This window comes from Sparus aurata, chromosome 11, assembly GCF_900880675.1.
Source record: "Sparus aurata chromosome 11, fSpaAur1.1, whole genome shotgun sequence".
NCBI lineage: Eukaryota > Metazoa > Chordata > Actinopteri > Spariformes > Sparidae > Sparus > Sparus aurata.
Genome location: NC_044197.1, coordinates 10,870,675 through 10,931,749, shown reverse-complemented (window position 1 = coordinate 10,931,749; position 61,075 = coordinate 10,870,675). Strand labels below are relative to the sequence as shown.

At 41.5% G+C, this 61,075-nt stretch overlaps 4 protein-coding genes across 7 annotated transcripts in view; all 4 read right to left on the bottom strand.

The window, feature by feature from the left end:
- Window positions 1-546: 546 nt before the first annotated feature.
- Window positions 547-13,241, bottom strand: bsg (basigin). Its single transcript, XM_030432918.1, has 9 exons — window positions 13,037-13,241; window positions 8,270-8,620; window positions 6,641-6,809; window positions 5,637-5,725; window positions 4,731-4,867; window positions 4,271-4,547; window positions 2,017-2,041; window positions 1,861-1,933; window positions 547-1,665 (listed from the first exon to the last, which is right to left on the bottom strand). The coding sequence occupies exons 1-8, from the start codon at window positions 13,098-13,100 to the stop codon at window positions 1,873-1,875; spliced, it is 1,173 nt and encodes a 390-aa protein (XP_030288778.1). The 5' UTR covers window positions 13,101-13,241; the 3' UTR covers window positions 547-1,665; window positions 1,861-1,872.
- A 1,579-nt stretch (window positions 13,242-14,820) lies between these two features.
- LOC115591959 (E3 ubiquitin-protein ligase RNF126) lies at window positions 14,821-21,150 on the bottom strand. The gene is made up of 9 exons (XM_030434388.1): window positions 21,018-21,150; window positions 19,608-19,666; window positions 18,902-18,962; window positions 18,147-18,382; window positions 17,593-17,661; window positions 17,422-17,491; window positions 17,139-17,232; window positions 16,364-16,479; window positions 14,821-16,254 (listed from the first exon to the last, which is right to left on the bottom strand). The coding sequence occupies exons 1-9, from the start codon at window positions 21,090-21,092 to the stop codon at window positions 16,072-16,074; spliced, it is 963 nt and encodes a 320-aa protein (XP_030290248.1). The 5' UTR covers window positions 21,093-21,150; the 3' UTR covers window positions 14,821-16,071.
- Window positions 21,151-30,894: 9,744 nt separating this feature from the next.
- Window positions 30,895-35,457, bottom strand: fstl3 (follistatin-like 3 (secreted glycoprotein)). 2 transcript variants are annotated; one of them, XM_030434479.1, is made up of 6 exons: window positions 35,219-35,457; window positions 34,585-34,770; window positions 34,410-34,496; window positions 32,655-32,870; window positions 32,344-32,571; window positions 30,895-32,242 (listed from the first exon to the last, which is right to left on the bottom strand). In XM_030434479.1, exons 1-6 carry the CDS (start codon window positions 35,286-35,288, stop codon window positions 32,190-32,192), a joined length of 840 nt encoding a protein of 279 aa, XP_030290339.1. In that variant the 5' UTR covers window positions 35,289-35,457; the 3' UTR covers window positions 30,895-32,189. The 2 variants fall into 2 exon arrangements, with proteins under 2 accessions (XP_030290339.1, XP_030290340.1); XM_030434480.1 differs by lacking the exon at window positions 34,410-34,496 and having other exon boundaries at window positions 31,798-32,242; window positions 35,219-35,456.
- A 24,042-nt stretch (window positions 35,458-59,499) lies between these two features.
- Window positions 59,500-61,075, bottom strand: part of cbarpb (CACN subunit beta associated regulatory protein b) — an 18,363-nt gene continuing 16,787 nt past the window's right edge. For all 3 annotated transcript variants that reach the window (XM_030432988.1, XM_030432989.1, XM_030432991.1), the window contains one exon: window positions 59,500-61,075. This exon is cut by the window's right edge and continues 3,326 nt beyond it. The gene's annotated coding sequence lies outside the window, so the exon portion shown is untranslated.

The following is a 61,075-nucleotide window of genomic DNA, read 5'->3' as shown; positions in this document are numbered from 1 at the left end:
TTAAAAGACATGTGTGAACTACATGAACTCGAAGTTTTAAAAGTTTTTGTGGAAGCCTACAAACTGCCCCTTAGGACTTCTTAAAGGAACAGCCCACCCAAAAATAAATCATTTTCTACTCATCCCAATGCCAATGTTAAGTCAGGTGAAGTTTTGTAGGGACCTGGAGACTTGCATTAGTTAGAACGAGCTGTGACACTCCAGAAATGTTGAGTAGAGTACTAATTTTTGGATGAACGTATCCTTAAAGAAAAGGTCACGGGCACTCTGATATCAGTAAAGCTGCAATGTTAAGTGAGTCAAAAGTAAATGAATCCGCAACTATTATCCACAAACATTTGCTTTTTTTTTTATTCTGATAGAAAATTAAGACTTTTTGGGTTTTGGACTGCTGGTGAGACATGGCTTAACACACACGCGATTATGATCTTCTGTGCAGCTATCAAGGCCTTGTTGACACAGCTCGTTGACCCACTTTTTAAAAAAGGAACCCTTTCACCATTTATTTAGACCAAAAAGTTGAGTAAGTACACCCACACAGACATGTAAAATCCAATATCTTTATTCAGTTTGTGCAAGTTGTACATATGATGGTGTTCCATGGAGTTGGAAGGTACAACAATTTACACAAGTCTGGCTAGGTCTTTTAAATTTGTGTAACTCTGAAATGGTAACATCCAATCACAACACTAGGTTAAATGAAACATATGGCTTCTGAATCATCTACACAGTGAAGGGAACGGAAAGAGACGACGGTCCAACGATCGCACACAAGCCTTTTTTTTCTCGAATCACATCGAGTGAGAAAGAAAAACCTCTTTTCAACCGTTTATCTGTTTTATTAGATTGAAACATCAGTGAGTAGTATTTATGTTGCATTCATCAGAATCAACAGATGTTACAGCTCTTGCACTTGGTCCTCAAGAATACATTTTTATGTGGTTGTGACATCAGCAACAAAAACATTGGCGACTAAAACAAAGCATGTGAAGAGTAAAGGAATTAAAAGCACGATTTAAAGGGAAAAAAAGCTCAAACTGTAATTTCTTACGGCAACAAAACCCTAGCAGACATAAATCAGAAATCATTTCTGCATTTAATCTTAAAGTGTCACATTTAAATCTTGTAACCTATAACAAAATGCAAAAAGACAAAAACTGAAATGGTGCTTGATTGTTAAGGCAAAGTATACAACTCTGCTAATGTAGGGACAGATCAAATGTGTGTATTCAAACACACTCCAGTCGTTGCTATAAAAAGAATGGCAGTGATTTGTGCTGCTTTACAGGGAACCATTCCAGATCGCAGAATATAAAAAGCAAAACGACTGACGGATGTGAGGTTGGCGTAGGAAGCGTCAGCATCAACAGAAAATTATCACAAACTAGGCATTCCTCACATGAACTTTCTATGATTTTACAACAAACACACAGTTTTTTCTAACGGCTTTAAAACTCATGCAATATTTGCCCCCACGGCCTCAAGCAGAAATTATTTCACACTATGTTCTCTGGCTGCACAATGTGGAGGAGAAGAAAGAAAAACAAGAGGAAATCAGTCTTAAAACATTAACACCCAAGCACAAAAAGGTACTTAAAGTTGCAGGGTGCACAGTACAGTGTGCAACACAACAGCTGAATCCTGGACTGCCTTCTGGATGTCCACCTAGGAAAACAAAAAAAAAGTCAATGAGCAATGGCTTGACTAATGGATTTATATTCCATTTAACCCTCCGATTCTATCAAACATGCAGACTAAGAGACAGACCAATGTAACATGTTTTGACTTTAATTTAAAAAGAGGCATATAATGCTCATTTTCATGTAACGAATTGCCTCCCACACGGATACTGACACTTACCTCTTTCAGCTCCTAGTTAGAATTCCTTTGCCTCACATTCTTGTCTTTGTGATTTGCATTAGAATTGCTCTTCCTGAAAAACAACATAGCAAACATGAGTTCTGTGGAAAAATCACTTTTAGGCAATCAAGGTACTAAGCAGCTGACTGTACTTACAGAGGAGCAGATCCTGAGTCGTCATCTGCATAGCGGTAAAAGATCAATGAAGAGAAGACAAACAAAAACAAGAGTCAGTCAATAGCAGGGGACATGTCTGATTGGTGCGAGCAGTACATGCCAACCCTCTCCCCCCACAGATGACGGTAGCAAATGTTAGAACATGACATCCTCTGCAACATGACTCCAATGAGGTTATGATCAAATCTAACATGAACTGAAGCATGCCCTCCTGTTGCTTTTCTGACAATGAATGACTTTCATTTACAAATCCACACACATAAGTTGATGGTGTTCCATCTAAGACGCATTACAAAGTCTCTGTTAAATCATCTACAGTACGTCTCTATAAGAAATCTGTCACGACATTTTAAAAATGCCATTTATGAACATTTTTAGCATCACCTTAGCCTTAGCATCACAGAGGCTCATGCAAAACAAGCAAAGGACACCAAAGGAACACTGCAGTGGCTGAAGTCAAGTAGAAAAACAGTAAACATCTTTAAACTGGCAGAGCTAACACAACCTGGCATGTAGAGTGACAGTATTCACACCAGAGCAAGAGCACGTATTCACAATGTAAGGCTACCTCTTTGGCCAAATGGTGAATGAGACAAATGTAAATGATCTTGAGAAGAGGGTTGCCTGTCATTTATCATGCACAGAGTACAAGATGCAGAAGGCATGCAGACAGAATGCTGAAACCTCGCACTTTTCAACCTATCCAATGTCATGTCAAACCATTACACTAGCTTACGTGTCTCATTTGACTCTTTCATTGGCTCAAATACAGGATTTATTATTTTTTTTACCAAAAAAAGGACCAATATATGAAGTGGAAAGAAAATATTGCAGGGCCAGTGAAAGAGTGACCAAATCTTTGAGCACATTCCTCTTAGAAGTGGCGACTATGAAAGCAGATCATTCAGACTCCCATAGTTTTGTCCACGCCGTCATCCCAGCTCAACCACTTCAGTCTGACATGCAGTTTTTTGTTCACTTACCAAAATGCAAAATCAGCAGCGAACAGAGAAGTAAAAATGTAAATAATAAAAAATAATAGTTTCTACCACAGATTGTTGAAAGAGAGGCCGAAGCTAACCCCTGGCCTTCATTTAAAAAATGTAAATAATAGCAAAACCAAAGACAATAAGGGTTCATAATGAATGCATGCAACTACAGTCTGGACATGTCCAACCAAAGAGCAATGCTTTGCCTTAATAGTCTCCAAGTAGACACTGGGGGCACTAGATCTTCTTAACTCACAATAAAGTAAACGAGGCCTACAGTTTGACAGGTTTTATATACACATCGTGACGGAGGACAGAGAAGTTGAGTGCAGTTTGTGTAAAAGCTCATTATGTTAATTTACTTTCTGCAGGATATTTTCACAGCCACTTTGGTAGCTAAATATTCATGATGAGGGCTTTTACTTAAATCAAAACCCATGCAAGTAATGATAATAGCAAAATGACCAGTACGTTTTGGAATTCACCAACCATTGGGGACAACTGAAGAATACAATACTCAGCTCTAATTGGCTGGTCAGACCATAACTAGCATCACTTTAAAAAAAGGATTAGAGCCACGGGGCTGTGTTGCAGGTATCATGAGAAAATTAAATATGATCTAGGAGGCCCAGTTTTTGCATCAACAGCACGTTATAGCAATATGGAGACAAATTTTACTAAATATCATTAAAGTTAGGTGACCCCTGCACGTATTTGATTAGCATGTTCACAAGTTGTGATGAGTTTACTAATGTTTTCAGAAAGCAGAGGCCATGGAGGTTAATTTTTCAGTGGATTGTAAGTTAGCATATTTAATTTTTAGTCAAATGGAGTTTTTCTTCGCAATGTTATAATATATCTGAAGAAAATGATCTATATAACAGCTTTATGTTTTTAATGCCTTTGCATTTTCTGCATTATGTTACATGCTTACTTGTTTGCTAAATTTTTAGCCTCCGTGGCTTCTAAATGTCATTGCCTAGCAGCGGTGTTATCAACAAGTCATGTACACGATATGCTTGGTGTTAAAGTTGTTATCACAAGCTCATTAGCTCTATTTGAAGGCAGCATTATTTGTGACTGACCTGCAGTTTTTATTTGTTTTTATTTTGTGAACCATCCAGCACTGCATCAACTCAGTGGCCTCAATAATATAAATAAGACAGCGGCGTCTATCCAGCTGTGCTAATCCGACCCAGGAATGGATGCAATGTGTACTGTGTGAAGAAGAGTGGTGTACGTACCATCGGTGATCTCATCAGGCTTTCTCCTCTTCTCATAGATGAAGATGATGGTCACCAGGATGATGACCTCGGCCACAATGCCAAGGAAGGGCCAGAGGGCAGCCAAGCGGCTGCGGACACGCAGGTGGATCTTGTCGGTGTTTGTGCCAAGCTCATTGGTTCCAGAGCACGTGTAGTCACCAATGTCGTTTTCGATGCTCAGATCATTAACAGTCAGAATAGTCTTGTTAGGGGTGCTCTTGATCTCATATTTGTCGGTAGTGCCATTGAAGATGGGCTGAGGGTTATGTTGAAGCAACAAGTTAGTAATGCATCCTGTATTATTATTAATTTATTTTTTAATTTTGAACTGAAGCACAGGAAATACATCATAATCAACTTATCGACGCCAGTATATTAAAAGGTGACTGAAAAAGAAAAAGACATGTCATGAATCATAATTCTGAGATAATACACCTACCTTTTGGCCGCCATCTTCCTCTTTGAACCAGGTCCAGTCAGTGGGCAGCGGATAGCCGTGACTCACACAGACCATCACACCTTTGTCCTTCTCATTGCCATGCTCTGAGTGCTTGTAGGCAGCAACATGGGGAAGTGCTACAGCAGGAAGAGAAACACATTTTCACTTTCTGTGACTGAACTGATGATCCAAACTGCCCTCAGTTATTAATACTAGAGCAAAAGGTGCCTTCCCATGAGAGACCAAGAACTGACTGGAATGTTTCCAAAAAAACCTTCACAGAAATACATTTGTTTTATCGATTCCCGTGATCAGTCCCAGTTGTTTTCTCATTACCATTCCTTTGATGTTCAATCTAAATTCATTATCAAACCCTCACTCATGTAATTGTTCCCTTAACTTTATCTCCTGCATGTGAAGGTGACACCCAACTGTAAGATGTCCGATACAGAATAATTTTCTTTAATGTTGAATTGTACAAATGCACAGATAAAAAACAATCAAATGAGAACAAGACTCAAATCCACTCTAAGTAATACCTACATTACGTCTACACTGTACACATGTTCTTATGCCAATTCGATTCCTCCAATTCATCAGTAATAACTTGCTTATTAGAATTGCTGCTATTCACAATACTTTTTAAAGCACCTCCACCTGCTCTAAAATCAAAGTGTCACAAAGTTTCATTTTCATCAATATGGGACCTTTAACCACAGAACATCACGTGGCGCTTCCTTGAAAATGGCTGCTTACTTCAGATTTTGAAGTGAATCTGAATCCAAAGTACAAACCTCACATAGGGGCTTACTTAATCTGTAACTATAAACATCATAACATCGGCATAACACGTTAGGTAAAACTCCACCATGTAAGCAACTTTTGATCTGTAATAAATTAACTTACTTTTGACTTCAATGGTGCGGGTCAGTGGTGGTTCAGTCTCGAACACACATTCATACTTCCCACCAGAACTGTGGGTAATCTTCTCTAAACTATGGGAAGAAAAACAATTCAGGATTTGAGAACTCTTTCCAACAAATCTCATAGCAAAATCAGTTGCATTTTTCATATAGCTGGTGGGGATCAGTAACTGATCAGTTTTCCGACTAAGCAAAGTAAAAAAATCACAATAGAACCTCTTTTATACTCAAGACCTGGGGTGCTACAAAAATTAAGCCGTTTGTCCAGGCAACAAATATTTCAAATTTTCCCTGGTAATCAGTCCCACTTTTGTTTGGTTCTGCTGTCCCGTACAGTCCTGCCCTCGCTCTCAAATGGGGAATTAAGGTCAGGGCAAGTGAGCACACTGCTAGGGGCGCTTATCCATGCTGCCAAGACTACAGGCAAATCTGCACGACTGCACGGTCCATCTCTCTGCTAATCAAGAGTAGTGAATGCCTGACTGGCGCCCCTAGCTCTGCTGCTAATGGAGGCAGCCAGATACAGTGAGGGGGGAGGGCGACAGACATGCAAAAGGGAAAGAGAGAGAGAACATTAGAGGATAAAGATGGCTATTGACCGTAATTTTAGAAAGGGACAGAATAAGAATCAGAACAAAGAAGGATAAAAGACCAAGACCAGCAGTGCACTTTTAGGCTGAGAAACGGTTCAATGTAATATCAATGAAGCTCCGTCTTCCAGCCCATAGTACAAATAAGGATTTTAAAGCCTACTGGGTTTGTCATGTTCTTATACAATTTATTCAATCAGCACTGCCAATTAGTGAATTGCACAGAAAACACAAAACAGGCCTCTTTGTAAAAAAAAAATTATTCTGGTATATGGGTCAATGGGAAACACCTGCCAGATTCAAGACGGAGGATAGTTACATGAGGGCTTCATTCTACCATAGTATCTGCAAGTCATAGCTTCCCATTTGGCACATTTTGGTGGACGTAGCGACTTACCGGAGGACAGTGAATGCAACAGCCTCAGGTGACTTGGAAGTTTCAATGATTTTGCCATTGTGCGTCCAGTGGGAGCCCTTGACAGGGAGACTGGTCTCTGTCAAGTTGCAGCTCAGGACAGCAGAGGTCTGGTTGGTGACCTCAGGGGGATCGGTAATGATGTTTGGGACTTTAGATGAACAGAGATGGAAAAAAGAAATTACTCATTATCCTTAGCCAAAATGTTTTAACACCCTTATATTTCATTACTGGCAAGAATTGACTTGAAATGTATCATTATCAGAGTGTGCATCATCATTTTTTTAACTGACTTCTTGTATCATCACTCAACAGTTGTCTAAACAGAAATAATTCCTTCGACAGTACAAAGTGTCATAGGGCATACCATGTACATGGCAGCTCTATGCACATATTCACGGATGAGCAAAGATACAAAAGGAGGTAGGGTGGAAGAGGTCAACTATGAGGATCATAGGACTGAATTGTTTCTCCATTATTCTTCTTACGGTCTCAGAAGTGTAAATATGAATATAAATATGAAATGGATATAAAAATAAATTTTTTTGTTGAAGACAATTGTTGAGTTTTGTGGTCAAACAGAAATCACCAAAGAATTACCAACAAAGTCCTTAGCATTTTCCTTCAACTTCCCAAGTTGGAGAAGGAAAACAAATCAGTTTTCACAAATTGAAACCATGGAAATGTTGTACCACATGTACATGTTCTTAACAAATGCACGGACGTTTCCAGGAAAGGTGGACAGAGCTCTCCATAATGGGGAGATCTGTCCCACCAACAAAAGGATGGAGGGTAGAACAGGAGTTGTACTGGAAATCTAGTAGACAGTCTACAACAAGGTCATGGGGAAAGATCTTCATACATGCAGAAGACGCAACAAGAGCAGGGGTGTAAAATCATTGTCAGTGAAACTGCCAATCACAATGTACCAATGAATTATTTTTGCTTCAATCGGGTGAAGAAACTGACCAATTCTTTCAAAGTGATAAAAATAATACTGGACCACAAGGCAGAAAGATGCCCCGTGGCTGAAAATGTATTTAAAATAACTAGTTGCCATCTTCTGTGCCTACTATTCAGTAGGCTATAAGCCACAGGAATGGTCTACAAGCATAAACAAAAGGGGCACTGCACAGTGTTAGTATCAATTAAGGAAAAAGCTAGCAAAACATATCTACTAAGAAGTGATACTAATCAAGTAATCTGACACCCCTTTTTTAGTTTTTCTAATGATCAAATATTTTCCTGGCAGACAATATTTTTCCAGCAGGAACCATTTTGCAAGTTTCCAACCTTATGACCAGTATTATATTCAATACAATCTATCATATCCTTTAAACAGGGGAAAAAAGGGATCAGATTGAAGACATGTGTGTCAGGTGATACAGGATCTGGGAGTGGCCCAATCAAGTTTCATGACAGGGTCTGTGTTCTACTACTGGAGTTTTTGGGGACAGGAGAGGGTGAGTGTATACTGGGTGAAGCAGGGTAGAGGGGCTATTGGACAGGGAAGCATGGGAGCTGAGTGTAACAGGAGCTGAATGTCCAGGACTTCACTAATGAGGAGATAACAGCCAAGCTACTTCTCCTCATGCTTCCTCTGCAACTCACTTTCGATCACAATAACGTTTGCCTGTGAGCGGATCCACTTGATTTTGGGCGTCTTCTTGAGTTCATTGCGGTCGGGGTCGTTGGAAGCACGGCACTCATACGTGCCCGAGTCATCGAAGGTGAGGCTAGTGAGGTGGATGGTGCTTGTGGCATGTGCTATATATGTGGCATTGATTTGCACACGGTCTTCCCGTGCCCCATCAAAGAGCTGGGTGAAGGTCTCGTTGGGCTCTTCACCCTCTATAAACCACCACTGCACCTCAGGAATGGGGTTCCCTATCACCTCACAATGCAGCTCTGTGCTGTCATTCATCATTTTCATCTGAGACAGGGGAGACTTGATGAAGCCAGCTGAGCACCGTTTACAGTCCACCCAGCAAGCAGAGATTTCGAGAAATGTTTAAATGTGGTGGGTTTTAAAGCAGGCCGGGTGATTTATGGATGATAAAAGGCAGTGATGGCAGAATGACAAGCAAATAGAAAAAAAGAGAGAAAGAAAGAAAAAGAAACAAAGTTAATAAAAACACAAATGAAATGAAAATGTGAAAGTAAGCAAATAGAAAAGGCAAGACAAAAAAAAGGCAAAAATAAGAAATGCAACATAAAGGCAATTAGGGATGGTCCGAGTGTATCAGAGAGAAACATGAATTCAGTTTGCAATTAATAATGCTCAATAATCTGAAGCCATGTTTCGTTTTTGTTATGTTTTAGAAAAATGTTGGTTCTATGTTATAGTAATTTTGGAGGCTGTAATTTTTGATGCAGCTGAACTGTATTGCATTATATTATATTTCATTTGCCCCATTTATATCAAATCAGGCCAGAAGATTGAGTGAAGCCCTATGATAGGCTGACTCTGTTGAGAGTGGACTTAGACGTCAATTTAATTACCAAAAGAAGTTCCTTTATATGGGCGTGTTTTCAATCGAAAGGCTTTATAAGCCAAGTATGAGCAATTACTCAACAATCAGTGTTGTCGAGACATCCCTAAAGGCAGTTCAAGCAAATAAAGCAAAGACAAAAAAGAACATAAAAGCATTCAATAGCATTCCTATGAAATCAAAACAATGTGCAATGAGTGAAAAAGAACATGAAGAGAAAAGCAGATGAGGCTGAAATTAAAAACATTTCACATAATACAATTAAATTAATGATCCATGAGAGCCTTGGTACATGCACTGAGCATTTTTCTCTGGTGACTGTTTGTTCTGTGCCTCGTGTTACCCAACAGCGGTTAGGGTGTTAACTAGGTTAACACGTAGCCTATTTTTTCAGAACATTCTGCTGATGGTTTAATGCGGGCTATTTGCATGACTTCAACGACACGGTCAATCCCCACTGAGTTCAGCATCTGCTACTGATGCATTCACGTGGGAATAAGACTGAAACACTTGTCTAGAATTGAAGTGTTTTTACAACCCTATTGGCAGATGATTTGAGTATCTTTATAATATAAACCATATATAGTATAGTATGTATACATGTATGATATTTGATATGCGTTTTGATTCCAGTATCACAGCTCTCCAGATTCATGGCAGGCAGGGACGTTTTGTTTGGCCACTCAGTGGTGATCACGGGGGGTTATAAACTTAGGTGGGTCCAGGGAAGAATAACATTCCCACACTACGGGACAAAGCACAGCACGCTTGTCCCCCTCCTCTGAGAAAAAAATCAATGTCTAACAAAAGCAGAACAAAAGCAGGGCTGGGCCCAAGGTACGAATAGGAAAACAAAAAACACACACACCCTTTTTCTACATTCCCCTCATGAAGATGTGCTTAATTTTGTACTGGAGAAGATCAATTTTCCAAACATTCAAAGAATATAAATTCAAGAGAAAATGTGACAGAAAGACCTGTGAACTTGTCTGCAAGAGCCTCAGTCTCTGCATGTACACTATATCATATACCCTTTCTTACTTGGTGACTTCCAAAGGTCATCTTCCTAGCACCACCTTCCTAACATGCTGTATGAAAGTTCAAAATTAAATATAGTCCAGGCCCCCAGTCCCATCAATAACTAGATGTAAACCACGTGAAGTTTGACAGTGTCCTTTACAGCCTATAACCCTCTGTTATTTAACATAAGAACGTGTGTACCAGCTGTGTTTAGTGCCCTTTCAGATAACAAATGCAAAAGTTGATATTCTATATTTACATATGGTCAACAACAACCTGACGACCTAAGCAATGTTCAAAAAGAAGCCTGTCAATCTTTAATTTTAACATAAAGGAAAAATAGAGTAACCCTGAGATTTGCTGAGCACAAAAAAGTGGAGTGGTGCAAAGATAGCCAAACTATGGGGATGCATGCTTTATCTACACTGAAGTTAACTTCTCATCGAACAAGCTGGTTGAAAATTAACAGCTCAAGTTCAAATGTACTCAGCATTTTGAAAACACAAAGGGTATAACAATGATGACAACATGAGGCCACTTTCAACACTCTCAGAACGGAGTCTACAAAGTATATTGAAATGTTCATGCTGAACAGGAAATGCTAGTACAATGCAACGCCCCTTTCCAGTAGAAGATGGATGTCGATGGCTCCAACCTGATGAAACCAGTGCATGCATGGAAACGGACACATTGTTTGAAGAGGCCATTTCAAGTTTTTGTTTCAGCCTTATTCAATCGGTCAAGGTCATTGTTTGGAAATCAACACCTTCTGGTGAGGGTCAGCTACCCGTCACCTCCAGCCCACATAAATACGCTGAATGTGACCTGATCTTTCAAGTCCGTGTATGAGGAGTTCAGTAAACACGTATCCAGCTTTGTTCTATGTAATCATTCAGCCGTTGTGGACCAGGACAAATCTGTCACCACTATCAGAAGGATGTCAATCCCCACTGCCAAAAACAACCCGTCACTGTCAGTACTACTGCTTAGATTGTAGGCTCTTATCATAAAGTGATCATTTTAGTGAGAGCTGATTAAGCAGCCAGAGTCTCAAAATGGTGGTCAATAATAAAATGAGTCCTAATTTAACACCACTTCCCAAATAAATGCGATTAAATATAGAGTAACAAATGTGATTAAACTGGATTTTCCAGTTTTCACATAAAGTAGCCTTACCTATGCGTCCGCCTCGTAACCCACTTCTCATGCAAAAGTCAAGCTTAAGGAGAAGCTAAAACTCTAGGGATATCTAATTTTACTTCTGAACTACATCAGAGCAGGAGACATCAAGAGGCTCCTTATATGTACTAGACTGATAAGTATATGCGCATAAACTTGCATAAACAGTCTGGTTGCTGCTGGCACCAACGCTCTGCGAAATAGGAAAACCATGCCAGTGGTTTATAATGTGTGCACTTGACTTAAGTCCATAGTTATACAACACATCATCACAGCATCAGTATTTGCCCATCTCTTTTCACTGCATTAGCATGATGAAATATAGAGGAGGAAATGACTCAGTCTGGGTATTTTCTGTGCACGACACCATTTTAGAAACTCTAAGTGGTCGAACTCAATAGCAAGGAGTGTATGTTAGGTAGAGTGTAATAGAAGGGCTATTAATGTCATAAACACACTCACAGATTAAAATCTTGACATGGACTGGGTACAGTGATAGCTGAACCATTTACTATACTCTTTACAGGTACATTGTGTATAACATTTGGACTATCATCATATAAATACCACGTACAACCTCGCTAAGGGTTCACTGCTGCCATCAGTCTTTCTAGCAAAAACAAAGAAATAAAGTGAAGCATACCCCCACTTGATTGTCTGTATTTGCCATAACACTCATCAATGCAATGTTGAAACATTCAACAGATAACTATGATCTCTGTGACCAGAGCAAAGGGCTACAGTGTCTATTAATAACAATCTGCTCCTTATTGAGTGATGTTAATCAATGGTGAGCAGGGCAGACCATCTGAACGGAAGCAGGCTAGTGACAGATCATTTAATGGCCACCAACACGACTAGGCTCTCAACCCTTTGATGGCAAACGACAGAATACGATACAAAGCCCAACGTACTGTATCGTGACAACTGATACACATCACGTGGACCGGGCCTACTGGCTCACTGAAGCATAGATAACTGATTTAATAAAAAGGCACCAACGGCAAATGGTAATGGGTGTCATTTCTAATGTTACAATCCAGGGCTGCGGTTCCTAAAAGGCTGTGATGACAGACCAACGAAAGGACGGGGATTATTCTACCCCCGGGTGGTCTGGCAAAACGTGGCTCGGATCAGTTAAAAGGGACATTCAACCTAATGTTTATTCCCAGTGCACGTCATCCCTTTAAGGTCGCAGGTTCAGTTTACCTTAATGTTAGAACAAACATTCCCAAACCGCCATACATACGATTTCCAATTAACATGAGCGCTCACGTGATTCAGTACATCTGCTAACGTTTGGCATCGAATTACTTTCTCTGAAACAGTGACAGACGAAGATGGCTCAAAATACATACATTAAACGTTGATCCAGGTTAGTGACAGAAAGCTCGGATGACCGCAACGATCGTGCGACAGCAAATTAGCTAAATGGGTCGCTAGCAACAACACTACGCCAAACGCAGCTAAGCTAACGACAGTATGTGAATGTTACTGACGAACGCCGAACGAGGCGGTTTAAATGTTGAATCAATGGAAGCTTTAAAAGGGCAGTCGACGTCGACAAAACTCGTCTGTCGTCACTTTCGCAAAGCAGCACTCGGACTGGACATTTATTTTTATAATGGTCGTAATCAGGGCAAAGTCTACATCTTCGACAGAACATGGCTGACACAAAAATTCTTACCTGTGGACGCATTGGCTTGCCAACAGCACAACAGAAGGGCACTGACAGCCCACAGTAACTTCATGGTTATGATTTAGCGTTTACTAAATCGTCTAATACGCGCGGTGTTTCTCTACGACGAGCCGAATCTCCCTCTTCCTCCCTTTTCCCGTCGACTGCCACCGAGATGTAGGCGCTGAATGTTCCGATGTAGTTGCTCGTCCTCTAGTTGCACCTCACGCACACGCCCTAATCGGCACGTACGAATGACGTAGTATCCAGGGGGCGTGGTCACGTGACATAAATTCCACTGGTTGTTCAGCTAAAGCCTTATTAAACGTCTTTAGTGATCATGATCTTATGTAATTAAGCAAAATGTAGGTTACATTTTAAAATGTTTGATAACGACCGAAAATACACTCGCTATCGTTGCGATTTATTATTATTTTTTGCCACACACTGGAAATGTTAAGGCCTCATGAAAATATGCAATAAAGCCATAAAATAATCATTATGTAACCGCATATCAGTACAATTCATTTGAGAACCACATTCAGTACTGCAAATTCATAGGGACTAAGCATGCATGCCAGCCATCTCCATATAGTGTCTCTAGGAAAATCACTCAGATGTCAGTGTAGGTTGGGAGTGAAAATATCGCCAAAAATGATGCATTCAATGACGATATGAGGCTACACCACAAGCTCACAAGAGTCTAGGATTCATCCACAGAACACACACAAAAACAGCAAATACTATCCTTTCTTGATTAGGGTAATCCACTTGGAAAGACATTCATTTGGCAGTAATCAGACATTGTACTCAGCACACGGTGACAAAATGACTTTGCTGAAAAGCACCCAAGGACAGATGACACAATTCAAATATCAGTTTTAAAAGTGTGGTAATGCCTTGAATCTTGCTGTGGGGATGGCTGTCAAATCAAGACTTGACGATGGAGAGGAAACTAAAAAAAGTAAACTTCAAAGTCCATCAGTGGTCTGATATTAATCCTGTTGAATGTTGTTAATACCCCGCTATTATCAATTTAAAGTTACTATATCAACTTAAAGAAGGATAAGTAAATGTATTATACAAAAAAAAAAAAAGTCAATGTTTTTGTTTTGCATCAAGATATTTTGTGTGTTTTCAAAAAAAATCTAGATCCACTTTCAATTCAATACTGGATAAAGCTAGCCACCACTTACATATTCACAACATTACGAGCTAAAATGGTATCTCTAGTTATTGAATCTCAAGTAATTTAATATCAAAACAGTTCATCATATTTCAAGGTACATACTAAGGCAGAAATATGTGCCTCATTACCACAAAGGTAACTATAAATTATGACTGTGAATGAGCAATTTCGCACACAATTCCATATGCCTATTGTACAGTCATGGACAAGCCTATGTTTTGTCCACAACAACAATCCCTTCAGATTAAAGGCCTTTAAACTACGCCCCCCCAGGGGAAAAGAGAGCTACAATGTAGAGGAAATACACCCATGTGGCTAAACAATAAAAGGAAGCAGAATTTATTGGCTTATTGATAAAATTTAACAGGCAAGCATCCTGCTGAAAGATTTAGGCCCAATATGACCCTGTTTACTATCAGGCTTTACTTTGAAAGCACAAAATCTCAAAAGACCATATTATGTATTGAAATCACTTCCAGCACTGCTCTCTAATGATGTTATTGTCCCTGGTTGAGCCCGCAAGACTTCACTGAACAGACAAATAATTCAGACGGAGTGAATCACAGGCCAGCACAGCTGAGAACTTTCCTGTTTGCAAAAAGTGTTTACCATTCTACCATTTTATTTATTTTGTTTTAGGGGAAAACAAGTGACTTTTTTGTTGAATATCTGCTCATTTGCTCTACGAATGACAAAAATGTTGAAAATGTCCTGCTTGTGTCACTGCATTCCATCTAGTGGAACCACAGCACCACACTGAGTGCAGGAAAGAAAACAGACTCTGCCTCAGTGGTTGTTCACATAGAAATAAAATACATTTGTCTGTAGTTAAGTCCAGTTGTTCATGATTAGACCTTCAAAGAATATTATATATACACACGCTGAGAATGCTTTACATGGATTTTGAGTGGTAGCACACATACATCTTTATTTTCACATCAGTTCATATTTTTTGGACAATCGTACTGCAAATCAATAGTTCGTCAACTGGAAACTTTAGAAAATATCTCATTTACCTTTAGGTTAAAATGCACCGTAATGTTTCGAAGTGTTACATGTGAAAAGCTGATCTAAATTGTAGGCTTGCAGCCAAAATAATAAACCTATGTGTGTGGGATTTAGCAATAATTACCCACATCATTATCCAAACAGCACGAAATTACTGCAATTTGACACATCATCTCAAGTGCAAACAATGGTACCTGTGTGTTGTCAGGTAATCTTAAAACTTCAAGTGGATCTTGACAATAAAATCATTTTACAAACTTCTGTAATTTTGCTTTGAGAGCTAATGAATTAAATGTAATATCCTATGAAACCATTAAGAAACTTAAGTGCCCACTTAAACAGCGCACTACAGTGCACTTTGGGTCACTCTATCTGCGAGATATGAATGCTACTTATAAAAAGGAATAACTGTACATTTCCTTTTGCACCATCGGCAAAAGTGGATCATTTGAAATCATAAAAGTCCGGTGATTAAAACAAAACAAAAACAGGAACTGTGTTGTTGTCCCGAGTCTTCTACCTTTGGATTCCTTTGTGTACTATTCCAGTATGAGGTGGTTTTAGGCAGATCGAGCCTTTTGAAGTTTTACTCCACATCCTCCCTGACTGAAGCTGAACTCCAGGCCTCTGCCCCTTCCTTTGTTCAGATTCCTGATGAAGGTGGGAGCAACAGGACGGACAGTAATACTTCACGTATCACTTACCCCTGAATCAGGCTCGAGTGCTCCTGGTGAGATGCACTCAGGTCTCTGCCCCAGAGCAGGGAGAGACTGGAGGTCACCGCTCTGAAGTACAACAGCCCAGGAGCTATAAACAGCCCCATCGGGTGATAAGGACAAATCATTCTCTATGAGTTATCAGTGGAGTTCTCATTGCTGGTCGAACTTGAGGACTGAGGGGTAGAGGAAGATGAAGAGGAGGAGGAGGAAGAGGAGGAGGAGGAGGTAAAGTTCATCCCTGATAATTCTGGAGGGTTTGTTGCAGTGTTCTGTCCACTTAAGCTTTTCCTGCACACTGGACAAGTGTCATGCTGAAGGAAAAGAGAGAAAAATATGAAGTGCGATGGTCACCGAATTATTTGAGTTAGCAAATGGGGAATATGTAAGTGGGACAAGTGTAAGATAGCTATCATTTAATACCTGTTCCAGCCAAGGGACTATGCAATCATTGTGGAACATGTGATTGCATGGAAGCTGTCTCACATTTTCTCCGACACTGTAATCTTCTTTACACACTGGGCATTCAAGTCCTGATGCTAAAAGACAAAAAGACATGTCAAAAAAACCAGACAATTATGATCAGTCAAGCCGTTCATTTAAGGGGCGCTTAAGATGATACTGGAAATTGATGCCATTTACCAATTTTTAGATGATGATTTCAATAATACTCAAGACTTTCTGCACGCAGTGCTCCAAGTTGAAAATATCTGAACTTTTCAGAAAGACACTGGTGTTGTCACTTTAGCTTTTCTATGGGGAACTAAACATATATTAGATGGCGTGTGACTTGTCACCTGTCACCTGGGTAACCAACAAAATGGTGAATGGAGTTGCTCTGGCTGCGTCTGCCTATCCTGAGCTTTATCTGACAGGAGCTATCACGACAGAAACTGGTATGGCCGTTTGTGGAAGGAGATAGGCCAGACACACTTTTTTTTCTGTATGCAACAGAATCCTGCCTTTGTGTCAACATTCTGGTAAGAGGATTCAAATGAAACACTGAGAAGTCAGCTTTGCTGGAAAAATAGTACTTACATTTAAATTACACTGCAATTTAATCACAGCCTGTAACCATCTGTTGTAAAGAAAATGAAACCGCTATCCAAATGTGCCAATACTAAAGTCTAACATTTTCAAAAAAGGAAACCAGCCATAAAACAGTCAATTACACCAACATCATTATGTTTTAACTCACCGACATGTTCTTCTGTAACTTGTACTGTAGGAAGAGTTTTTATTTTATCCCTATCAGCAGGCGGAGGGCCTGTGTTCTCAAACTGGTTTAATAACTAGAAAAGAGACAAAAAGATAATAATAATAAAAAAAAAGAGATTAGATTAAATACATGTTTTATGCATATCACTGCTTATTTCATGACACGTCTTAAATGTTTAATGAATATAAAATTGAAAGAAAAAATCTTTATGAATAGGTACAGTAATCAGTTTAAAAACATCTAAATGATTTCTTCAACTTACCTGAGTTATAATTGCATCTAGTCCATTAGCTCCCCAGGCATAATCCATAGGATTTGAATGTAGAACACCCCTTTAAAAACAAACAGTACAACAGTTAGGAGACACTTTTGTAGAAAATTAGCTTCAAATACAGCTTGAATAGTAGTTAAATATAGCTCTGTACAGACTTACCAGGGTCCAACACCAATATTTGGCATTGCAGTGGGTGCAATAATTCCATTCACTAGTTGTTGAATAATTCTACAAAAGAGAACACACAGCTATTATACAGACGTATTGAGGTGGAAACCAAACTAGTTCCTCGTAGTGATGTTCTGATTTATTTTTTGCCTGTAACCCTGTATGGATGTAATGTGACCGCTATCATTGTTGTATGGACTGGCTCGGGTAAAACCTTGCAGAGAATGATTGCCATACAACATTCCTGGATTATCTGTCTTAACCAAAAAAAGAACAAATCAAGACTATAGGTCACCATTCTAATGGTGGGGGTTATCCAGAGTAAAATATTGCGTAAGAGCCAACATGTTGCTAGTGCCATCTGACTCACATGAAACCAACTTCTTCTTCACTGCTCTAAAAAAAACAGCAGTTGCCAGGGGCAGCACAGTGCAACTTCCTGTGTTGGCTTTTAGCAGGCTGGCTCTTGAGCAATGAAGAAGGTGTTTAAATGTGCCGCTATTAACTTGATTCCCTCAGGCCAGGCTAAACACTGTGCTCCTTACCCCTCTAAAGTAGGAACTCCCTCATGCCTCCCTGCTTGTCGTCTTGAACCATGACGACTTCTTGGTTGCCTGGCACCATATCGTTGCCGTGATGCATTTTCCCTTTCCCTCCTGTTTTCAGCATCCCTGTTGTCCTCAGTTCCCAGTCCCGCCCCGAAGTCAAAGCGGTCATCGAAGACACCAAGAGCAAACTGACCATAGCCAGAGGGGAATGTGAACAAGTGCTGGTCTGGATTCTGGTAGGATAAACACACAGAGAAAAACTTGTACTGTAATCTTGATAGTAGAAACCAGCCAGGGTTAGGGATTCCTCTACATACCATAGCCTTTTATGGTCAATACAAGACACCCGAGGAACTGAGACATTAGTTGACAGTCAGATCAAATTTCAGCCAAATATAAATGTAGGCTGACATACAGAAGTTTCCTGTTTACTGAGGTAAAAGTATTGTCCAATCGCCGGTATTTTTCAGTAAAAAAAGTCTTCCCAGAACATTGACATAAACTACATATTAAGCCAAGACTGTTTCTAATCTTTGGGAAAAATTAAAACAGCCCAATCTTTCAACTGAATGTCACTAATAAAGGGCAATACTGTGGTCGGCCTCAAAAGCAGAAATGGAAACTCCAGCATGACTTCAGTCATGTCCACCAGTACATTAGCAAAAAAACGTCAAAGTGATCTATTTTAGGAATTTCAGACAATGTTATGCAGTGTTAGGACAGAGAGAGGTTGTGTAGAAAAGGTTAGACACCTCAAATGGTTGCACGTTTGGAGGCCCGCTGGAGATGGTAGACATGGAGCCATTGTCAGCACTAAACAGGGGACAAACAGTTGACAAAGTTATGTCCGACTATGCATCATAGTTTCAATCATTTATAACAGTTATGATATCATGTTTTTCTGTGTGCAATTTCTTCCTCTTATCCTCGACCGTCCAATGTTTAAAATGTGAAATGTAGCTATCGTTGTCCAAACTTTTGTATTGTAATTGTAGCACCTTGTAATGCAGTGAGAATAGTTTTTAAAAAAGGATTTAAAGAGGATTAAGGACAGTAATACAACGCTGCCCAAAAAACCCATAAAAATCCATGCAATCATTGTCAAGCAGTGCCAAAAATGAATTAATGTGGCAAAATGCAAAATGTTTCATAACACATACAATCTAAATTATTTATTTGAGAAAGACTTTAAAAGTTAATTTTTAAAGTCTTCACCTGGAAATCTGATTACAATCATTCATGTGATAAATGATGATTAGAGAAGACAGGATCATTTGTTGCAGAAACAACAATTATCTATGTTGCTGTAGGGCTTCATCCTCTATGTCAGCTACTGTATGTTGGTGAGTAACATAACTGTTAGGAATGATGGCCAATCATAGAAAAATAAGACCCAGATTAAAAAAAAGAAAGAAAATTATGCCTTGATTAGAACAGCCATATTTCATATACACACACCTTCTCTCCTCCAGCAGTTCCTCAATAAACCCTGAATCACATCTTGGACATGTGTACTCCTGTAAACAAACAAAAAATAGTTAAAACCAACACAACTCAAAATGTACAGCTGAAAATGTTTTGCAGACAGTCACTGACATTCAGATTAATCACTTGCATGAACTTTACAGCTAAGCCCCAGACATGTGTCAGTGTGTGAAAAGTGTAAACAGCGCATCCGATATGTCAGACACTCCACTGACAGGTGGCCAATTAGATAAGGAAGACAGAGGATGATAATACTTTTCTTGTGACTAATCCTGGATCCAACGCCAGCAAAGACAAGCAGCTGAACCTGCCCTGACCAGCTGTGTCACTATCTGGTTATAAACTGTGACCTTCAAGCCACTTCAGCCAATACTGCAGAAAGTTGAGAGGATCAACCAGATCTTTTTGTCAAGGACAAGCCTTCAGGTTGTTGACACCATGAGAAACAGCTACATCCTCCAGGCACCTCACAGCAACCCCACTTTCACACACTCCTTAATAAATATAAAACACATGAACATTGCGACCTGTACAAAGACTTGTGGTTTTTTTATTTTAAGTATACTTAGTTTATACAGTCTGATCCTAAGAGAAACAAAATGCCATTCAGCTGTATTTCTATGGCCGAAATAGCAAAATAAAAGGTCCTATTTGAACCACTACACATGCTACTCTACACAATCAAACAGCACTTACACATCCGTATGAGGTGTTAATGGAACCACAGGTCATTACCAGCAATCCACAGAAACCTATGGCTGATGTGTTACATTGTGAGGGGCACATTTGCAGCTCTATGACAGATCATTCTAGCCTAGGACAGACATGACACTTGCGTGCCTTACTGAATGGCAAAACAAGAAAAGGACGCCGTGGCATTGTTGTCGCTGAATCATTCACAGAAATGACGGACAATATAGTAATGTACATAGTCTTGAGGAAGACGAGTGTGAGAAACTCTGGGATGAGAAAAGAAACACCTGAACGCACTCATTAGATGCGATCACATTGTTACAGATGGCACGTACCGTTATTTCTAGTCAATACAGCTAACATTTATGCTAATATGCCTCGTAAAAAACACAGTAATCAACATATAATCCCGGCAAACGTTGCTACGATGTTTGCAAGAAAAGCAGAACTATTCTATAGGCAGTTCTTGTGTGTATGCTGGCCGATGCGCTACTTAGATAACAAACTAACTAACACAGGCGAGCGTTAGCAAGATAAACGCGATCCCCCCTTAGCAAGCCAGCTAATACTGTTAGCATGCTAACTGCTGGCCCCGCCGCTACAAACGTTTCTACTACAGTGACAACAACAGCACAGTGTTTCTCATTTGCCAAAATGTCTCCTTATTCACTTTCCGTCTATGGTACTCACGGGAAGCCGAGGACTAATCTCTGCCGAGCATCTGTGACAGAAGAACCGGCTGGGCCATGGAGGAGCTTCCGCCATCTTTAGTCACTAAACAGGTAGAGAGGGGGGAAGGACTACGGAGCACCGGAGAGGTCAATTCTAACCTGCTGGAATATACGACGTCCATGTGATTCACATAACTGCACTGCATTATACATTTACCTAGATATTAAACTGTGTTTTACGAATAAAAGTAATGTCTGCATTGCTTATAAGACCATTTGTCCTTAAGAAGTGGAACATTACTACATAAATGATATATAGATATCCTAGAATTACATTAGATTAATTAGATTAGAGATTAATGTGACAGTTTAAAATGGCTAAATTAATTAACTGGGTAAACGTGAGGGATAAGAACATCTTATTTTACAGCAAAGGTTTGTTTTATTAACTTATCTGAATTTGAAAGCCAGTAACAATTATGTGTCTTATAAAAAACTGCCACATGGTGGTGCTTTTGTGTATGAAGTGCTGAAGACTGTTCCTGTATTTCACATTGTGGCCAGGGACTGAGGGCTCAATACACTCTTGTTAAGTTTCCTCTGGGACTGATGAGACCTTGAGTCAGGTTGAATGTTGGGAAAACCAGGTTATACACACATGTCAATGTAAAAGCCCCAGAGAAGTAAAGAATGGAAGACTGATTAATGTAATACCCCGGACAAATCTGTATCATGTATCACCCCGCTGTGTCTCCACTGAACTCAGTGTCTTATTCCTGCAGGTTCAGGGCCCCCTGATCTCCCTGTTCACATTAAAACCTGAGATGTGTTTTTGCAATCTGGCAATCCACTGGATTTAGTTTGACACATGTTACTTTTCCATTGGATTCCTGTCAACCACCTCTGGAGCCCAAGAGGCATATTTTACGTGTTCAGAAGTTGTGCAGCATCTGTTTTTCAGCAAACACTCATCTCATCTAAGGTGGATTTGTATGCTGTCCTTGATTATTTGATAGTAGTCGCTGGAACCATTTGGTCAATTGTCAAATCTGAGACATAAAGCTATAAATAAGTAGCCTTTCACATGGGAAAGACATTGTCTCCTTTCTTGTGAACAAGATATTGTCAGCTATCTGGCATAACTGAGATAGCACTGAAGGTCGCAGAGATCATTTAGTTACGTAAGAACTGGAGGGGAAAATGATTGATTTTATGTTGTTTTCAGGTCTGTTTACATTTTGGGAATTGTAAATTAAAACTTCCCCAATATCTTTTTCATAATATTCATAATGGGCTTACCATGAGTGCAGACTGACAGCGATAAACATGTCACAAGTCAAGTCTGGAGTATCTCTTTTGTGCTTGGCACCACATGTTGAGAGTAAGTAGGAGTTCCCATGCGACTGCCCATCGGCCAATCACATCTCTCAAGCCGTCTGGCCTGATTTTTATTTACAAATGTTCCGTTTTATACTCTTGAGGAGAGTAGCCCTGGATGGAACCCGCTCCCGCAGTGTTCTGAATGAAATTCAGCCACATATCCATATCAGCCATAACACACTCTGTTTCTCAGTCTCAGTATTGTGCAGAGATAAGAAGTGGAGCCATGTTCTTTTGACAGTAGGACAACTGCAATACTTCAGTTCCACATTGGCCTAATTTCCCAACATGACACGCAGAACATACATATGATGACTGAAAGTAAGATTGTTTTAAGTTTGGTCTTATTATGACACTTTACTCACACTGCAGTGAATCTACTTTATACAGCTGCTATACTCATACTACATTTACAGTACTGGTACAAATTCCACTTGTTTACCTGGTTACTTATACCTGTACCATCACAGTATTTACAGTATATTTATTTTAGTGCCTGTTTATCAGCTGTCTATTAGCAGTGTTGTAAAAAAAAATAAAGATATGATATTTTGTTAAAGATATTTTGTTAAAATATTACTCTGGAGAAAGTAAACGTCAACCATACAATTATCAGTGTATTTTTATGTTGTTTGTTTGAATCTGATTGTAGATGAATACATTCATTCATTCAAATGCAGTATGTAATCTAGTATCAAGTAACTACAAACTATCAGATACATGTAGCGAGTTAAAAGTACAACATATGCCTCTAAATTGTAATAGAGTGAAGGTATAAAGTGACAGAAAATGGAACTACTCAAGCATCGTACCAGTATTATTACAGTACAGTGCTTCAGTAAAGTTATTTGGTTACGTTCCATAATTGTGTTCATATCTGCCTCAAATCTTTTCTCACACAAACTGCACAACTGAAATTTGGTAATGTTACACTTTCTTTATATATATTTTGTATATAAACAGTATATATAAAAGCAGGATTGGAGGAAGCCTGAGAATATTTTTCGGTGTAATTGTTGTTTACGTGACAACAAAAGAAGCCAAACTTGAACTAATGTCCTCTCTCTACGTCCGCGTTGTGTCTGATCTGGCCATGTGGGAGCAGGAGAGACACAGCTGTCCCATGGGCTGAGATTAGAGAGGGTCTGATAGCACTGAGGTTTGCTATGTCTGCCTGGCTGAGGTAAGCTATTGTCTCTCTGTGCCCAGTGCGTCACCGCCATCCCGGGCGAGTGCTCATTGTAGCAATGCAATCTGGGGAGTGAGTGACTTTGGGTCAGAGACAGGTCATGTGCTCGGCAGAAAACAACTCTGCCAGACAGACGGACCTTCCACAGCACGTAGCTTCAGGTCGCTACTAATCTGGATTTGGAATATCCAAAAACTATATAAATGTTCAGGTGAAACACACTTCTTTTCAGGAAGTATATAAGATGTTTTTTTAGTATGACATGACCGAAAACACTGAATACATACAATAAAACACTGCAAGGGGTGGGAGTAACTAATTGTTTTTCTTCCTGCCGCTGTAATTAGGTAAGACTACAGATGTATGCATGTGTACATGCATGTACAGTGACTTACACAATAGAAGGATTGTTGCTTCCTCAACCTACTTTTTACAGTTTAATTTTTCTATCATGCTCCTAAGTGCAATAAAGCGTTGCAGCCAAGGCAGCAGACAGATATGCTGCAAGGGACACTGCTGCTTTTGTCACTCCATAGAGTTTTTCCAGACACTCCAGCCGGGATTGCCCCACACAGTCCCTCTGGGCCCCCGAATAACGCTCACACACACAAACAGACACATAGACACACATACACACACACACACACCCACACACTCAGCAATAACAGCCGCCTGCTGGAACTTCCTGGGCCTCTTAGTCATGCGTCACTTGTTTTCAGTCCCACCCATCGAAGACTCTTTCTCTCTCCAGACACAATCTGTTTGAGGCCATGTGTCACAAGAGCTGTGCATCAGACACACACACACACACACACACACACACACACACACACACACACACACACACACACACACTCACACACACTGTACGATTCCTTGAGAAACAGCAAGAAGGGACAAAGCTGTATTAAAAAAAATAAACCTTACACTTCCTCTACATGTATATGCACATATTAGTATCACAGCAGGTATCCCTTCTGTCCTGTACAGTGTTTTTCCGCTCTGCTTGTGTTCCAGAACAAAATCCCTTGGTACTGCATTGGTACATGACTGTTTGGGATTACATCACCGGGCAGCTAACAAAATACAGATACTGCTAGAGTAACAGATGTGTACAATTAGCTATTTAGGCTCAACCGCCTTTGTTGTCGTGGAGTGTTTGTGGTCCCTCACCGCAGATGTTTCAGCAGTGTTCGACTTTATCTGCTTTCTTGACCCGTTGCTTCATGAGATTGTAGTAATCAGTCTTAATCATGCGCAGCACACTTTGTTTGAAATACTGTTGTTTTCAGTCTGTAAACGTCTGATTGTATTTACTTGTGGCAAAGTGACTTGTTTTAAGCAATTTTTAATGCTAGCAGCATGGTGGGGATGACAATATTGGTTTGTCAATTGTTGAGTTGGTCCGCCACTTTGGTCCAGACTGAAATATCTCAGCAACCACTACATGGCTTCAATTTCCACAGATATTCACGGTGCCTAAGGGATGAATCCTGCCAACTTTGCAGCAACGGTTCATTGAGTGCTACTACCAGGTTGAAAGTTATTGTTTTTTGGACATTTGGACATAACATTTCTGCATTAAATTATCCAAAATTACGAAACCTTTCTTATATAATTTGGGGAGTTGTGTATATTTTTTCATCCTAAATGCTTCCAACAACGTTAAAATCCAGATAAGTCAGTAACTTCCATTTGGTTACGTGAAACGTTTAAAACGCCACCTCTTCCATGAGCATTCTTGCTCAAGTCACAGCAATAGATTTTCATCAGCATTAAACCACATTCAAACGCCAGCCACTTTCCTCTAACGTGACACTCGAGTTGGGAAGCTCCGATGTCATACTTCTTTTTTTCTAGGGTTCAAATTATGTAGGCAATCTGACGGATTGTTATCCTTTCACTGCTTCCTGATTGATTAGCAACTGTAAAGATAACTGTTTAATTTGAAGGGGAAATCGAACCATATTTGAGGTAAAACCACAGACTAATGGTAGCTGTTAGACAACAGCTACCATTAGCATTAGCAATTATATCCTAGCTAACGCTGCTGTTCAATACGATTCTGTTTTGATGCAGTACGATTGGGAAAGGGAACTGGATGAAATCAAACCGTAATGTTAGCTTGGAAGTTGTTGAATTCTAACACCAGCAAACCACATTATCAAATGTGTTGTTTCAACGTTGAAATATGGCAGATTTTTTACTATTCATCATCTTTTTAGTTGCTGATCAATTGAATAGCAGCTATTTGTGGTTATTTTACAACTATCTATGTTTATACAACTTGCCACCTAAAACACAAGCAGCATTACATTATCTGAGCTTTCAAGTTTCCACCCTGATTGCGCCATTCGAGTAAAATGGCCACTGCGTGAATAAGCTTTACTGTGGTTGTTTAAGAATGAAGACAAATCCCATGATCCCATGTTATTTGTTTTGTTTACCAGCAGAAATTACATACCATGTGTTAAGCTTTTGATTTAGCCCCATCATCAAATTTCTTTATATTCTAATACTTTGGTTTTCAAACAAACACCAGCTAATGATATTCTCGTCAGCCTCAGGTGTGGGCCTACTTCGTGATTACTGGTAAAAAAAATGTTTTATTACTTTGCTAACAAGCTAAACAAAGCTAATGAGCATGGTAAACATCTGGATGTTAGCATTGCTCTTTTGGGCATGTTAACAACACTGTTGTACCTAGACTCACAGGGTAGCACGGCTGTAGGCTTTAAGTGTTGCTAAGGCACTGGTTGTATGAATGTCATTTTTAATATGTCAGAATGACCTTGGACACTTAAGAACAAGACACAAAAGAGAGCATATGCTTTGTACTCAGCCCATCCTCCACAGCAATACCATCCACAGTCCTACACAGGAGACAGAAATTTGATTTCAACAATAAATTCCCTGACAGGCAGTTGAGTGCCAAATGAGGACAAAAGAAAAGACAAATACAAAAAGCTATGCATGAGAAGAGGACTGTGTAGAATAATCCCTTACAGGAGTATATGGAACCTTATTTTTGCCATGCATTCTGTGTGCGTTTGAATGTGCATCTGTGTGTGTGAGAGTGTGTTAGGGTGTTTTGCGCGCGTTCGGTATAAACATCATGTGAGTGTGCTCACATAGTTGCATTTCACATCAGTCTCCACACCAAGCAACACTGGGGGCTGATAACACGATGCATGGGTGAAGCCACTCCTCTTATCTAAAACTGACCATCAATCTGTTTACACGATGTGCATTTCTGTCATCTGGGGGAATAGATACCATATGAGCCTCCCCCACTGTCCTACTTCAACCAGCAGAGGATCTCTTAACAGATTTTTCTCTAGTGGACATTGTAGATGTGTAACTGAAAGAAGCTGTTGATAATGAGCAGGCCAAATTGAATGAATTCCAAACCAGCGCCACTTTCCCACTCTCGTCTTTGCGGCATACCGTTACGCATGACAGCAAATTAAATGTTCAAGCAACTTTCCATGCTAACCAACCAACTTTCCATTATAAACAAACAGGTATCTGTGCCAAGGCTTATAAAAAAAACAAGGTATTTTCGGCTTGTTTCTTTGTGAGAGCCACCTGCAGAACTGATGTGAAATTATGGTCATGGCCTGGTGAGCTTCCAAGCCTCAAATTACGAAATTGAACACAATTTGAGACAAGTTTGGAAGCTAAGTGCAGCCCAATTATCACACTTCATTTACTTTTTTTTTGGTTATGTGGCTTGATATTTCATCATGAACTCAAACCAGAGTTAATTCAATGATCCTGTCAGTGCCAAGACACTGTCTTCAGGAACACGTGTTCGCAGAAAGTACTTTATTGTTTATTAAATACCTTTATCTCAGATAACAATTCATATATTGTACTTACGTTTAACATATTTTTCAAAGGCTTGCACTATAGTATCATGTATCCACACATTACATTGTCCTCTTGTTAGACTTTGTACATATGGGCCAGACCACACACGGCGCCAGAAGAGAAGCCGTCCCAGAGGTCATGACAAGGAAGTGAAACAATTCAGCAAGAATAATTGGGGACAATTAGCATTTGCACAACTTCCTAACTCTGCTGATTTGTTGTTGGGTAATGCTGACAGGCACTGCTCATTTGCAGTAAACCTGCCTGGATTTTCAATTGTTGCTTAAAGTGCTGATAGTAACCTTGGCCTCGAAGTTTCTCCGAGCCAATGAATCACAAGCTTGGCAAACCTTTCTGTCCTGGGGCTCCGAAAGTATGAATCGATGATTCATGTTGCTCTCATTTTATCATGTCTAAAAACTGTTAAATAAGTCTTCATCTGCGTTGACAGTTTAGCTGACAGGCCATCGAATATGTCCCTGTAAAATATAGATGAGCTCAGATTTCCGGGAAATCCATAAAACATAATCTGCCGCAGTATAAACTGTAAGGCTGGAATGTCGGCTGTTGTGTTAGTACTATCATCAGCTGTCAGAAGGTAAATTTCAGGCACATGTGGAAAAATTAAAAGACTTGCCGTGAAACAAAGCAAGTATGGGAAATGGTGTCTGAGGCAGATATATTGTGATGGAGTGATGGATCTGATATCTATTAGTTTCAGATGTTGGACTCAGCTGTTTACACTCCAGTGGCGTGATCCAGAGAGTGGGTGGTCTCCAAAAAACACTCCGCAGCGCCTTGTCTCATCACAACATCCTTTCAGATCTAAATGTTGGCTGTTAACTTACTGGAAGTAGTAAGGCAACTTGGCGGAAATAATACCATGTGGACATCGTTGAGGAGCGCGCTCGACATGTCAGAGGAGGATGATTACGCATCCCTTGAAATGTCAGTGTGGGCGTCACATTATAACCCCATGTGTTTGTCGGGATATAAACAACCCAGCCAGAGGTCGTGATGTAATATGTGTGACTGATGCCGTGCTCATAACAGGTGAGCTCCAGCGGGAGAGGAGCACCCGCAGTCACACCCACACACTCACAAAGCTGTGCCTCAGTGGCAGTGAGGCTGACCCTGGCTGGCCACACATGGACCATAACATGTAGAAAAAAAAGAATGAAGTATGGGGTAAAGTGGGCAGAGGATTCCTGAGGTCTCATGTTGAGTGTAATTAGAATAGCTGTGAAATGGCTCGTATGTTTACTCTGCGGTTATGTCGTTACCACCGCTGGTGTGACACTGGCGCATCATATCCAACATCAGTCAGAGGGCTGTGATGATATAAAGGTTGTTCCGGGAGAAGGTATCACGCAAGTCATAATGACAACAGCAACTGGGATTTTTTTTCATTTTTTTTTTTTTTTCATTTTTTTCGCCTTGTATCCATCAAATGGTTTGTCCAGATGCATGTATCAAAAGTGCTGTCTCAACTTTATTTTTCTGTTGTGTATTTTACTGGGAGACCACAGCCATTTCAACATATGCACCGCAGAGTGAGGTGAACGCTTCATTTCATTGGGTGTTCACTGGAAATTCCTGTGGGGCTGCCACTTTTTAAACTATGGCGAGAAACACTGGTTTGGTGAGTTTATTGTGTGGGTCGCAGAAGAATTTATAGATGACTCACGCTCACTCATAAAGGTATGGGAATAACTGGCTTTAACATTATATTATCCACGTAATGAGGTCTAGGTCTGGCAGTTTAGGTTTAGATGGAATATGTAGAATATGTTTCTGTGTATTAAAGAGGAAGAAATAAACAATCAAACCACTGTGAGTTGTAAGAAGGTCTGCCTCGGTCCAGTTTGCCACACTGAGGTCACGTCTGCACACCTGATGACTAAATCTGCACAGTAATGCTTGTGTGGCTCAAAAGATTTCTTCATACACAATACTGAGTCAACATTTAAAGGGTCAGTTCACCCTAAAATCAAAAACACATATTCTTTCTATTATGTGTGGTGCTTTATAGCCACATAGATGTTTTTGTTGCGAGTTGCTGCGTTTTGGAGTTATCAGCCTCAACATGCCTCCCTTCTCTCGAATATAATGCAACTAGGTGGCTCCCAGCTCTCAACATTCAAATAACTAAACAGCAACGTCTGTTTCCAGAAATCATGACACGGTTACTCAAGATAATCTTCAGGCCTCTGACTACTCAAGGATGAGATGCTAGCTATCTAAGCTAACCAATGCTGGGCCCACACTACTTGTTTACCGTCGCTTGCCATCACCATCCGCGGCTCGGGGATATCTCTCTCTTTTGTGAAAGTTCTTACGTAAAAACCATCGTGGTTGCCTAGATTGTGAATCCTAGATATTAAACATATTTTATATTTATCAGGATAGCCGTGATGAGTCCGGAGAAGTTTGTCAGGTTAATGTTTGGATCTGGTGACCCCTCATATTACCAGATAATCTTTGGGACCAACCAAGATCTTCACCCAGATCTGTGGATTATGGTGAGTAATTGGCTCATGATTTTTGGAAAGAGACAGCGCTGTTTACTTGAGCACCGCAAGTTGAGTGCTATCTAGTTCCATTATATCTGAGAGAAGGCACTCAAATCTAGATGGATGGATGGATCGGTAAGAGGAAATGTATGTATTTTTGATTTTGGGGTTAGCTGACCCTTAAAGATACATTTCTGAAAAAGACCATTTTATGTCTAGGCACACATAACAGCCTCGTGTGGCATTGTTATTTGCCCCGTTCAAACTAACAAAACATCTAATTCCATTCCCAGTGTAATAAAAGGGTACTTGGACAGGAATATAAACATCTCCCTAAAGTCGAACCAGATGCTGCTGCATGGTGGAGCGCAGGATTCAGAGGAATGGGAGAAAGACTGAAAAACAAGGGAGGTACTTCACACAGGAAAGTGAGTCAGTACCAGGGCCTCGGCACTTCGAAACATTCATTCCTCGTATCCCTCACCCTCCGTCCCCCCTCACCCTCCCACCTAATCCAGAGCAGGGGGATATCCCTGAGGAGCAAAGCCACCCAGCCTGGATTTGATTCTGTGTCGCGTCTCACGAGGCCTTAAAATGCCTGTCCGAGAGGCGACTCAGCCACTGCACGCACAGGAGTACAGGTCTGCACGCAACACCCGTAACCCCACAGTGTGAGAGGAAAGCTGTCCAGTTCCCCCTTAGGGTGCAAGTGTGATCTCATTTGGCTGAAAGCTGGTTATGATTAAGACTGTGACACAGTTTAGAAGAATCCAAATATTATAAAATATGTCAGACAGAGTTTCACGATTGTAGAGTACTGTGTGTATTGAAATTGAATAGACTGCAGACAAAATGAGGTTAGTTGAGATGTAGTAGGAAGAAAATAAGGTTGGAACACGTTTGATTCTTTTTGAAAGTTGTAAAAGAAAGAAGACACCGCGTGGCAAATAATAAACTTTATGTTGTTTTTGAAATGGCAGTACAAAAATACAAAAATATGTTGATGCATTCATCATTCAAAGTTCACAGTAGGTACACAGGTAGGTACACATGAGACTGCTATTTACAGAAGAGTTGTTGAAAAGATCCGTAATACACTAAAAAAGATGATTGAAAGTAATTCATAAATCTGCTTTGAGCTTTAAGATTCAACGGATCACTTGACCACTTGAAAGTGGCCAATTGTGAGGATATCTGCCAGGTTCGCCCTGTCAGCTCTGACGGCAGTGAAATAAAGTATGGCCTAAATTTGGGTCTGTTCTGAGACAAATTAAATTTTCCATTCAGCGACGGTGCTATTAACATTTGTCTGTTCAGAAGTTCTTTAACAAAAATACCCAATCGAATCAAAGCAGCAGAACAGCAACGGAAAAAGACGCGCATGACCTACAAAAATGCACCGAGAAAACAAAGCCAAGCACTCAACAGAGGAGGTATTGTTACGGTTTTGGGGGTGTACCAACAGTTTTCTGAGACTCCAAACTGTTAATTTTTAGTGATCACCGGGTGGCCGTTGGTTTGGATCAGGATCCAGAGTAAACATGTGTGGGGGCAGACAGACTATACAGGGTTGTTTAGGCTGGACCTCTTCCTCACCTCCAGATATAAGCTAAAGTACGTACGGTACAACTGTAGTTATCCTGTTGTTGTTGTTTGTGGTGAGCTGAAACCACACTGGTAGCCTGTGAAGTGGTATGAATCTTCCAAACAAATTAGCATTGCCTTCCATCAGCTCGTGAGGGGAAACTGTTTGTTTGTGGGGGGATGGAGACTGTTAAAAAGGTTGTAAAACACCAATGCCAGTGACCGCTATTGTATATACACAACAAAACACAATAAATATATTTTTTTTTTTGCATCAGCTTTCCCAAGGATATATGGATTTGTTGCTAGGATAAAAACATAAATAGGGTTTGATACCTTCTCCAATAAATAGCAGTGGTATTCTATTTACAATATGCACACATCCTCCAAAGAGTCAAAGAGATATTTCTACCTCGAGACACATGTGGTCACCTGCCTCCGTTCTAGATTATCACACAGGTTTTTGTAGTGCTTTTTGAGGCAGTTACACTAATGAATGTCTTCCAACAGAGGTCTTCCATATAAAATGTATCGTCATTCTGAGTAAAAAAAAAAAGAAGAGGGAGGTGAAAAACAGAGGTCATCATGGGAAGCTAGTTGTGTGACACTTGGGAACTCTTCTTGAAACACGGCTGTGTCGGGACTTGTCCGTCTAGACTGCGTTTTCCTCGCTGGCATCTGAGTTGTTAGCTTTCCGAGGGGGATCTGCACAAAAACAAAGAGTTGTAAGCGGTAAGATCCTCGTTGTTGCAAAGATAAGTAAGTCGGGTGAAAAGAGAACGTGACAGTTGTGTTTGTGGCCTTACTGTTGCAATGGCCATAGTGGCGGACTCCTATGGAGCGGCCGAGGAAGCAGGTGGCCCGGCGCAGGTGGCAGGCGCTGGGGTATGTGATGTTGTCGTTGCCACAGATCGCCTGCTCAGACAGCATGGATATTTGGCAGGGAGTTGTGCGGCACATGACGCAGTGAGCGCTGTTGGTCTGGTCAGTCACACAGGTGTGGGTGCCTGGACACACCACGTTGGAGCACGACTCTGTGCAGGGATGATGAAAGATGTAATATTGGCCAAAATAAAGTGAGATGCTTTTGTGCATAAGCAATATTCATTTTGCTTACTTTTGCAGTCTCCTTGGTACATGACCTCCAGGTCCGGGTGTCCCATGCAGCGGGCCATCAGCAGAGTGCACTCATCCCTGTACGACTTTCCATCGCTGCCGCACACAGCGTGCTTCCGGGTAATGTGAGAGCAGTCTGGAGAGCACACACACTGGGGCCTTCCCATCTTCATTTTGCAAACCTTTCCAGGACTGCATTTGACTCCCTCGCAAGTCTCTACAAAAGCACAGCCAGTGGTTTCATATGTGCGTGAGTGTCAGTGTAATGTTACTGTATTAACAAGTCTGCAGACATCAGGTGACCCACAGGCATTTTCATACAAAACAAGCTCGAGATCTGGGGTTTTCCCAGACCATAACACAATTTTTACCTTGCACAATATTTACAATAATCACATCTCTTTATTGACCATTACACACAGGGGTGTCTCGCCTGATGGAATGTGAGGCTGGCGTGTTTTCATAACAGATCTATGTGTACGGCTGCACACAGACTGGGCTAAGCTCCTGCAGAGGGACGGAGGGGCTCTGAGGTAGATGGAGTTCAAATAGCTGTCAGAGACGTTTACAGGCTGAGAAATGAGGAAGCCCCAGGCTCCTCTGACACCCCATAATGTCAAAGCGCAGGAGGAACTGTAATCCTACACAGCACAGAGTAAACATTAGACAATGCACACAGGTCTCTTCCCAGGACCTTTCTGAGTCTTTTGGGATGATGCCTGATCAGCTCTGAGTCCTGAAGATCCTGTAGACAATGAGAAACTTATTTCTTATTTCCTGTCCCTGCCAGTACTTCAGTATCCTGTTTTATTCAGAGCAGTGTTTTGTTTTCTTCTCTTGGTTGATTTCCATCTTTCACTCTGTGCCTTGCTGTGTGTACATTTTCTCTCTATCACTTCACCTAACGCCTCCTGATTGCGTAGGTGTCTCAAGCCACCTTTAAACTTTGACGATGTTCTTGCTTTCCTCCCACAGAATTCCAAATGATTAAGATAGTATTGCAGATTATGAGTCCCAGACATCTGGGCATGTGGCAGGCATTTATTCCATCCTGCAGGAATGCATTTTCTTATTTTGTTCATGAAAGTGAAGAGGACTCCTTTTTAACAAGCTTTAGAGAAAAAGTGAAGACATAACAAGGAGAGAGGGTCTATTCTTCAACTTCATTCATTTTCATGTGAAGCAGCTGTTTACCTTTATGTGGGAGGCATTTTTTTTATCAAGCTGTAGGCTACCTTTAACCGTGGTCTCCCTGCTTCTTCCAGCTTCATCTAAATACAATCCACATCTCGGTTTCTCAACGAGGCCAGAAAAAACCTGGGGCCGACGCTGAAAAGATGCCAATAGCTAGATTTTTACTGGAACTTAACAACCTGGAGAATTTCTCACTTTTTTGGCCCGTGATCACATAGTGTAAGTGCCGCTTATGAAAACAGAATTTATCTGCAAGTGAACCTGAATGAACCTTGCAGCGATTCCAGCAGGGGAAGCTTCTCAGGACAGCTGGGTGGAGTTATGCGGAACGCCTTCTCTTCCATCCACGTCTGCATTTTGTTAGAAAGCTGCGCCGGGAACTCGTTGTGCAAATATCTTGATTCGCAAATGACGTGGTTTCAATTAACTTTCACTAACTCTCCCGCTGAGAATTATATTGTCTGACGGAACAGCCAATTTATGTCCCTGTGACACTTAAAAACCCTGGTTAACTCTTCTGTGAATGATATTTAAGCAGTGTTTAAAAACTCCAAGTACTCACCAATGACGGTAGCCACTTCAGTCAACATATATTTACAATGTTTATTCACAATATGACTGTCAGGCCTGTGAGTGATATCATGCCCCGCTGTGATAAACAAAACAAACACATGAGTAACTAATTCCATCTTCTCTGCAGATTCAACCACTTTGTTTTTAATGGTTTGTTTGTTTACCTTTGCATGGTTTACAGGAGACGATTCCCAGGAAGCCCAGCAGGCTGACTTCATTCATGGGCAGGCTGGTGTTGGACCACGCTGTGTCCAGGCGGCCCCCGGTGCAGCACTCCTCTCTGGTCACCCCTCTCATCAGCACCATGTCGCACCTTTGGTCCTGACTCTGCTGCAGCCAGCACATCCCGGCTGGAGACAAATTACAACATATATATAAATATTATACTAGTTACACAAGTTACTCAAACAAATATAAACTAAAATGGTTAAAAAAGGGCTTCTTCTCATCAAGATCCATTTATAAATGGCTAGTTTTGGGACTTTACAGCTATGATTTTCCATTACAAAATGCTATTTAATAGCATATGTCTGCTAGGATGTTTTCACCTGTATTAATTGTATCTATACATATATATTCTTCAGTATATACAAACTTTTGAAAACACACATTTGTTTAAAACAGAGGGTTCCAATATATTTCCAAAAGACTGAGGTAATGACATATGAATATGAAGTCTGTAAAAAAATAAAAGTACCTCATCAATAATTCATTGAGTTATTTAAAAAAAAACATGCTGCATAGTGGTCCAACTTTTTGAAAAATACCGAAACAGAAACAAAAATATCTTCCACTCACCGCTGGCAGGATTCCTCCCAATCTGAAACAAAGTGAGAATCACTCCCAAAACATAGATGAAGAAGCTCATTGTTGTTCTCTAGTTGGTACAAAAATTGTTTTCTGAAAAGCTTGTCTGAGTGAATATCAGCAAGAAGTAGTGATGTTCCAAGCCGAACGGATCACTCTGACTCCACTCTGGAAGTAGCTCTCCCTTACGTGAATGAATGTGTTGTGGATAAGTGATGTCGTTCCCCCTCTGTATAAATATTTAGTCCAGATGGAATTATGCTGCTGGGATGGGCGATCCTCTCAGCCAGTAATAAGCCAGGGCAGGACACAGTTTGACTCTGACTCAATTTCCAGAGTCGGGAAATGATCCATGCCCTCCAGCGCCAGACGCTGGGCACTTATATGACCCCACACAACATTTTCACACCATATTAGACTAATTAAAGGCTAATTGAGTCCTGGAAAAGATCTAGAGTGGGCTTTAGATTAGGCTTTTCATTATCAAACTTTAAATTAAGTTTTTTTTCAAATGCAGTCTATTGCACAGACTAATTAAATTAGCTGTTTGGGTTTTTGGGAAAATACTTTCTTGCATAATATGTGAATGATGTGACCTCATGAGAAGAAGTTTAAGGCCAATACTTTTTTTTGTATTCGTCTGAACATTGTGTTCTGTATTGTCTCATCTCTCTCTGTAATGTGGTATAGCTCAGACATATTCCTTCTCCTCTCAAAGTGTATACTGTTGGATTATGCTGGTTATCTGTCCGTAAGCCGCACCATGTGGTTTTGGAGGAGAAAAGTGGCCTATAGAAAATGACAGATCCGGCCAATCTCATCTCATTATTGTGCTCAAAGCGTTATCTTTTGATCCTGAAATTGTGCTTCTCTGTAGTGTAAATGCGGAGCAAGGAAGGGGGGGCCGCTGCAGCAAGGCGGTTACAGTAACGTCTGGGGTTGTTCTAAGTCCGTTTTGCGTGAGATAAGATTAAATCAAGTCGCTAAAAATATGCGCAGCCCTTGAATTAATGAAGTCATTCGCCTCTCCAACTCTGCCATACCTCATTTTATTGATTGTCTGTCAACGAGTGCCGCTATTACACTCCACAGCTGCGGTTACAATAACACAGAGAGACGAGGGGAAGAGTGGGAGTGAAGGTGGTCTGCCCTTGAGCAGTGTATCAAGTTCAATAAACACGACTATGCTGGAGCTTATCAAGCACATTCATGTCTGCAGCCCCCTTTGACCAAACACAGACAGCCACAGCCAAGCGAGACTGAAAACACTGAAAGGCTGTGGATAGAAATACAGTATGTGTCTCGCAGATGGACTGGCATGTTTTGCTGAAAAAAACAAAAAACAAAAAAAAAACGATCAGCAGAGTTGACAAGAGGCTGATGTGCACTATCACCACGTCTCATCAGAACATCTGCACTGCTCCTCTCTCTGCACTCGTTCACCTCCGACACTGAGAGGTACGCCTGCGTCTCCAGAGTAATGTGAGTCTGCCCATCTGTCTGTCAATGTTTTTTCATGCTCCCTTTTGATCGTTTGGACGGGGGGGTGGGGGGGGAATGAAGGTAGCATATGCTGTCGTATCTGAGTCTTTGTGAATGATGTTCTCTTCTTCAGCGGAGATCCCCAGGGCACCGAAGGAATGCTGCCTGACCTGGGAGGGAAGGAAGGAGAGTGGTGAGCGATGGCTGTGGGTGGCCTTGCCTTCTTCCATGGGTCTCTGCAGATCCACTCAGCTCCTCATATGGTTTGGATCACCACTGCCAAGCCGTACAAATGGATACAGCATGGTGGGGACTTGAGAGCACCCACTAATGTATGATCTTTATTAGGGGCGCAGCTTACTGTGTCTCATCTTTGAGAAATATTGGTCTCTTTCAAGTGGCCAAGGCTCTGTGGGGTAGTATGAAATCCAAGGAGCCCATAGTGGACTGTGTCTAATGTGAAATGGAGCGAGTGCGTCTCGTCTCAGGGCAGGTGTGGAGCTCCAGACTGTTCTACTGGATACTCGCTGTTGAAAAATGCTGAAAAAAGCAAAAAACACCACTGCCATCTCCTGGAGGAAATTGGCAGTAGGGTTTGTTTTCCCCTCATCATAACCATTTGATTCAGTTAATGTAGTTTGTTTGTGTTTCCTACTGCTTATCACATTCTGGTGTGAGAAACACGACAGATTTCAAACAATAAAATACAAAAAAAAACAAAAAAAAAACACAAGTATATAAATAATAATAGTATACATAATATTACTAAACTGAAAATTAGGCCCTATGTTCCCACATTTCTTGGACATTGTCAAAATTAGATCTTGTGTTCCTATATTTCCCTTCAATTTAAGCCCTATCCTCCCACAAGATTTTTTGGGTTAGGGTTAGGGTTGTAATTGACTACTAAATTGGGATAAAGGGGGATAAAATCTGATACAAATTTATTGAAAAGGAAATATGGGAACATAGGGACTAATTTTGAAAAAATCTTAAAAATCTGGGAACATAGGCACGGTCCCCATCGGAAAAGGTAACATGAAATGGACATATTTCATCAACAGTTTATCGAAATGAGTTAAGTGATTAGCTAACTTAGCTTAGCACAATAGCTAGAACATTAGTCAGTTAAGCTAGATAACTAATAGTGACGAGCTAGCCAGTTACCCCAGCAAGGCCTAAAACAACATTGCTTTTGTTACCCACAATTTTATATCAACCTACCTCCATTCACATGTCACTTTATGTTCAGCATGAGCAACTATGCCCTATATCAGCAAGCTGACTTAGCAGGTAAGTTAGCCAGCAAGCTAAACACCCGTGCCTGTAAGGTCAGCTCAGAGTGGTCAGCTGAGGTTTGTCAATTACTTGGCATTAAGCTGTATAATGTTCTGCAGCCTAACACTGTGGCCGAACTACAGGTAAGTTTTAACTGGTTATGAAACAGTCTAAATTTAATACCAACGCCTGCTCTGTTTCAAACATTTAGCTTCACAATTTACAGAAGATTTCAATAGTAAACATGTCAAATTCAGTAAACAGTAACAAATAGTCAACTTCTTTGTAGCCTGTGGAGAAAGTCCCCAGACTCCCATACAAAATCGCTCAATTTTTGGGAGTAGTTGAGTAAAGGAAACTTTTAAAACTTTGAAAAACGCTGTCAATGACAAATTCTTCATCATTTGGACCTTCTTGTAAATTCGGCAAATGCTACACTTTACGTTTTATCTCCTTTCGTCCAGGTGATGTACGTTTATTTACATGCAGAGCAGGGGATGAGTCTGAGACACATGTCAGTGCCAGGTGCCTCACAGCCTTGGGGGGAGACGCTGCCCTTCCTTTATGCGAGATTATATCACATGAGTATATCATAAGCTGTCACTCCTACTCTCTCTCTCTCTCTCTCTCACACACACACACACACACACACACACACACACACACACACACACACACACCTAACCATATGTTGCATAATACCAACGATGATGCTGCATTATGTATTTTGCTGGGGGTCCATGCTGTGTGGTTGCAGTTGCAATCAATGAGGCTGACCACACGGGGGCGCCCGTCGCCTGTCTCTCAATCTGTTGTCCACTCTCAAGTCAGTGTGTGCTCACCTCTGCAGCCTCCTTGTCCTCACTTTATATACAATGTCATTAAGGCGTTAACTTAAGATATCAGAGAAGTCCTAGATTTAATTTCTACTTGTGTCTTAGGTCTATCGGTCATCTTTAAGATACACAAGTGAGGCCTTGTTGCAGTGCCATCCCTGAGGAGCGACAGCTGATCATGACCATCACACTGTGAGGATGAGTCAAGTTTTTCTTCCTTTGGTTGAGTCACACTGACAACTTAGTTCACTTCATGGTGACTAATTGGGCATAACCTTCTCCTATCGTCAGCTTGCATCTTTGATTTTTTCTTGATTTCCTGTGTGACACCGAGGCATTCCCCGCTCAGTGATATCATTCTGTAGCTTTTATGTAAACCACCATAACCCTTCATTTCAAAGGGCGAAATGATGTCTGTGTCTTTGTGCTAGAGTTGGACAGAAAACACTTGTTTATTTCCATTAGAGACATCAAATCGGTCGAGAAGACAGAAATACTCCCGCCCCATTACAGTCCACCCACTGCCCTATCTTAGGTCATACTGTTGGTGCGTACGTCACTCGGCTAAACATGGCCCGGGAGTGGTAATTGCTCTGTCTGCCCCAGACTGGCTGAAAGCAGGTGCATCATCTCTCCACTCAATTTACTCCTAATGTGTGTTACTGATTGAACCGGCAATGAGGGCAGGAAAAGTGACAAGGCCGGATAGAATCACCCCCTCCGTCCCTCTGCACACAACTTTCCTCCTCCTCCTCTTCACCCCCTTCTTCCCTGCTTCCTTCCTGTGTTTAGAGTCGCCCATGTGAAGTCCCTCCAGCGGTTCATTAATGGGGAAGGTTAATGTCAGCACACGCGCTGCTCATACAAACAGCACTTCCCCCTCCTCTCTCTGGCCCCACGTCACCTTTTCCACTCTCCGTCCCCCTCTCATCAGGGCACCGGCGCAGTCGTGACTAAGGGTCTCCCTTGGTGGCAGAGTGGATGTCGTTTAGCTCCGTCCGCGTGCTGCTCAGGATCTCTGCTCTCCATCGGTGGGCTGGAGAGACCGACACCCCCCGTGTTCGTCTTCTTGATACACGCCTCATGCTCCTGCATCCAGGACGGCTTGTAAAAAGATCTCAAGTGTTTTTTTTTTATTCAACTTGCATAACAGACTTTCACGACCTTGGCAAATCTCAGATCTTAAATGTTACAATTTCCAAGTCAGCCTCTTGTAATTGTGTAGCAATGCAGATGTCACTATTTGGTTAGTGTATTAATATCGACATATCTAACATTTTGGATAACAAATACAATCATGTCATTTTAGTTGATGAAAGTATCCAATTTGCCGTTTTTATGGCCGAAGTCTATAACTGAGATTGCCTCAGTCAGTGGTTCTAGTATGCTCATTGCAATACGTTAACTGGTAATTTTCCTTAACTGCGTTATGTGGTGATGAACGATTGAGCGCAGAGGATGCGGGGAAAAGTGAGAAAAACATTTCCTGCGCATCGGTAATTGCCACTGCATTTCCATTGTACCAGCGAACAACACAAGTGCTCAGTTCAAAGTGCCATGCCGGGTCTGTTTTTGTTTGAAGTTATTTCTGCAAGTTGCAGAATTGATTTTAGTTCTTGCACAGTGAGGGCAAAGTTCTTTGTTGTTTTGTTTTTTTTTAAAGATATTTGCAGCTTACTCCTTCATGGTATTCTGCTGTCTAAAATTCAATTTGTCAGTTTGCCCGGTGCAATAGCTGTCATCTTGTCTAAATGAGTGATCCCAAGTAGAATGTAATTAGATGTATAATAATTTCCACATTCAAGTGTCAATAAACAACTAAACCGGTTTGTTGAATTGGTTTGTCAGCAGGGTGACAAAAAAAAAAAACAAAACCTACTGCTGATTGGATTTCCACGAAACTTGGTTGGAGGATGTGTCTCAGCCCAGAATAGACCACATCCACTTTTGCTGTTTTTTCAACATATACGTTAATTTGACAGTGGCTGGTATCTATGACTGAGTACAAAAGGGAACTGTTGGGCCTTGGCAGAGGTATGCGCTCTCTATTTACACATTTTGTTGAGTTGTGCATGTACATTTTCCCAAACGTCTCCAAAAATGAAAAATGAAAACCAAAAGAAATCCACAATAGTTTGGTCAACTGTCGCAATGCGCGGTGGCCTTACAGCACAAAGGTAACTGATTCAAATCCCGCTGGGGCAGGACCTTCCTGTGTGGATGATCTCCCCGTTCTTGCGTGGGTTTCCATTTAACTTTGATGCATTAACTCGTCTGTGAACATCTTTGCCACGTTGTGTCAGATAGATTTCTGTCGCAATGTTGGTTGTTTGACAGTGAAGGCAACAACTCCTATGATCCCAGGCTACTTCACGACATCATCAAACTCCGTCTTCTTCTTTTTTTTGGTGTTGATTGACTGGCAGTAATTACACACTGGGTCAGTGGAACGCGTTCATTGTATTAATCCTAATTCACCTTCAGTTGATCGATTAAAAGACTCAAAAGGAACATTAAGCATTTTCATTTCGGCTCATTCATTGTAAAGTTAGTTTTGTAGTAACAATGGAGGACTCCAGCTGTGTCGTGATGACAGCTCCACCGCCGTGCTGACGAACATAACCCTGCCTGATTACAACTGATTTACACTTTTCACTGAAACTTATGCTGCCATGAGAACTACCTTGTATAAACAGTGTTTGTCAGCTCTCATTTAGAGCTGCCACACTCCGCACAGCTAATTGGTATTCAACTTGATATGACTCATTTACTGTAGGCAGGCAGCCTTTGCTTACTGTAGCTGCTTGCCTGAAATGCCGGGGCAGCGGTGGCAGACGCTGCTGAGATGACGTAACGTGGCGAGGGAAAACGTCTCAAAAGTCATGATGACATTTGACAGAGCTCGGAATAGTGTGTTGGAAAAGTAGAAGAACGGTGATGACAGGCAGACTCTCTTACAGTCATTTCATAAGATACTGCTCAACAACCACGCAAACTTTTTTTTAAGTGAATCACCACTACGACAGCCTGAAGACTTTTTGAGCTCCATCAGAGGAGCAAATGTGATTTTCTTTCACACTGTTTGCAAAAGTAGAGATTCTGCCATCTTATGAAGAGTCTCAATTTTATTTTTAAAGGAGACCTATTGTGCTTTTTCAGTTTTTCCTTTACTTCAGGGTTTTGTATATATTCTTGTGCATGTAAAAGGTGATGAAACACTGCTCCTGAAAGTGCCTGCATTTACGTCTATATTCACAGTAGACTCGAAGCTGACACGGTGATAAGGTGAGCGGTGCTGGCTCAGACGTGTGTGAGCTGACCAATCAGAGCAGACTGTGTATTCTTGAGGGGGGACCTTGAAGGGAAAGGAGCTTAAACTGAGACTCAGAGGGAGAACACGGAGCGTTAAAGCATGTAAACCTATTCTAATAGTGACTGAGAATTGAGGTGTAAAAAAAAAAATGTGCCATGCTTCTTGTTTCAGATACATCACAACCATTTTGGACGCCCCTTGAAGCGATCATTCACAAAGACTGCAGCTCAGACCTGCTGTAAGAAGGAGTTTGACAGTCCTAAAATCACTGGCTGATCAATCATCTAAGAACTGGTCCGACACAATGCAACAGAAATTACCTCTGTGTAGGATGTCACATGCTTGGGATGTAAGTGAGAGAGAGAAGTCCATTTTCAGTGCGTGTCATGGGTGTATTTTTTTTTCATTCCAGCTGCGAATGTAGTCGAGCGACGTCACCTGTAGGTGCGATCCGGATATGAGTCACAGGTGTGAAACAGGTGTCTGCTGGCCTGTCTCCTGTGACGGCGTCATTACACTTCTTGTTGCGTGATGTTACCACCAGAGGGTTACATGCCACCACAGCAGGAGTGATGGAAAACATAATCGCTGGATCGTTTTACGAAAAACAAATACAATAGATGAACGTTGCCCTTTCACGAATGCATCTGGAAAAAACCACCGGGCCCTATCGAAAAATGTAGCGTTATCACGGTTGTTTGGCCAAATCCTGAGAAGAGCACAAAACGTGTCTGCTGTTTGTCCTTAAATAACACCAACACAGTGTCTCTTTTCCATTGTTTTCCGGATGCTTGAATGTGACCCCCGCTGATACACATCACACGGCGTAAGCAAGTAATCATTCTCCTGTTTTGCCTCTGAAGCAGCAATTCAACTCAGATTCATGCAGGCCTGAGAGGAAGTGCTCCAGAAAAATGAAGTGCAGATTACATTTTAGATGAAACGCAGCAACATCAGTGGTAGTTTCTGTCTGATAACAAGCTCTTGTCCTGTCATTTGCATTAAGCCTCCTGGATTTTTTTTTGGGCTCCTTTTTTTTTGGTAGCCTGCATTGTGTTGGAGTGCAGCGTGTTTGTTTCCAGCCTTTCATCATCATCTCGTGTGTTGTTTGCCTCGCCTGTTATGTTGTGATGGATTCATTGGCAGTGCGGAGTAAATGGCTGTCAGACCTGTCCTCGTCAAAAAAAAAAAAAGAAACCTCACGCACAGAGACCGTGCAGCATCCCGTGGCTCAAACATAAGAAACATGACACTCGTCTGTTATGTGATCTACCTTAATTGGGATTTTGCATGCTCGTAAAAAACGCTGATCAAAGAGCTGGTCACTAATTAACGGGGTTTCAGTTCATGCGTGCATCGTTTTATTAAAAGTTTCATCACCTGTTCAAATAAACAACAGGCGACTCAGAGCTTCAGCATCTGTGCACTGAAGTCCCAGCCTGTCTCTCTCTCTCTCTGTCTCTCTCTCTCTCTCTCTTTCTGCGAGCTAGCCCTTTAAAGGACTCTTGACTGCACAAGAGCTGATGCTCATGCTGGTAGCAGTTACCATGGCAACAAATGACTTGAAGTGTATTTGTTGCCGCGGTAATGTTGAAAGCTGTCAGAAACAGATAAATATAACAAAACAGGGGAGGGAAAGTTTTCGATACCGTTCTCTCAGAATTGAGCGCCCATGCGACGGCGCTGTGGACCATGTGACTTTGATTCACTGCATCCCGGGGGGGGGGAGAAAAATGAATCAGTCAGAGATGAAAACAAGTGTCAAGCACGCGCAGACTGACACGACTATTGGTTACTGTCAGTGCCGACATAATATTACATTTCAGCTTTTGATATTTGCTGCTGTTTCATTTTTTTTTTTCTTTTTTGGTGGCACATTAATGTCTGACAAGCTGATTAATGGGCTTCCTTTGCCAAACCTGTCTCTGGTCATTAACACCAATGTATTATTCCAGAGAGTTAAATCAATCTCACTGCCATATATGGTAACTGCTTCCTTACAGTGCCAGGCTGTTGGATAAATATTTAAACATGCGAAAAGGGCAGATGGGTCTTAGAATTAATTACCCCACTCAGTGTAAATATGAACATTTGGGGCGTCTCATGATCAGTCGAGCCACCACGCTGGAGTCTATGCAGTATTAATGCGCCTCACCTCTCAAAGTGAAATTGTGTTCAATGGGGCTGCGCGTTGCAAGCCTCACCATGTTGCGGTTGCTATAAGAAAGAGTGAATGAATTTTAATTGATGCTCGACAACATTCTTGGCATCAGGCCTGCACAGCAATGGAGAGGCGAGGTCCTCCCCCCCTACGATTTTTTTTTTTTTCTTATCCTGTTTGAATTGTGCCATGAATCACACGTATGACGTTTGTCAATTTAGAACATCATTTTGCGAGTCAAGAAAGTCACAGTGTGTTGCAAATATATTAAAGTTCCATTTAGCTCAGTAGATGTCACGGTTGCCAACATGGATGTCACCTCGGCACAGAGAAAGTATTAACAAAAGGTGAAAATCACAAATCAAGTCTGGCCATTCTGTCAACTGGAGTTAAGCGAAAAGCAGAGTCAGTAGGTTTTTTGAGCGAGTTCGAACCAAGTTGGACAAGTTCTACGGGGTTTCGGTCATAGAAAGCCGAAGACACGCCCTTTCCGGTTTGCCACATGGGACCTTGTTTTTCAGAAAAACTTTCCATGGTAGTCTATGGGGGAGCTATTCATTTTTTGATAAGATGTTTGTCATATATGATGTTTACATTTCAACCGAGTAGATGAGAGAGTACAGGGACAGAGGAGCTGGGTAGTTGACTATGTTGATCTAGTCTGCCTGACTCATTGAGACCCCTTTCTCTGAATCTACGGTGCAGCCATGAGGTAGCCTAACTGTGCGGTGTATTGATTAATCCGTGGTGCTGTCCATGGTGCTGAATTAGCAGACAGATTTGTAATTGCACCTTTATCTCTCAGTGGGAGCCCTTCTCTCAGTTTAGTCTCAGATCTATAATATCCCCTTATCTATATACAATAAACACTCAATTCTTTGCTGTAGTCTGACTGTATCACTTTCACGATCAAAGTGCCAAGTAGCAATGTGTAGCTGCTGAAGAGCGAGAGGATCGTAGAGACACACCGCTGCCTCTAGTAGTCCTGTGATGCTCCTGCCCAACCTCATTCATAGCCCCTGTGAAATCTTTCCAACAAAATACTGTAGCGGCTAAACATCAGCATCTCAACATTCTCCATGTGAGTGTGCTAGCATGCTGTTAGCATTCAATTAAAAGGCAGTTCAGTTCCAGAGAGTTGCTCGCCCAGCTGTCGACCCCTTGATCTTGTTCGAACTATATGATCTCCCATTCGGTAATTCTTTAAAAAAAAAACTGTATCAACCCCAAAATCATGTAAATGTATCAATTCTTGTTGCTACCAGTTGTATTTGTTAGATTAGAGCAAATAAATAGATTCAAAATGTCTGTGCCCCGTTACACATGACACTTTGGTCATGATTACACGTAATAGTTTGATGAGTAAATTCAAGATAGACAGTTTATTTCTCCTGACATACTCTGAAGCTCCCTTTTCTTCTCCAAGATCAATATTGTTGTTGAAGTACATAATCATAAAATCCATTTGTCACTTCCTTTGTGTTCTGGGAAATAGAGTCCAAAAATAGACCGACACTCAGACGACAACTCTAATTGTTGGCAATATGCAATTTAGAGATGTGAAATGGACCAGAGAACGCCGAGAAGCTTTGTTAGACGGCGCAGTTTCACTGATGTGGCAGTTTCACAATATTTTAAAAATATAGACTCTTCCTTCCTACTCTATAGTTCCTGAGTAGAGCAGCTCCAAAAAAATCACTCTGCTAAAAACATTTCCTGTTCATTGTTGAACTTGTTGAAAGTCACAGGTAATTGCCCCTTTTAATGCTGTTTTTTTTTTTTTTTATGTAACTGCAGTGGTGGAGGTGGTGGAGTAAGATGAGGTGTTTAACGTCAGAGAGCAGGAGTGGGAAGAAGAGCCGTCAGTCGCAGGAATAAAGGAAGAAAGACTCATTTCTGGAAATAATGGATATTGCCGATAAAAGGGAAGGAGAAAAAAAAAAGTGATGGCGGTCGCAAATCGAACAACCATGGACCGCACATGTGACAGCAGCACAGAGAAAGCAATGATTCTCCGTGTGTGTGTGTCTCTACCTACAGTACATGTAACCTCCCACGCATCACACACTCTTCATTACGCTCACACCTTCCACACTTGTGCCCACACATACACACATACTTCATGCAATAAGGGTTATAGAATAGCTTTCCACACACACACACACACACACAGTCACTCACAGCTACCTACCTCATGCCCCTGTAGCTCAGCTGGCATCACTCATGCTCTGTGAGCTGTTACAAAACAAAAGGTCTTCATCCCTCCATTTCCAAACATTACTCACAGAGAGGAAGCTGTGTATACATGCAGTGGGCTGCTTTATTCAACGTTTTCAGGCAATAGGCAGGACATGTGGGCCATTTTTGTCTCCTAGACAATATGTAATCTGAACAGGAGAGAGAGCCACCTACGGAGGACACACGGAGAATGGTGGTGACAATGAATACGACCATTTCGAAACCATCTTTTATAAACTCTCCTTGCTCCCTTCTTTGAATCCTTGGCCTCTTTCTTCTGTTGCCAGTGGAATCACGTTGAAAGCCAAGTTGTTGTTGTTTGTTTTTTTTATATTTATTATTTCTATTAGATGGTGTGTTTTGTCATACGTAGCGGAGGAGGATCAGAGAGAAAAGTCACATTTTCTTGTGGGCGACATGCTATGATCAACTGTTCATCAGCTTATATTAAGGCGTCCACTCCATCGCTTAGAAATATTTTTTTACGCAGGGGATAGAGGTCTGTAAATACACACTTCCACCATCGTGCTGAATATAATATGTATTTTGATATTCATGAATGACAAACTTAATTTTCGTGCTAGTCAGGAGGATGAATCCTCAATGAGTTTCCACGAGGACCCAATTAAGCTGAGAGAAGCTCCATTACTTTGTGTGTGTGTGTGTGTGTGTGTGCGTGTGTGTGTGTGTGTGTGTCACGAGTGGACTGACGGAAATGTGTGAAAGACACACGCTCCATAATGAGATGACACCAGTCACGACCCCCGTTAGCCTTCACGCCACACACACTCATAGGCGTCTTTGTCCCACCTTTGTCAGTGTGTTCTTTGTTGATCTGTGGGCTTGTTTCGTATCCGCTAACAAGCAGTCAGAGGGTTGACTTTGTCCCCGCTGCTCAGCTGCTACTAACAAAGGAAAAAAAAAAAGGGTAAAACATATCAGAACTTTCTAATAAGTCAGTTATCAGTCTCAGATGTTATTCTTCTTGCTCTGTGCTTTCCCTCTGGATGATTGCCGTGTTGTGTAAAAGAGGAGGAGGACGAGGAGGCCCTTCTCTGGGGAGAATGATGTCATTTACCCCTGGCTAAACTTGTGCTATATAAGGCGGAGCCCTGGGGAGCAATAAGGGCATACAGGCAAAAAAGGTGCTCAGGGTTTTCACGTTGACCAAAACAGATTTCAGTTTGTGACTGAAAGTGAACAACACTTGTATATAATGAGCAAAACCAGTTATCAAATTCAGAAAAACATTATTCACGAGCAAATGTGTGCATGATTCTGGTGTCATCATGATAACCCTTTGAGATGTAATATTGTTGTTGTATTAGACACAAACAGGAGAAAAAAGTGGTGCTCTCACATCCATTTGAATACATTCATTGTAGTCTGGCAGTGTCAGTAACTAAATGACTCCCTGTTTTTTCCACTTTGATCCACATTAAGCGGAATACAAATAAAGTAGTGCTCGAACATTATTGTTACTATTATGCTTTTTATGCCAATGTCAAACTAAAGGGTGTTGACACTATGAAATTACATGTGAATGAGAGATTGTTGTTTGGTGGTGGGAGGCCAGTGAGGGATCGTGTTTTTGTTGTCAGCTTTGCATATTTCGGTTGGCGTTGGGGTGTGATCTCTTGAATCACACGGTGACTAAAGGTTAGATTTGTCAGGATGAGTACTTAATTGCACTTACAATGGCACAAATGATTCAGAAATTTGGTCTGTGGGAAGAAAAATCCTGTGCTACACTGGTGACAAACTGCTGTAGTAAAAGCACCACAGAAATAACTACATTTCCTGGCAACACCTGAGAGTTAGACTCGTTGTGCACCGCCTCACACGGGGTAACATTATGTCATGAAATGCATCAGACGGGGGAACACTTATGTGTTGTTCATGCAACGTTAATGGGCAGATTAGATTTGGCGATCAATGATAATTAATGATTATCTGAGATGATTATTAATTATAATTAATAATAATATCCAATTTACATTAGACCAACTCGGGGCACCACCCTTGAAGAAGGCAAAAGATAGCTAATTCAATAATGTGATGCCAGGCTAGAGAAGATGGTTTGTTGAATGCAAAGATCCTGAGTCTGTGCGAAGCATCATTCAACTAACGTCAAATTAGCCGTCTAGGCAAGCAAACTACCAATAACCTGACCTGAGATCACAATAACACCCAAACAGTGAACAAACACATGAATTGAACACATATACATTTCAGCAACCAGAGTTAAAAGTCCTTAGCCATGCTATGCTATGCTTTGCTATGCAATCTAAGCCCAGTTCAACGTTAGCAGTCTTTGAAGAAAAGGTGCTGGTGGTTGCAAGGTTGAGATTCCAATGTTGAACAATACTGTCCTTGCTGTGTTCCTTTGCAAGGATAGCAGCTCGGTGCGAACTTGCTGCTTGCTTCAGATTGTGAAGTTAGCTGGCAAGCTTTGTGTCGCAATTGCTGGTGTTAACTGATCTGGAATACTGGCTAGACCTCGTGTCGCTGCAGTGAGGAGAAGCTCTTTGGGCCTGCTCAAAATGTAGCTTGCAGCTCTCAGCTGCTGTTAGGCCCAGAATAAGAGATTTTGAGGGCAGGCAGCTCAGTGGGGAGGTGATGGAGAGGAGTCCTTGAGGATAAGAAGTTGAAGGAGTAGAGGATAAGAGAAAGTACAAAAGAAGGCAGTGAAGTTTTGACTATCTGGTCAGAGGTGGGTCTGTCACCCTGACCAATAGTAGCTCAAAGCTTAATTCTGCACCGAGGGGTGAAGAATGGGGAATTCTGGGAAACTGAGTTCAGTTCTGAGTCCATTTTGAAATCCACAATGAACGACTTCATCTGTGGGTCCTTACAGACTAATAACTGGAACAATCATTACAATACAAGATTCTTATATGGTTGGGGGCATTGTTCACTACTCCAGTAAGTTGGACAAATCAGATATAACTCATCATAATAAACTAAGATAAACTAGTCAGATTTGGCTAGAAGGTTATGCTAGCCAGATTCAAAGTCAATAACAATAACTGTTGGCTGCAGCCTGAAGTAGTTGAAAGGTGCGTTAAGAGGGTGGTCTTGGCTATCACCTGCAGTGTTTCAGGTGCCTTCCTTAGGTGTCCAGAGGGTGATACACTGAAGGACTATAGTGTTGTGAATAAGATATTCAGATTTTAGTTTCACTAGAACTACTGTATTAACAGACCACCGTATAATGTAGGTGTGATCATATTATTGAAAGCTTTTGTTATGGACATTTATACGTTTTTAATTGACCTATCCCCTTCAGTTTACAGTATATCACAGTTAAAACTTTGAGAGATCATCATTTGCTCAGCATTTATGGAACACATTGAAATAATAAGACAAAACGCAAGTTTCCCAGAAGGCATTATGTCATTTGGTTCTATTTATTTGGAAAATTAAATGAATTTCCCCCGAAACAGCTGTCACATTTAAACCCAGGTAACCTTAATGAATTATTAATGTTACCTGGGTTGTGAATAAATTATTAATGTTACCTGGGTAATTAATGAATTATTAATGTTGCCTGGGTTATTAATGAATTATTAGTGTTACTGGAACCTTACACCCTATATATGTTGATTTGTATTCTTCATATTCTTGCATGTTCGCCCGACACTCAATCAAAGGCACGACAACAATGAATTTGAATCAGCTAATTAGAAATGTACCTAATTAATACTTCCTCTACTTTCTCTATAATTAGGACTAAATTACATACCTATTTCCTGGAAACTTGTGTGGAATTTCTTTGAAAATTACAGACCATTAAAAGAAGTCACCATCTTCCCAGCATGCATTATATAGAACTTTAACTAATTTGAGAAAACTTAGATTTCAAGCACTCTGAGCTTTGTTTTCTTCGAGTCTGACCTGCCTCAACAGTAACAGTGTGTGGCGCTGTTCAGGATGATGCTGTAGTTGTGTCAGTAGCTACGCCTGAAGAAGGGATTTGTGGGCAGACTTAACAGAAGGTGCTAGCAGCACTCAATATGTCATCATCTCTTGTTTGGCTAACTGCAACATGGCGCCTGTGTCAGTCCTCTAAACAAGCCAACACACACACACACACATTCACAATAGACATCCAGATACATGCACATATCGATAATTCATGCAAAATCAAAATGCATGAACTCACATTAATGCCATTGGACTAAGGTGCAGACTTTATTTAATCCATGGTGATGGAAGAAATTATTATCTTTTGCACAGTCTCTGTAAGATTCAACATAAAAATGCAACATTTGTGTGTTCAGGTTTGGATTTAGTCAATCTTCAGCAAGTCCCTCTCTTCTCCAGTGGCTTTGTCATTCTTATGAAACAACTTTTTGTTTTGTCATCTTCCCACTCTCATTGCGCCGTCTTCTCGGTGAGTCAAACAAGGTGACAAAGGCTAGAGTGTAACAGTCTCCTCTGAGCCGTTTATAATCAAGCCTCCTCAATCACACGGCCGGTCAGCGTGTCGCTGTGGCAGGCAGTCGGAAGTTAAAGACAATTATCTTTTTTTATTCCCAGTTAATACACATTCCTCTGACTGCACCACTTCTCTTGAAGTCGGACGTGTTTTTGGGGATCACGGGGGAAATCACGTCTATTTATTTACCAGCCTTTCTCGTTTTATTGTGTCAGGCGCTGAATTGGAACATTTATTTTTCCATAGTGGTGCTTCATGAGCTGCCTGGAACAGTCCACACAGGACCCAATTAAATTAAACACAAGGACCATCGTTCTTGTCTCCTCTTTACTTCTGTGTTTTGTGTTGCTCCCACCTCCAGAACAGGAGGACATGGGGAGGGGAACGGTCTGATTCGTCTTCTATTGCCAATTAACTGTAGGTTAAGTATGTCTGACCGGAGTCTTGTGTATGTGTGGTGGGAAATTAGATTACTTCCTCTTCCAATCTGAAGTGAGGATACATTATTTTAACACAATCTAGGGACTGTACCCAAGTTATTATGAGGGAGGGGAGGGGAGGTCAGGAAATGGACAGAATTAGGTTGTTTTTTCTTATAGCTGAAGGAAGGACGGTGTGATATTTTAGGAGAGCGGAGAAAGGTCTCAATATTTTTTTTTAACACACCTCATTTAAATTTCATCCGTCACTTGCCCTTAGATGAATAACAGAAAAGGAATCAGATAGCTGTAGGTGATGGTTCTTATCTGCACAGTGGCTCATATAAAGGTGAGCTTTGCCTGTAAGGGGATGACAACCCTGTCTCTATTTCGGTGATTGTATTTTTTCCAATCACATTTCCCTGTTCATCTTTTTCTGCTTCATAGCAGTACGTTTAAAAAGTAGAATGTTTCAGATAAAGTTGACCTATATATGTGAGTATTGTACATTTTTTGCTGTGGTGGCCATTGTGAAAATGGAAAATATGTAGGGTTATATTAGATAAGTTAGATTAAAAATTCTTTATAATTTCCCCCTTTTTTAGCTATTAAGAGGAGCAAGTTGTACCAACTCAATACTATATCAGTTGAGATATTAAGGGGAGGGTGTTACACATAAGACATCATAAAGAAGACACCTCACGCAAAGCATTTTAAAAGTCTGTAACGCCAGATGGCAGTTGTATTACACTTGTCCCGCGCCTTCCCCTCAAAAGCCGGACGGGAAACATTATGAGTCAGTCGTGTTGTCGCACTGACTAGACACACACTTTTAATAGGCATGAAAGAGGAAGATGTAAAACGAATGCGTGGGATTACCAAGAAAAGTGACGTCATTCATAACATTATTTCAACCCCAGCAAATTTACTGTAATTTCGAATCCTTTTTTTTCTAAATCAGATTAAATCAGTGACTCTTCACATGCAGTCTCGATGGCCCTGCGACCACTGAAAGGGAAGTTATGGTTCTCTTCCCATTTATTCAGATAGGGATAGTTAGCCAGTTGCAAAGCAGGCTGCTTAGATGCAAGACTTTGCCTAAAAGGACATAAAACTTTAATTATGTTGTGCAATTTTACAAACAGATTTCTAACAGGGTTCACCTTGGTCGCTGAAATCCTTGAAAGTTTTAGTAGATCATGTATAGTCCCTTGACACAACAGTTCTGCTGTCTGTGATGACGGAAGTTAGTCTTCTGTTCATTATCATTATCATCCCTATACATTCCTATGATTCCCTTTTACTAAGAGTGTGATTTTCCGTCAGCACAAACAAAACATCCTCAGTTATGTTTGCTGACAATCGGGTAATAAATCATCAGTATTTCTATGATTAATACATGACAGTGGATGAAAACGGATCACAGGAATGTTTTTTTCTAGTTGTTACATATTACAGGATGCACATACGGATAACCGGAACAATCAAAACTTTTGGCTTGTGATGAATTCCGAAGGGGTATTAGTTTTGTGGTGGGAGGCCAGACTTTATCCCACATGGCTTTTGCTTACCAAGGGCATTCGAGCTTCACACCCACGCACATCAGTCCACTACGGTGGAGAAGAAACAGCTGCTGGCTTTCATACTGCAGTGCTGAGACACACACACACACACACACACACACACACAGGGAGAGAGAGAGGTGTGGTTGTAGCTGAGCATTTAGTTTTTTTTGTTTTTAACACCTTTTGCTTTTTTGGATATGGATTTTTGCACCTGCCGTGTGTGTGTGTGTTTGTGTGTGTGTGTGTGTGTGTGCCTGCACGCTGCCCTCCGCTTCCAACCCCGTTCCCCCCTTTCAGTGATTTTCCAAAAAAAAAAAAAAAAAAAAGGCTGGTACATTTTCATCCCCCTTTAGCCGGCAGCAGCCACCGGCATGTTGAAACCACACATCAGAGGAGAGCGTGTCTTTAGGTTGCCATAGCAACAGGGTGAGTCATTCTGCTGCAGTCAGTTTAGTCACACTCGCACTGACTGTATGTTTCCCTTTTTTCTGTCTCTCCATCTCACTGTCTCTGCCCTCCACACACACACACACACACACAGAGTTCTGTCTCTCAGTTGTCCCCAATTATCTCAAAAAACAATTGTGTGTGTGTGTGTGTGTGTGTGTTTGTGATAGAGCATGCAGGCTAATAATAAGGGTGAGCAGAATGAATGTCGCCGCACTCGCTCTGATTACTTATTTATGGATCAGGCTAATCAGTAAACCCACAGCTGAGAGGCACACTGTGAAGGAGGCGGGTGGTGTCGAGAAGAGATGAGGAAGTGAGGGAGGCTGAAGGAGTGAAGGAGTAAAGGGGGAACCTAACACACTTGCTCTTTTTTTTCCCCCCTTGTCTTTTGTTGCCATCATGGGAAGTCACTTCCTGTTTCCTTACGAGAAAGACATTGCAAGTTTACAGCTGTCGTTCCCCAACATTAGCGGTACGCCCCTGCTTCAGAAATGAATCATCCAACACCTCATTGTCACTTAATTGTCACACAGCTCCAAGGAAGAGATGCTATGTTGGCGTGAAGAAGAGCTTTTATAGATTGAGGCTGTCCCAAAAGTCGTGTGCTCCTCTGCTTTGCAACTGTCGCTTATCAGGCCTGTTTTTAAAGACAACTTTCTCACTCTCCATATCTTTGTTGAGCTGAAAAACTGACGAGGTGCTTCTGATTCTACCTTGTGGTAATTTTTCCATTTCATGTGAAAGTGGCATCAGATGCTAGATTGAAACCTGAGGCTGGTTTTTTATCTACGTTTCCATTTTTAGAAGTAAATAAGTTCATGTGAATTTACGCATTTGGCTGCTTGAAACCAAACTCTTTAACTTGCACCACGCGATGAGCAAAAAATCTTATTGTGACAATATAGCACAGTTTCGATCTGACACTGATCCGCATACGCAGCTATACTTTCCATCCGTGTGTGACACGTCTTTGATATGAGGCGAAAGGGCGCCTCTGGAAACTGTTTGGAAAATAATTGTTTGAAAAAATACTTGGCAGGAGAGACAGTTGGTGAACATTTTCTTTTCAGCTATTAAAGAATGACTTTTAGCTCTGTTTTTGGTCTCTACCAGCTCCTGAGGGTAATATCTGGCTCTTTAGCTCACTGCCTCTGTCTGCTGTGTTGGTCATGTAGTGCAAAGTGGGATTTTTTTAGGCCTCCTTTGGTGAAAACAACTGCCTGCTGAGGCCACAAACGATGCTGGGAGTGTAGCGGGTGGAAGCCAAAATAGTAGCGTGACATGATGATAGATGAGGTGATAATTCCCCTTTTTCTTTCTTTTCTAACAGGCCCATGTTACCTGACCGTAAACAGAATTTGATTTGGCTTCCGAATCAAGTTGCCTCTCTTTCTGATCTTCCCTTATCGGTCAGTTTCTTCTGAAACTTTACTCATCGCACTCTGTTCCTCAGGAGGCCCTGTGAGGCCTGGCCGAGTATCAATCAAGTCCCTGTGGTATTTTTTTTTTTTTTCATATTGCATGTCTGAGTAGTGAGTCACCTCCGTCCTTAATTCACCTCGGCGCTGACCCACTGCTCCCCCCCCCCATGCAGGTTGGCTTAAGAAAGGACTGACACTGGGGGTTGTCTGAATGCAAGGCGGACACTTGGGAGTCTGTGTGCGACAGGTTAACAAGAGCGAGATCTCTCTATCGGTCTCTATCGAAGAAGACAAAGACGATTCCACCTTCCGTCTCCTTCACAGTACCTCTGAGGAAACCCCCAGCAACACTTTCATTCTCCTTTACGCACATAACCTCATAGATATTGTCATCGGCTGCTAGTTAAATAGATAAAATGCAGAGATGGAATAAGAAGTCCTTGAGTTTTTCCTCAATCTTTCACCAAGCTTTAATGAAACGCGCGACTTCAGTTAAAGGGGTTTTCACAGGGCTGCTTGATAAATAAATGATAACTCTCCAGCGTGTGGATTCATGTCTGCATATGCGTGTGGGTGTGTGTGTTTTTTTTTTTTTTTTGTCCTTCAACCCATCGCGAAGTGTAACAAACAGCCCAAAAGCTTCGCTCTGCATGCGGAGAGCTGTTGCTCCGCTCCCCGGAGAGGTGGGAGGAGGGTGGGGGCGCGTGCAACAATGAAGAGCCAGATGACGCAGCTGAGAATGGGCGAGAGGCAAGGAGGAATGGATGGAGCAGAATCCTGAACGAGGATGAGGAGGATGAGGATGAGGAGGAGGAGGCGGAGGTGGAGAGAGGGAGAGCGTGGGCCAGCTGCGTGGGAAGGAGATGCAGCATAATCAGCTTTCTAGGGTTTTCTCCTGCTCTCTTCTTCTCTTCACTTTCTCCTCTGTGTGTGTGTGTGGTTTTTTTTTTCTTTCCTGAGTCCTCTTCATCTCTGCCGGTTCCATCTACGCCTTTCTCCTCTTATCTTCTTGTTTTTCTGTCCATCACTGTCTCATTTTTTTTTAAACTTTCTTTCACCTCATTTTCTCTTTAATTGTCCTCGATTTGTTTGTAAACGGGTGAAAGAAGAAAAAAGACTCCCTCCATCCCTGTGTGTATCCGCAGGAGCAGACACCACACGTCTAATAGAATAGAGACCGGCATCATTATTATCTGTCAGATGCTGTTTTGCTTCTGCTTTGTGCATCATAATCAGACGAACACGCGAGATGAAAATTGCAGTCATTTTTCATTTCTCTCGGCAATTCACAAATCAAACACTCCAGTAGTAAAAAAAAAACAAAAAAAAAAACACCCTTTTTTTTTTTTTTTAGCTTCATAGCCGTCTAACGCACAGCTAAGGTCTGCTCAGTCAACATTATTTCACACTTATCAGCTTTTGGCATCACATTTGTTTAGCCTCATATAATAAGTGAGAAGCCGCCTTATCGTGAGCAAAGAGGAACAACCGGGTGAGTCATCGGCATCTCTCTCTCTCTCTCTCTCTCTCGCACATTTTCGAATGCCGCCTGGAGCTGCTCAGTTAGAGAGAGAGGCGAGGGAGGAGGGGAATGCGTGGGTGGAGGGGGAACAGAGGAGCAGGTGGTGGTGGTGGGGAAGGGGAGCGATGCAAGGATGGAGGGAGGGAGGGATGGGGTTTTCCCTTTCAGAAACATCCCTGAATACAGTAGCCTTATGTTGGGAGGGGAGGGCGGAGGGGACTGCAGAGGCAAAAATGTGCCTTCATTCATGTGTGTGAGGTGGATGTTAAATGTGCAACGTGTGGGTGGGGATGTGAAGCAATGACACAAAATAAAAAAACAAAAATAAAAACAGGGAACACCATCACCATCACTATTTGTGGCTCCAGACGGTGTGAGTAACAGTTTGGTTGTGAATGGACCCAGCCCGGGCGAGTTACTGTGTTTACTTATGGGAGGGAGGTAACAATCCGCGCGACGCCACGGCGGCTCGAGCGCCTCATCTCATCTGGATTTTTTGATTTCAGTCTTCATTCTAATGTTGAAGCGAGCGGCGTCACTGTCACAAAGTGGGAATGCAAAAAAAAAAAAAAAAAACCAAGGTGACGACATCCTTCCCTGAAGTGGGCTCTGTCTATATCCTGACGTCACATCTGGGCAGCTGTTTCGCCAGCATCTGCATTTAAAGATTTAAAGCAACGATTCATTGCATACTTTGACCGCCATTTTTTTCATCAGCAATCACTTTTAATTTTATTTTCCCAGCCTTTGGCTGTAATCTCTGCCGTCTGAAGCATCTACACCTTCGATCCTCTCCGCGCAGCTGCTATTACGGACATGCCTGAACTTGCCATAGCAACTCGACTCGCCTGTGGACTTGCAGCATCTGCCAAGCAGTGACATTTAACCTGGGGGCTGTGGGAAATGGGAAACAAAAGAAACAGTCGAACCTCCATGTATACGATATGTCTCAATAAAGGCAAGGCTGGATTTGTAGTTATTTGCATTATTATAAATATCAGCGGCAGATAAGTGACTCAAAACAAGTCATTCGAGTCACTGTGTCTGAATCAAGAAAAGTCCCAAGTCGTATCTTTTCTGTCAAGTCATCAGAACAGTGACTCCAGTCGACTCTAGTCCAGGTTACTTGTGGCTTGATTCCACACCCCTTTGGTGGAAGACAGAGATGGCTACGTGAGCAGCCTGAAATGAAGCTTCCCCTGGATTTTCCACGCTGCACAGACGATGACGTAACCTCACATACCAAAGGAACCCCCCTCTGCAAGAACTCCGAACTGGCTGGCTGCTGAGGTGCCATGCCCGGCGATTGGCTGACGAGACAAAAGAGAGTGATGGCAGTAAAGTAATGCACTGGGTGATGCAAACGGGCGAAAGAATCACAGAGGAGAGGCAGAATGAAACCACAGCCGGCCCTCTCTTTCAGTAAAAAGCTCAATGTCACATCCCCACCCCTCACTGAATGAATGAGGCTGGTTCAGTCTGCACTGTTCACCCTGCAGTCCATCAGTTTGAAGTGCAATGTGATGTGTATTAAATCAGTGGGCTGACAGCTATTTCATGGAGAACATTGCTGTTATGAAAATTGTATTTTTGCAAGTAAATAGATGATAGGAAACGAAGTGGCTGGAGGCAGAGAATCACAGACTTCAACTTCAGTCCACTGGATTTGTTTATATGAGCCTTCTTCTTCTTCTTCTGCTTCTCACTGGCTGTAGTATCTTAAATAAGGGTTAATCACACTCACAAGAATATGATTATAATGCGAACACATATTTTCACTTCAGTCCGTGTTGCATGCCTGCCTGCTATGTCTTCTCTGCATCAGGAGCAGCAGTCTGTGAGCTTATCCACCAACACTCTGCAGCTCGCTTCAACCTTGACTCTGATATATCGTTTTTCCTGGGCAGGTCGGCGATATCCCAGACTTTGATAAGGCGATCCGGATCTTCCGCTTGTGACAAGCCCTGTTCCTGCACAGGAAGAGTCAGACTTTGCCTTCATCCGGATCAATCCCGATCCGTCCACTTTGCGTCCATCTCAGCTCGATGGAGGGAGTGTTTTTAGATTGATCCGAAGGAAAACTCACACATACACAGCTGTGCCTCCAGTGGTTCTTGCATTAGTCATTGCTCCTTGTGCCAAAGCTCGGTGATTAAAATGCTGAACTGAATTTCTCTTTCATCACAGATTTTGAGCCGAATGGCAACACGGCTCCGTGGATGGCAATGATGCTGGTTTGAAACATCCCAACAACTGCCATCAATTTTTGAACACATGACATTTCCATCCCACTGGCATGCTAACTGAGGCTAGCTGGGCTGTATGTTATATCAAAAAAGAGCTGTTCTGTTCATAGCTGTCACTGTCTTAAGTCATGCTAGCTGACGGATGCACTGCCAGCCCCTGACTTCAGTGAAATATCTCCACGACTGTGAGGTGGACCGGCACCATTTCCATGTCAACAACAAATTCTCTACATTCCGAGGAAAGGTACTTCAGTTCTTCCTTTCTTATCTCCAACCAACTTTTTCTTTTACACGACGAGATAATGCATTCCCACGATTCCTTGCATCCCTAGTGTGAATGCAGTCGGATTCTCATCCTTGACCTCAAGGTGTTTTTCATTAAAGTCAGAGAAAAGTGTTCAGGGAAAGACAGATTTGGGCTGATTTAGATGAGCTGACAGATGTGCTCAATTTATGAAGATGATAAATACTAAAACAAGAATCTAACAGGGCAAAGCAGTGTCCTCATGTGGCCATATTTCTCTGCTGGCTCTCATCTAAACTTTGGCCCTGCTGTTGAAGGTATTGGCCGGTGGGGTAGACTTAAGGTGTGAAGAAGGCGGCGGGCGTTTGAGACGTTCCCTTTGTGGATCACAGGCTGGATCTGGCTTTTTCTCTCCAATTAATTTGGACGAGGTGATAAGGAGCGAGCAAGAAATCAATGCGAGCCTTAGCAACGGAGGAAAAAAAATTAAATGAGATTCATGAGAGGGAACCTTATCTGTGATCTGTTCCCACGCCTCGATTAATAAACCATTCCCTGGAAAGAAGGCGAGTTAGAACTGTTTTTGCTTCATTCATTTATTCACAGATTGGAAAACAACCCTAAAATAACACTTCTTTTTTTTTTCTTTGTTTTTCTTTTCCTTTTTCAACGGATTGGTCCCTCAAGGCTCAACAGATTTGGATCAACGAAAGCAAAGTTGTTAAGAAAGCTCGTCTTTTTTTTTTTTTTTTTTTTTCTTCTTCGAGAAAATTAAGCGGTTTACTAACAAGCAAGGAATACATAAAATACTTCTACTTTCAAAGAGATAAATCTCACAAAATCTCGTCAGTTACGGCATCCTAGCATGACTCGTGAAAAGTAGATTCCATAAAGTACAAAATCTCTAGTCATACCAATGTTTCGACTTCTGCCGAATGAGCATCAACTATGAACATTTTTTCGAAGCGTCAGTCTGAGAAAACATGAAGGTTTAATACTAAAATGTTAACTCTCATGCAGGTCTACACACAGCTATGCATCAATGCATTTGACAGGCTACTGGTTAGTAAACAAACACACAGTGTCCCCAGTAATACAGTGTCTGTCTAAACCTAGCACAGGTAATCGATTTAGTCTATAGCTCCTGTGACATTGTGCTTGTATACACAGCAAAGTTTCATCTTTGTACAAATGGACGGATTAGAAATTAACCCATATGGCCATTTTTCTTTAAAATTTGCAGCACTGTTGACTCAGCTCCGTGAAATTTCAGCTTCTGGGCAGCGCACCAGTCTTCCCCTTTTTCGCCAGAATTACTAGCATCCTTGGCGCATCGGTTCCAACATAACTAAGAGGGGGATATTCATTTCCTTTCTGCGCATTGTGTTTATTCATCGTGACATAATGGTTCAATGGGTTGAAAGAGGAGAGAGCTAAATAAATAAGTAAATAAATAAATAAACCGCTTTCCTCTCTGCTCCTTTTTTTTGCGCTCACCTCCTTTCATCTCAGTCACCGCTCGCCTAATGAGGAACGCGGCTCCTGCCTCAGAATCCACTTAGCCTCAAAAGAGGACTGCTGTCACGCGAGATGTAATCTGGGCAGGCTGGAAAAGGAGCAGCATCATCACACCCAGACAAAGAGATGGGGATAATGCGTTTTTTTCCTCCTGATTTTTCTATACAGTCGGCTCAATTAACCGCATGGTAACAGCATCAGAGAGTGAGCAAAGGGAGACAGGGGGGGATTAAAGGCGGGGAATCCTTCTCTTGTTATGATTAATATTCAACACGCTCTTCCGCAGTGGCTCCCCTCTCTGCACGTGGGAGAGACGGAAAGCCCAACAGCCCCTCTGAGGATAAGATTTTATGAGAGAATCTGGGTTACAACCTGCTGCTACTGCTCAGGATGTCAAACCACATGTCTGTGAGCAGCAGAAAGGATTTTCTACGTAATTCCGGTCGTGACTTTCATTTGAACGGCAGGACCGGTTTGTTTTAACCAAATGAGAGTGAAAAATAAAGTGGATTTAACGACTAATTTTTTGTATCTTCTGGTTTTATAAGCTGGGGGAGGGGGAAGGGAAGTTCTCGTCTCTCCTGAGGGAGACATCGACTCCGCTGTCAAATGTCTCGGGAGACGAAGAGGAAGAGGAGGGGAAAGCAAGAATGTCAGATGTGCACAAATAAAGCCTGTTCTGTGAGCCCTATTCACAGGAAAGCAGCCATCTTG

Excerpts from the sequence above, each read along its gene's own strand:
- bsg (XM_030432918.1), bottom strand. The coding sequence starts at position 13,100 with ATGAAGTTACTGTGGGCTGTCAGTGCCCTTCTGTTGTGCTGTTGGCAA. Across the intron at positions 8,621-13,036 it reads GCAAGCCAATGCGTCCACAG|CTGGCTTCATCAAGTCTCCC; the intron begins GTAAGAATTTTT and ends AACGGTGCTCAG. Across the intron at positions 5,726-6,640 it reads GTTGCATTCACTGTCCTCCG|TTTAGAGAAGATTACCCACA; the intron begins GTAAGTCGCTAC and ends TTCTTCCCATAG.
- LOC115591959 (XM_030434388.1), bottom strand. The coding sequence starts at position 21,092 with ATGGCGGAAGCTCCTCCATGGCCCAGCCGGTTCTTCTGTCACAGATGC. Across the intron at positions 18,963-19,607 it reads GAACTGCTGGAGGAGAGAAG|TGCTGACAATGGCTCCATGT; the intron begins GTGTGTGTATAT and ends TCCCCTGTTTAG. Across the intron at positions 18,383-18,901 it reads CAAACGTGCAACCATTTGAG|AATCCAGACCAGCACTTGTT; the intron begins GTGTCTAACCTT and ends TTATCCTACCAG.
- fstl3 (XM_030434479.1), bottom strand. The coding sequence starts at position 35,288 with ATGAGCTTCTTCATCTATGTTTTGGGAGTGATTCTCACTTTGTTTCAG. Across the intron at positions 34,771-35,218 it reads TGGGAGGAATCCTGCCAGCG|CCGGGATGTGCTGGCTGCAG; the intron begins GTGAGTGGAAGA and ends ATTTGTCTCCAG. Across the intron at positions 32,243-32,343 it reads CCACTATGGCCATTGCAACA|ATCCCCCTCGGAAAGCTAAC; the intron begins GTAAGGCCACAA and ends GTTTTTGTGCAG.